At 40.0% G+C, this 72089-nt stretch overlaps 1 protein-coding gene and 1 pseudogene across 1 annotated transcript; one reads left to right on the forward strand and one right to left on the reverse strand.

Moving 5' to 3' along the window:
- The first annotated feature begins 21019 nt into the window (after window positions 1–21019).
- ZNF846 (zinc finger protein 846) lies at window positions 21020–27550 on the forward strand. Its single transcript, XM_044918113.1, has 5 exons — window positions 21020–21161; window positions 21806–21932; window positions 22407–22493; window positions 25826–25908; window positions 26410–27550. Exons 1-5 carry the CDS (start codon window positions 21129–21131, stop codon window positions 27547–27549), a joined length of 1470 nt encoding a protein of 489 aa, XP_044774048.1. The 5' UTR covers window positions 21020–21128; the 3' UTR covers window position 27550.
- A 4296-nt stretch (window positions 27551–31846) lies between these two features.
- On the reverse strand, window positions 31847–32784 carry LOC110594034 (annotated as a pseudogene).
- Window positions 32785–72089: the final 39305 nt, after the last annotated feature.

Below are 72089 nucleotides of genomic sequence, written 5' to 3' on the forward strand. Positions count from 1 at the left end.
AATCACAGACCTGTAACCCTGAAACAAATACATTATATGTTAATTAATTGAATTTAAGTTGAAAAAATTAATTAAAAAAGAGGCAAACCATTTCAGATTGGTAGGTGTCAGTTTTAAAGATTTTACTTTTTTATTTTTTTAAAGATTTTTTATTTATTTGAGAGACAGAGAGAGAGAGCATGAGCAGGGGAGGGGTAGAGGGAGAGGGAGAAGCAGACTCCCTGATGAGCAGGGAGCCCAACAGAGGGATCAATCCCAGGATCCTGGGATCATGCCGGAGGTGAAGGCAGAAGCTTAACTAACTGAGCCACCCAGGTGCTCCAAGTTTTTACTTTTTTTTTTTTTTAAAGATTTTATTTATTTATTTGACACACAGAGAGAAAGCACAAGTAGGCAGAGAGGCAGGCAGAGAGAGAGGCAGAAGCAGGCTCTCCACTGAGCAGGGAGCCCGATGCGGGACTCGATCCTGGGACTCCAGGATCATGACCTGAGCCGAAGGCAGTCGCCCAACCAACTGAGCCACCCAGGCGCCCCAAGTTTTTACTTTTAAAGTAATCTCTACACCCAACGTGGGGCTCAAACTCACAACCCTGAGATCAAAGAGTTAGGTGGCAGTTTTAATGAGCAAGGGAATTTACTTAAGAGTCTTGTTGTAGGCAGACTCAAGACAAGTAGTTTTCAGCACCCACCTGCCAAATCTTAAGTTTGTACAGAGACCTTAACGGGTTCAGACGAATATACTGTCTAGGTAGTTTCAACATCACATTTCTATCTCAAGGCTGTATCCTTAGGGCAGCTTCTGAAAATTTCATTTCAAGGACAAAAAGCATTTCAAGGACAGGGGAAAGGGTGAGGAGCCTCCAACTGCCCAGGCCAGCTTTTGAGTCAACAAGTGGTCACATCTTGATGACCTCACCTAACAGAGAAATTACAAAATTAGTACACTCAGCTTCCCTTAGTGACAACATCTTACATAACCATGGTATAATAGTCAAAACCAAGAAGCTGACATTGGCATAATATTATTGAACTATAGACCTTATTCACATTTCACCAGTAGGCTAATTTTTATTTAATAATTCTGTTAAATGATTAATTTGAGAGTATGTTACTGAAACCCAAGTTTGGCTACCTCTTGCTTGAAAAGCCAATACTCAAGAAATTAATTGTTGGGCGCCTGGGTGGCTCAGTTGGTTAAGCGACTGCCTTCGGCTCAGGTCATGATCCTGGAGTCCCGGGATCGAGTCCCGCATCGGGCTCCCTGCTCGGCAGGGAGTCTGCTTCTCCCTCTGACCCTCCTCCCTCTCATGCTCTCTGTCTCTCATTCTCTCTCTCTCAAATAAATAAATAAAATCTTTAAAAAAAAAAAAAAAGAAATTAATTGTTGTCTTTTTTCCCAGATTTTATTTATCCATCTGACAGAGAGAGAGCACAAGCAGGGGGAGCGGGAGAGGGAGAAGCAGGCTCCACACCGAGCAGGAAATCTGATGCAGGGCTCCATCCCAGGACCCTAGGATCATGACCCGAGCCAAATGCAGGTGCTCAACCAACGGAGCCACCCAGGTGCCCCAAGAGATGAGTTTTGATTGGAAAGGAATATGAGCTTTATTCAAGAGGCCGGCCACCTGGGGAGAAGGTGAACTCTTGTCCAAAGGCCAACTCCATGGTTTCTGCCTGGCCCAAGGGTTTTTAAAGGGGTTTAGTGCAGATAATCAGTAAAGGGAGTACAGTGGTCCCATAACATTTCTTTATTACGTGCAGACTCAATGGTGCCAGCGACAGATGTTACCTCAGTGCTTGGAGGTTGTGCAAGGGGATCTGATTCCTTAGTGAGCAGGGGTTGTGCAAGGGGGTCTGGTTCTTTGGTACCCAGGGGTGGTGCAGGAGGGCCTGGTGACATGCAGAAATACTCTGTTCTTTCTAGGAAAGAATGCACGATCTATAGGTATACAAAGAAAGGCTAATCAGTGATATGGGTTAAGGGTGCTTGTTAAAGCTTAGACACTACTAAGTTGGCCAGAGGGCCCCAGGCAGCTTCAGGTACAGGGCCAAAATAATTTCCATTCAATCCAGAACAAGGCAGGATTGCCCATATATTTCATGCTTATTCAATACTGCTTTCTAGATTCTGGTTTCTAGAAATAACCTGTATAAATAGTGGGAAAAAAGAGACAAGATTATCTCTATCTTTAGTTATGGATTTATGCATAAAAACACAAAATAATGTTTTTTTTTAAAGATTTTATTTATTTGAGAGAGAGAAGGAGCAGGGGGAGGGGCAGAGGAAGAGGGAGAAGCAGACTCTCTGCTGAGCAGGGAGCCCGATGTGGGGCTTGATGTGGGGCTCAATCCCCGGGACTCCAGGATCATGACCTGAGCTAAAGGCAGATGCTTAACTGACTGAGCCACCCAGGCGAACCGAAAAATTCTGTTTTAAAACTTAGTATTAGGGACGCCTGAGTGGCTCAGTCGGTTAAGTGGCTGCCTTCACTCAGGTCATGATCCCAGCATCCTGGGATCAAGTCCCGCATCAGGCTCCTTACTACGCGGGGAGCCTGCTTTCTCCCTCTGCCTGCCGCTCCCCCTGCTTGCGCTTGCTCTCTGTCTCTCCCTCTCTCTCTGACAAATAAATAAATAAAATCTTAAAAAAAATAAAACTTAGTATTAAATTAACTTAATTTTCTCAGGTACACTCATCACAACACCCCCCCAACACACACACATCCAATCCCCTCCACACACAAGCTTCATGTAGAAATAAAAATGGGAAAAACTTCCATTCTCAATAGTGAAAAGAAAGTTCAAAAAATTAGAAATAAATATAACAAGAAATGGATAAGATACACATAAAGAAATCTTATGAAATGCAATGAAACAAGATCTGAACAAATGGAAATAATTACTGGATGAGAAGATTTATGTAAAGAAAGAAAAACCAGTCCTCCCAAGATTAACATATAAATGTAAAACAATAACTAAATGATTTCAAAATTTACATAAGGAATAAATGCCAGAGATCAGCCAAGAATTTATTGAAACAAACAAACAAAAATGCAGAGAGACTTGTCTTCCCAATAGTGAAGCAAGATGACTGTGAAACCAGACTAAGATTGAGTCAGGTGTAAGCTCTCTGTGCATAAGTTTGTTTTTTCATTGTAACAGAGGATGAGAGTAGCACCATTTTGTAGAGTATCTCTAGGGTAAATAATTTAATAGAGGAAACATTAGTCATCCCTATTACTGTTGTAAACAGATATTAAAAATTACAAAACTATTGCAGTCAAAACAATATATTAACCATCCATCTGGAGGAACACAAAGTTGCACCTCCATGTCACACTGCATACCAAAACATATACTGTTACAAAGATTTCAAACTATAAGAAAATTAGGAAAATATTTTTATAACCTAGACTTTGGATACACATTTATTCATTTACTTTAAAAGACATTATTTGTCAGAGAGAGAGAGCTCATAAGCAGGGGAAGTGGCAGACAGAGGGAGAAGGAGGCTCTCCACTGAGCAAGGAGTCTGATGCGGGACTGGATCCCAGGACCTTGGGATCATGACTTGAGCCCATGGCAGATGCTTAACTGACTGAGCCACCCAGGCATCCCTGGACACACTTTTAAAAGCACAATAATTTACCCAGAAACTATAAATGACAAATTTGACTACACAAATATTAAATATTTTGTATGACTTAAGATTCCATAAGGTTAAATCAAAAGCATAAAGAAGCATTTGATAAAGTTCAACACATTTTTCACAATAAAATCTCTTCCCAATCCAAGGATAAAAATTAATTTCTTTTGGGCGCCTGGGTGGCTCAGTTGGTTGGGCGACTGCCTTCGGCTCAGGTCATGATCCTGGAGTCCCTGGATCGAGTCCCGCATCGGGCTCCCTGCTCGGCAGGGAGTCTGCTTCTCCCTCTGACCCTCCTCCCTCTCATGCTCTCTGTCTCTCATTCTCTCTCTCTCAAATAAATAAATAAAATCTTTAAAAAAAAAAAAATTAATTTCTTTTACCTGTTAAGGTCATTGACACCCCCTCCACTACAAATATCATAATTAATGGAGAAAGTTTAGAACCATTGCTTTATTATTATTATTACTATTATTATTACTACTATTATTTAGAGAGGAAGAGAGAGAATCCCAAGCAGGCTCCACACCTAGCGCAGAGCTAGGCTTGGGGCTCGATCCCACAACCTGAGATCATAATCTGAGCTGAAATCAAGAGTTGGAGGCTTAACCAGCTGAGCCACCCACGTGCCCCTAGAATCATCGCTTTGTACATCAAGAGCAAGACAAGGATGCCTACTAATCACTGCTATTATTCAACATAATATTAGAAATTCTGATCAACACTGTAAGAAAAATTAAATTAGATACAATTATTGGCAGAAAAGAAAAATATATTAAAATAGACTATTGTTTACAGCTATTTACACCATTTACATAAAAAATTCAAGAAAATCAGCAAATTATTAGAACTAATCTTTGTCAAGGTTACTAGATTCATGATCGATACCAAAAATACCATTATTCTATTAATCATATAAATAATCAGTGTGAAATGCATATATACACATACATATATGAAGCATCCGGGAATGACTCTAACCAAAATTGCAAAAAGCAAACATGTGAAGCACATTTTAAGAAAAACGAATGAAGGGAAGGATATAACATTTCACAGATTGGCAGGCTTGCCATTACAAATATGGTTGGTCATGGTATTGGGCTGTAGATGCAAGCAGAAAGAAAAAAATATGATTCTGCAGGGACAAAGCCCCGCCTCCAAGTGGGTATGAATCCGAGTCAAGCCACGCCTCTGGCCTGGTCCGCCAATGTGTTCAACCAGGTCCTCAGTGAGGGAACGCAGATTTTCTGCTCTCCAAGAGGTAAGCAATGGGCCACACCCCTTCTTTCCCCAAGATGAGAAGCGGAAGCCTGCGTTCCTGGGACACAGCCGTTGTAGCCGAATTCCCCACCACATCAGAGGGCCAAGTCGACTAAATTGGCTTCTGGTCTGGCCCAGCTGATCTTGGACCAAAGCAGGGTGGGGGGCCTGCACGGCCGTGGTAGGCACAGGGTCAACGTGTGAATCTGGTCTCCGATGACAGGCGTGGCTTCTGGCGATTAACTGGCCTTTGACGGGAAGAAAAGCACGCTACTTGTGCTCAGTTCTGCAGAGGTGTGGTCCGCGCATCCCCGCTCCTCTGCAGATGTGGGCACGTTCTGGTGAAAACTGGAGAGACTCCATCAACAGATGAATGGATAAAGAAGATGTGGTGTATATATATACAATGGAATATTATGCAGCCATTAAAAAAACGAAATCTTGCCATTTGCAACGAGGTGGATGGAACTAGGGGGTATTATGCTAAGCGAAGTAAGTCAGTCAGAGAAAGACAAGTATCATATGATCTCATGGATATGAGGAATTTGAGAAACAAGACAGAAGATCATAGGGGAAGGGAGGAAAAACGAAACAAGCTGAAACCAGAGAGGGAGACGAACCGTAAGAGATTCTTAATCTCAGGAAACAAACTGAGGGTTGCTGGCGTGGTGGGGGGTGGGAAGGATTGGGGGGGCTGGGTGACGGACATTGGGGAGAGTATGTGCTATGGTGAGTGCTGTGAATTGTGTAAGATTGATGAATCACAGACCTATACCTCTGAAACAAATAATACATTATATGTTAAAAAAAAAAAAGGTAGGAGGAAGGGAAAAATGAAGGGGGGGAATCGGAGGGGGAGATGAACCATGAGAGACTATGGACTCTGAGAAACAAACTGAGGGTTTTAGAGGGGAGGGGGGTGGGGGAATTGGTTAGCTCGGTGATGGGTATTAAGGAGGGCACATACTGAATGGAGCACTGGGTGTTATAGGCAAAGAATGAATCATGGAACGCTACATCAAAAACTAATGATGTATGGTGACTAACATAACATAATAAAATTAAAAAAAAAAAAGAACTGGAGAGACTATCCCTGGGGAACCCCTGATCCCTTCTTTTTTATTTTTAAGAGAGAGAGAGAATGAGTGAGTGAGGGGAGTGTCAGAGGGAGAGTCTTTTTAACACAATTTTTTTTCTAAGATTTTATTTATTTGAGAGAGCACGAGTGGGGGAGGTGCAGAGGGATAAGCAGACTCCACGCTGAGCGGGGAGCCCATCCTGGGGCTTGACCCAGGACTCTGAGATCATGACCTGAGCCGAAGTCAAAGGCTTAACCGACTGAGCCACCCAGGCACCCAGCCACGAATCCCCACTTGTGTGAGAGGAGTTAAATCTCTAACATTTCATTTGGCTTTCCCTTCCCAGCGTCACTATGAAGAGAGGCTGGTTTCTTTGGAAAAATAATGTTGTTTCTGGAAGTCAGAATTTATTTCATTGTAAAATGGTTTTGTTTGGGAGCAAATGGATTCCCCCCGTCTCCCTCTGGCCAACTTTTTATTTTGAAAAATTTCAAAAGTTGAAAGAATGTATATACTGTCAACCTGGAGACATCAATTGTTAAATCTTTACCAATTCCTATTATACTTTTCCCCCCTGCTGAACTTGAACTGAATCAAGTAGAAGACATATGTCAGACCCCTAAATGCTTTCATATGCATCTCCTAGAAATATGGGTAGTCTTCTATTTAACCATAATGTTGTTATTCCACCTAGAAAAATGAAAAATAGTTATGCCATTTAATATACAGTCCAATATACTCAATCCAATAAACAGTCTCACAGAGCTGGTTATTTATTTATTTATTTATTTTGTTTTGTTTTGTTTTATTATTTTTTTCTTTTTCTTTATTTTATTTTATTATGTTATGTTAGTCACCATACAATACATCATTGGTTTTTGATGTGGTGATCCACGATCCATTGTTTTCGTATAACACCCAGTGCTCCCTGCAGTATGTGCCCTCCTTAACACCCATCACCAGGCTAACCCATCCCCCCACCCCCCTCCCCTCTAAAACCCTGTTTGTTTCTCAGAGTCCATCGTCTCTCATGGCTCATCTCTCCCTCCAATTCCCCCGCCCATTTTTCCCTTCCTTCTCCTAATGTCCTCCATGCTATTCCTATGTTCCACAAATAAGTGAAACCATATGATAATTGACTTTCTCTGCTTGACTTACTTCACTTAGCATAATCTCCTCCAGTCCCATCCATGTTGATGTAAAAGTTGGGTATTCATTCTTTCTGATGGCTGAGTAATATTCCATTGTATATGTGGACCACATCTTCTTTATCCATTCATCTGTTGAAGGGCATCTCGGCTCTTGCCACAGTTTGGCTATTGCGGAAATTGCTGCTAGGAACATTGGGGTGCATAGGGCCCTTCTTTTCACTACATCTGTGTCTTTGGGGTAAATACCCAGGAGTGCAATTGCTGATATGCAATGGAAAAAAGACAGTCTCTTCAATAAATGGTGCTGGGAAAATTGGACAGCCACAGGCAGAAGAATGAAACTCAACCATTCTCTAACACCATACACAAAGATAAACTCAAAATGGATAAAAGACCTCAATGTGAGACAGGAATCCATCAAAATCCTAGAGGAGAACATAGGCAGTAACCTCTTTGACATCTTTCAAGATACATCTCCAAAAGCTAGTGAAACAAAAGCAAAAATGAACCTTTGGGACTTCATCAAGGTAAAAAGCTTCTGCACAGCAAAGGAAACAGTCAACAAAACAAAGAGGCAACCCACAGAATGGGAGAAGATATTTGCAAATGACACTCCAGATAAAGGGCTGGTATCCAAGATCTATAAAGAACTTCTCAAACTCAACACCCAAAAAACAAATAGTCAAGTCAAAAAATGGGCAGAAAACATGAAAAGACACTTCTCTGAAGAAGACATACAAATGGCTTACAGACACATGGTTATTTATTTAACCCAAGGTTCAGTCAGGGTTTACACATTTACATTGGTTGTTACTGTGTCTATATACTCTTTTAATCTAGAACAGTACTCCTGACTTTTTTTTTTTGCCTTTATTACATTATTTTATTTTATTTTATTTTTTTAAAGATTTATTTATTTATTTGAGAGAGTGAGAATGAGAGAGAGAGAGTTCATGAGACGGGGGAGGGTTAGAGGGAGAAGCAGGCTCCTTGCTGAGCAGGGAGCCCAATGCGGGACTCGATCCAGGCACTCCAGGATCATGACCTGAGCCGAAGGCAGTCGCTTAACCAACTGAGCCACCCAGGCGCCCCTATGACATTATTTTAAAGAATCCATGTCGATTTCATGTGGGATGTTTCACATTATGGATGTTTCATTGTTTTCTCATGGTTTCTTTTAGCTTGTTTTTCATTTCCTGTATTTTGGAGTTCCTGTAAATTGGAAGTTAGGTCTAGAGTAGTGGTTCTCAATGGAGGTGATTTTGTTCCTGGGGGACATTTGGCAATATGTGGAGATGTTTTGGGCTGTCATAACTGGGAGTGCTTCTGGCATTTAGTGTGTAGAGGTCAGGGAGTGGCTAAACATTCTCCAATGCACAGGACTCCCGCCCCAGTACTTGGCTGGCTCTGTGTCAGTAGTGCTGAAGTTGAGAAACCATGACTTAGAGCAGTACTATTTGTGATGATGGAAATGTTCTATATCTGCACTGTTCAATATAGTAGTCTTGAGCCACATGTGACTCTTCAGTACTTCAAATATGGCTAGTGTGACTAAGAAACTGAGTTTTCAATTTTGATTGATTTAAATTTAAATAGTCACATTTGGCTAGTGGCTAGCTTATTGGACAGTAGGGGTTTACAGGTTTAATTAGATTTAGGGTGAACATCTTTTCAAGATAGCAAAAAAGGAACAAAGGAATTACAAAACAGCCAGAAAACTATTGATAAGATGGCATTAGTAAGTCCTTACCAATTTATACTTTAAATGTAAATGATTAAATTCTTCAATTGAAAGGCAAAAAGTGGCTGAATGGATTAAAAAAAGGGCCCAAGTGTATGCTGCCTACACAAAACTCACCTCAACTTTAAGGACATATATAGAGTCAAAGTTAAAGAATGAAAAAAGATATTCCATGCAAATGGAAACCAAAAGATTGCAGAAGTAGTTATACTTATATCACTAAAAATAGACTTTAAGTCAGCAACTGTAACAAGAGACAAAAATGTCATTATATAAAGATAAAGGAGTCAATTCATCAAGAGAATTTAACAATTGCAAATATATATGCACCCAACATCAGAGCATCTAAATATATTAGGCAAATAGTAATAGATATATGAAAGGAAGAATAGGCAACAAAGTAATATCCTATTTTCTACAATGCATAAATCATCCAGACAGAAAGCCAATAAGCAAACACTGGGCCTGAAATATACTTTAGATCAAATGGACCTAACAGACATATACAGAACATTTTATCCAACAGCAACAGGATACATATTCTTCTCAAGCACACATGGAACATTCTCCAGGACAGATCATGTTAGGTCACAAAAGAAGTCTTAGCAAATTCAAGAGGACTTTAGTTATACCAAGTATCTTTTCTTTTTTTTTTTTTTTTAAAGATTTTATTTATTTGACAGAGAGAGACACAGTGAGAGAGGGAACACAAGCAGAGGGAGTGGGAGAGGGAGAAGCAGGCTTCCCGCAGAGCAGGGAGCCCGATGCGGGGCTCGATCCCAGGACCCTGGGATCATGACCTGAGCCGAAGGCAGACGCTTAACGACTGAGCCACCCAGGTGCCCCCCAAGTATCTTTTCTGGTCCCAATGGTACAAAACTAGAAATTACCAGAAGGAAAGCTGGAAAATTCACAAATATGTGGAAATTGGACAACACATTCCTGAACAACCAGTGAGTCCATGAAGTAAACAATAGGGAAGCAAAAAAAATCTTTTTATGTAATCAATATATGTTTATTGTAAAAAACAAAGACAAGCAAAAGAGAGAAATAACCCAAAATTCCATGGAGTACATAAAACCACTATTAATCATTTTCCTATACACATATTTTATAATAAAATAAGGTCATATGATGATGTATTGTAATTTGCTTTTCAAACTTAACCAACTTCCCATATATTTAAATATTTTATGACATCGTTATAGTAGTAGCATTGTATTTCTTCACATGAAAAAGCTGTATTTTAGCTAATGCCTGTTGTTAGAAACTTGCTTCTCATCTTTCTTGCTATTGTTACAATAGTATAGTGAATATCCTTGTAGTTAAATTTTTTACACATCTATTGTATCTTTCCCATAAGATAAATACCTAAAAAGTGCCATTGCTGAGCTGAAGATATTCACAGTTTAGGATTTTCTTATTTGAATTGCCTCCAAAAAAATAGATTTATACTGCAACCAGAAGTATAACCTGGTAATAACAAACCCTAGCATTACTGTATATAAAAAATATATTTTTAAAGATTTTTATTTATTTATTTGACAGAGAGAGTACAAGCAGGGGGAGCAGCAGAGGGAGAGGGACAAGGAGGCTCTCCACTGAGCAGGGAGCCCAATGCAGAGCTTGATCCCAGGACCCCAGGATCATGACCTGAGCCAAAGACAGATGCTTAACCAACTGAGCCACCCAGGTGCCCCTAAAAAATATTTTGAAACAAAAATGAAAACACAGCCTGCCAAAACTTATGGGATGAAGCAAATGCGGGGATAAGAGGGAATTTTATAACAATGAATGCCTACATTAAGAAAACATAACATTTCTTGATTACATGCAGATTCAATGGTACCAGCTACAGACATTATCTTGGTGCTGGAAGGTTGTACAAGGGGGTCTGGTCTGTAGCTGGTACCATTGAATCTGCATGTAATCAAGAAATGTTATGGACCACGACACTCTTTTTACTGATTAACTGCCATAAACACCTTTAAAAAACTCCTGGGCTAGGCAGAAACATTGGAGTTGGCCTTTGGACAAGAGTCTGCCTTCTTCCCAGGTGGCCAACCTTCTAAATAAAGCTCATATTCCTTTCCAGTCAAAACTCATCTCTTGAATATTAATTAGCCTTTCAAGCGACGGGCATCCAAACTTGGGTTTTGAAATAGAATAAGCAAGGCTGAATAAGCAGGCATAATATCAGCCAGCTGTATTTGAAAGTGGTTCTTCCATGAAATTTATATTAACTATGTTAGAGATTATAGCTTGGGACTATCTAAAGTCTCCAGATGTTTTTGGGTTAGCCAGGGTTTACTTGGGAACAGCTAACAGCTAGTAACCATTTTGTAGCTGTTAAAGCATCAGTATACAGAAATTAAAAGCATGTTAAAACATATTGGCATTGAGATAGACATAGAGACCAATGCAATAGAATTGAGAAGTCAGAATATACCCATGCACTTATGGCAAATGGATTTTTTTGTAGTTTCAAGTTTTTATTCAAATTCCAATTAACATATAGTATAATATTAGTTTCAAGAGTAGAATTCAGTGATTCATCACATACATACAACACCCAGTGCTCATTGCAAGTGCCCTCCTTAATACCCATCACCCATTTAACCCATCCCCCGCAACTTCCCTCAAGCAACCATCAGTTTGTTCTCTATAGCTAAGAGTCTGTTTATGGTTTGCTTCTCCCTCCCCCCACCATGTTCATCTGTTTCATTTCTTAAATCATATGGTATTTGTCTTTCTCTGGCTGACTTATTTCACTTATTAGCATAATACACTCTAGCTCCATCCATGTTGTTGCAAATGACAGGCTTTCGTTCTTTTGATGGCTGAGTAATATTCCACTGTATGTAGTTTCTTTTTGATGGCTGACTATTTTTTTTTTTTTAAAGATTTATTTATTTATTTGAGAGAGCGAGAATGAGAGAGAGAGAGTACATGAGAGGGGGTAGGGTTAGAGGGAGAAGCAGGCTCCTTGCTGAGCAGGGAGCCCGATGCGGGACTCGATCCAGGGACTCCAGGATCATGACCTGAGCCGAAGGCAGTCGCGTAACCAACTGAGCCACCCAGGCGCCCCTTGATGGCTGACTATTATTCCACGATGTCAGTAGGGCATCATCACTTGTTTTTCCAGTGTTTTCTCAGATAATAACGTGTTTGTTTTTCCGTATAAATGTTAGTATCAACTTGCCTAGTTCCATTTTATTTTACTTAATTTTTTAAAAGATTTATGTAGGGATGCCTGGATGGCTCAGTCATTAAGCATCTGCCTTTGGCTCAGGTCATGATCCCAGGGTCCTGGGATCGAGTCCTGCATTGGGTTCCTTGCTCAGTGGGGAGCCTGCTTCTCCCTCCCCCTCCGCCTGCCACTCCCCCTGCTTGTACTCTCTCTCTCTGACAAATAAATAAAGAAAATAAAGATTTATGCATTTATTTTAGAGAGAGAGGGTGCATAAGTGGAGGGAGGGGCAGAGAGAGAGGGAGAGAGAGAATCCTCAAGCAGACTCCCCACTGAACACGAAGACTGATGCAGGGCTTGATCCCATGACCCTGAGATCATGACCTGAGCCAAAATCAAGAGTTGGCCACTCAACCGACTAAGCCACCCAGGTGCCCCTACCTAACTCTATTTAAAAAAGCTAGTTGGTATTTTTATTAGGATTATCTTACATTTCTGAATTAACCTGGGAAGAATTGGTATCTTTATGATGTTAAGCCATTTTATCAAAGAACAAGCAATGTTTTTTCTTTTGTTCAAGTCTATTTGTGTCTTTCAGAGTATTTTAAAAGTTCATTAAGTGAGTTTTATACATTGCTTGTTAAGTTTAATCCAAAGGTTTTTTTTTTTCCTATTATAAATGAGGTTTTCTCTACTGGTTATTGGTTGAGTAAATAAATGAAGGCTTTTGATTTCTAGATGGCAATTACATATCCTGCTAACTTACTACATTCTTTATTGCTTACCATTAATTAATTTTACCATTAATTCTCTAGAGCTTTCCATGTACAATATCATATCATCTGTAAAAAGAGACGGTTTTACTTTTTTTGCAATTCCTATGTTTTTTACTAGTTTCTTTTATCTAACTGCATTAACCAATACCACCAGTACACACTCAGACACACATGTATACACACACACACACATGGATATAGATATAGGCAATCATATATATATATATATTTTAGATTTTATTTATTTATTTGACAGAGAGAAACACAGCGAGAGAGGGAACATAAGCAGGGGGAGTGGGAGAGGGAGAAGCAGGCTCCCCACTGAGCAGGGAGCCCGACGCGGGGCTCGATACCAGGACCCTGGGATCATGACCGTAGCCGAAGGCAGACTCTTAATGACTGAGCCACCCAGGCACCCCTATAGGCAATCATATTTTTTGGAAAAGGTTTTATTTACTTATTTAGAGAGAGAGAGTGAGAGCACGTGAGCAGGGGGAGGGGCAGAAGAGGGAGAGAGAGAAAATCTCAAGCAGACTCCAGGTGGAGCATGGAGCCCAATGCAGGACTTGATCCCACAACCCCGAGATTGTGACCTGAGCTGAAATCAAGAGCCAGACACTTAGCCAACTGAGCCACCCAGGCGCCCCAATATAGGCGATCATCTCAAGAAAATATTCATCAATTTCTATTTTTTAAGTGCTTTTATCAATACGGGTGTTGACTTTTGTTAAAGGCGTCGTCAGCATCTATGAAGATGATAATCATATGACTTGTTTTCTTAAATGTGTTGATATGGTATATTATTTAAAGATTCCCTAACAACTAAGCAAACCTTGAATTTCTAGAGTAAATTCCACGTGCTCAAGTTTATTATTTTCTTAATGTGTTTTCATATTCTTTTTTTAAATTTAATTTTGTTATGTTATGTTAGTCACCACGCAATACATCATTAGTTTTTTTTTAAAGATTTTATTTATTTATTTGACAGAGAGAGACACAGCTTGAGAGGGAAAACAAGCAGGGGGAGTGGGAGAGGGAGAAGCAGGCTTCCTGCAGAGCAGGGAGCCCCATGCAGGGGCTCGATCCCAGGGCACTGGGATCACAACCTGAGCTGAAGGCAGATGCTTAACAACTGAGCCACCCAGGTGTCCCCATCATTAGTTTTTGATGTAGTGATCCACGATTCATTGTTTTCGTATAACACCCAGTGCTCCATGCAGATTTATTCATTTATTAGAGAGAAAGAGTGGGGCAGAGGGAGAAGGAGAGAGAATCTTAAGCAGACTCCCAGCTGAGCCCAGAGCCCGATGTGGGGCTTGATCTCATGACCCTGAGATCACAACCTAAGTGGAAACCAAGAATCAGATGCTTAACTGATTGCACCACTCAGGCACCCCTGTGGTTTCATATTCTTTTGCTAATATTTGACATAGCTCATTTGAATCAATATTCACAAGTAATATGGCTTTGTAATTTTCTATTTTTGTATTCAATCAGGTTTTATATGAATGTTATCTTGCTTCATAAAAGGAATTAGGAAGTTTTTCTGCATTCTCATTGCTCTTAAACAACTTAAGGAGTACTACAAATATCTGAACTTTGAGGGTATAATTCTCCTAACTAAAACACCTGGGCTCACATTTATGGTCCAGTGATGCTTGGTGAGGGTGCCAAAACAATTCAGTAGGGGAACAAATAGTCTTTTCAACAAATGGTGCTGGGACAACTGGATATCCATACAACAAAGAATGAAGCTGGATATCTACCTCACACCATATTTGAAAATTACTCAAAATGGATCAAAGAACTAAATGTAAGAGTTAAAAGCATAAAACTCTTAGAAGAAAACATAGTAGTAAATCTTTAGTGACCTTGGATTTGACAGTGGTTTCTTAAATTTCACACCCAAAGCATAAGCAACCAAAGAAAAAAATAGACAAGTTGAAACTTCATCAAAATAAAATTGTTTTGTACTTCAGAGGATACCATAAAGAAGTGAAAAGACAACCTATTTTTTTTTTAGATTTTATTTATTTATTTGAGAGAGAGAATGAGAGACAGAGAGCATGAGAGGGAGGAGGGTCAGAGGGAGAAGCAGACTCCCTGCTGAGCAGGGAGCCCGATGCGGGACTCGATCCTGGGACTCCAGGATCATGACGTGAGCCGAAGGCAGTTGCTTAACCAACTGAGCCACCCAGGCACCCGAAAAGACAACCTATTTAATGGGAGATACTATTTGGAAATTCTATATCTGAAAAGGGGCTGACAACTTGAATATATAAAGAACTCTTAGAGTCCAATAATAAAATGGTAAATAACACAACTAAAACATAGTCAAGGATTTGAACGGATATTTCTCCCAATAAGACATACAAATGGCCAATAAGCACATGCAAAGATACTCAATACCCACTAGTCACCAGGGAAATTAAAATGAAAACTACAATGAAATACTACTTCACATCAACCAGGATGGCTATAATATTAAAAAAACAAAAAACACTAAATGTTGGACAGGATGAGAAATTGGAACCCTCAAATATTGTAGGTGAGATTGTAAAGTGGTGCAGCCACTTTGGGAAAATAGGTAGTTCCTCTAAAGCTTAAACATAGTGTTACAATATGACCCAGCAGTTTCCATCCCAGGCATATATCTAGAAGAAATGAAAACATGTCCACATAAAAACTTGTACGACAGTATTTCATGGCCAAAGAGTGAAAACAACCCACATGCCCACCAACTGATAGGAATATTATTCATCAATTAAAAAGAATAAAACACTAGGGCATCTGGCTGGCTCAGTCAGAAGAGCATGCAACTGTTGATCTCAGAGTCATGAGTTTGAGCCCCACATTGGGTGTAGATTACTTAAATAAATAATAAAAAAAGAATAAAATACTGATAAATACTACAAAATAGATTAACCTTGAAAAGTTTACGCTATGTGAAAGGAAATCAGTCACAAAAGACTACACAGTATTTTTCAAAACTTATATGAAATTGTCAGAATAGGCAAATCTATAGAGACAGTAAATAGATTAGTAGCAGCTTAGGGTTGGGGATGGGATGGGGTGTTGGGGGTGGTGAAACTGTTCTAAAACTGTGGTAATGGTTTCACAACTCTGTGAGTATAATAACCACTGAATGAATGTATACTTTATTTTTTTTTTTAAGATTTTATTTATTTATTTGACAGAGAGAGATATAGCGAGAGCAGGAACACAAGCAGGGGGAGTGGGGGAGTGGAAGAGGGAGAAGCAGGCTTCCTGCCGAGCAGGGAGCCCGGTGTGGGACTCGATCCCAGGACCCTGGGATCATGACCTGAGCTGAAGGCAGACGCTTAACGACTGAGCCACCCAGGCGCCCCTGAATGAATGTATACTTTAAATGGGTGAATTGTATGTGAATTATGTTCCAATAAAGCTGTTACCACCCCCACTCAGCCAAAAACCAATCCATCTGGGCTTGATGCTCTTTTGTAGTGTTAAGTTCCTATATGACTTTCTATGTTGGTTTGCAATGATATTCTATTTCTAGGCTTTCTGTCTGTTTTTTAGCTTGATATATATTATTGTCTCATTTTTCAGGATATAAACGTTTAAGAATATGAATTTTCCTCTGATCGCTGTTCAAAAAACATCCCATATTATTTATAATAATCAAAAAAGGGGAAGTAACCCAATGTCCATCAACTAATGAATGGATAAATTGTGACACACCCATACAGTGGAATATTATTTAGTAAGAAAAAGAAATGAAGTACTGGTACATGCTACAACATGGGTGACTTTGAAAACGTTATATAAATCAAAGAAGCCAGACAAAGAAGACCGCATATTGTAATATTTTGTTTACATGAAATGTGAGAATAGGCAAATTCCTAGAGACAAAAAGTAGATTCGTTGTTGCCTTGGGCTTGGGGTGAGGTGGGTATTATAGCTAAGAGGGTACTGGGTTTCCTTTTGTGATTATGAAAATGTACCAAAATTGATTGTGGTGATGGATACACAGCTCCGACTATACTAAAAGCCATTGTACGGTACATTTTAAACGGGTTAATTATGTGCTATGAGAATTCTATCTCAAACAAGACTAAAGGTCTAAAAAGAGGACTGAATGAGCTAGGAGTTCCTTTTGTGGACTAGCAAGATTATCTTTATAAATATGCCTAGCGCTACGTGGAGCTGAACCAACATGGAGAAAGACTTTGTAGAAAGGCACTTGGTGAGCTTCCTTGGCCCGGAACCCGGAGGCAAACCCCGCCCACCGCGTCTGTCCCTCTTCCAACTCGGTCCCCTGCGCTCCTCTCGGCTCTCCGGCCCGGTCGCTGTGGACAGCCCGCTCTGGATCCAGGTCCCACCGCCTCCCCCGGCGTCTGAAAGGAGAGGCCGCCACCCGTAATCCGACCCGGATGCTCCGGAGGCTCCGCCCCTTACGCTGACCTCGTGTCTGAAACCGGAAGCGGAAGTGCTCGTCGGATAACATCTCACTTCCCGCTCCGCCCTGCGTGGGAGGTAAGTTTTCCACTCTGTTGGCCCCCTGCGGGGCGCTCAGCGCCGGGGGTTTCGAACTTCCTGCGCTGGTTGGGAATCGCGGCGCTTCCTCCCCGCCGGTAGACCGCGCCCGAGGGACTGCGGCCGCCCCGGTCCCTCCGAGAGCCTCTGTCGGCTCCCCCAGCGCGGGTGGGGGTCGTGGCCATGGCTCGGGGTCCCCGGTGGAGGCAGGGCCTTTTCTCCGTCCGGTGTGCGCCTCTCTTCAAAAGCTGCCACAACAAACACTGTGCCCTTTCTCCAGGGGAGAAACGTGTACGCAGTGGTGGAAAACGGCCGCAGGACCCTCTTCTCAGTGACCCGGCGATTGCGGGCGTTCTGGTGAGCACTGGACGGAACTGCTCTGGCTGTGGGCACCCGTTATTGAAGTTTGATGTATTATTCAGGTTACCTTGTTGCACATTGACCATTTGTTAGTATTGTGCATGCGTAGTGGACCTCTTTCTACAACTTTCCATGTGTATAGTTAAGTGTTTATGATAAGCTCTTTTGAAGGTAAGGAGATTAAAATAATTTGCAGGCATGATATTCGACCTTTAGTACTTGGTTACTTGCCTCACATGTAACAACAAAGGAGTTATGTAATAACTCCTACAAATTAATACCCAAAGTGAAAAATGAACAAGAGGTTTGGATAGGCTCTTCAATAAAAGAAAAAATGCAAATGGACAACAAATATATGAAAAAGTGCTTCATTAGCAACCAGAGATTTGGAAATAAAAACCACAGTGTATACTACTGCACACACTAAATGTCTAAAAGTAAAACTAAAAAGAGTGACAGTGCCGGGGCGCCTGGGTGGCTCATCGTTAAGCGTCTGCCTTCGGCTCAGGTCATGATCCCAGGGTCCTGGGATCGAGTCCCACATCGGGCTCCCTGCTCCACGGGAAGCCTGCTTCTCCCTCTCCCACTCCCCCTGCTTGTGTTCCCTCTCTCACTGTCTCTCTGTCAAATAAATAAATAAAATATTTATAAAAAAAAAAAAGTGACAGTGCCAAGTGTTTTAAAGTGTATCGACTAACTTACACACCAGTAACACACACACATGTCCACCAATTGAACATAAACAGTATTTGTAACATCATTTTTTTTTCTTTTTTTGAAGATTTTATTTATTTATCAGAGAGGGAGACAGAGAGCGAGCACAAGCAGGGGGAGCAGCAAGCAGAGGGAGAAGCAGGCTTCCCGCTGAGCAAGGAGCCTGATGCGGGACTCAATCCCAGGACCCTGGGATCATGACCTGAGCCAAAGGTGGACGCTTAACTGACTGAGCCACCCAGGCATCCTTATTTGTAACATCATTATTTGAAATATCCCTAAATTGGAAATAACCCAAAGTGGATCAAGGGACAGGTGGATGAATTGTGGCATATATTTTTTGTGGCATACTCTTTAGTAAAAGGAAGGAGCACAGATGCAACTTGGATGAACATCACAAACATAATGTCTAATGAAAGAAGCCAGACATAAAAGAATGCATGCTGTTTGATACTCTTTAAAATTCGAAAACAGGCAGAACACTCTAAAGTGTCAGGATAGTGGTTGCAGTTGGGAGGCATGGAGTGAGTGATTTGGAAAAGAGACAAGGAATATATCTGAGATGCTGGATTTGGATATATTCTATTTCTCAACCTGAATGATGGTTATAAGGGGCTGTTCATTTCTTAATTCCTCATTGAGATTTTTATTCATGATTGCCTCCCTTAGTTGTAAGTATGCTGTAATTTAATAAAAGAAGTTCGAGAAATGGATCTAAGCATTCTACTTCATAAGGTTGAGCAAGAAATACAGAAGTAGAAGAAAATGTACTGAATGAATAAAAATAAAACTAATGATGGAAAAAAGTAATAATAAGAAAAGGTGAAAAGATGCATGATATATTTGTATACTAGTCTTTGTGGTTAACTGTGAGATAATATGGAAAGCCTTCAGTTTCAACATAAAAAAAAACCCTGGGACACCTGGGTTGCTCAGTCGGTTAAGCCTCTGCTTTCAGCTCAGGTCATGATCCAGGGGTCCTGGGATTAAGTCCCGAATTGGGCTCCTTGCTCGCAGGGAACCCCCTTCTCTCTCTGCCTGCCACCCCTCCTGCTTGTGCTCTCTCTCTCTTTGACAAATAAATAAATAATATCTTTTTTAAAAAACAAAAAACCCAATGACATGATTCAGAAGCTGTTGGAGTGGCTAACAAGTGTATTTTGAGTTTTTGTAAAATGGTATTTCAAGTTTGGATGTCTTTGGGTCAAACTTTGGACACTTTTTAAGTGAGGTATAAATTATCACAGTCCTCTGAAGTGATTATTTCCCTATTCTGTCTTTATCCTACCTTTAACTAGCCTTGTTTCTGTATCAGGAATATATTTGTATATGTGCAGTACTCCTTATACTTTAATGGGATTGATTCTTTAACTATACTGCTCATCACCAACTGATAATTATCTGTTTATTACCGGCATTGCCCGATTGAACTGTGAGATCCCTAAGAACTGTTCCCTCCTCTTTGCCCAGTACCTGGCCTGGCAGAAGGAAGGCCCTTAGTAAATATTTGCTGACTGAATGAGTAAGAGACAGAAGGAGGCAAAGGTTCTAAATCCAACCAAGTTCCAGCAGGGGGTGCTCAGAAGGACTTCTCATTTCATAAAATCTTTTGTATTTCTCATTTCTATTATGCCTAGCAGAGGATGTGGACTGAATTCTGGTCATCTGAGGAATAACAACCACCACAGGAGATAAGGCTTTTGCCATACCAACATGTGTCTGCCTGGCTTACCTTTCCTAACAGGTGATTTGAGACAGTTATTAATACTGTGTGAACCTACATTTTCTCAGTTATTAAATGACAGTTATTAATACCCAGTTTGGAGGGTTGTTAGGGCAACTAAAGGAGTTTATATTTGTAGAGCTACTAACAGTGCTCAGTAAATAGAGGTTGGTATTAATATTTGCATGGTAGGATATTCGACAGTTTTTAATGGCTGTCACATGTTTTATCTGCACAGAGATGGCTAAAGAGTGATGTTTGATGATTGAGGAAAAATGTCTATTGCTTAATGATGGATATTGTGAACTGGTTACCCAGACACTCCAGTAGTCAAAGAGAAATTGAGATCAACCTCTTAATTTAAACTCAAAAGCTTCTCTGAAGTGGTCTTCTGAGCAAGAAATGGAATATTTTGGAAATTCTCACTATCAGATTCACAAGATGGCAGCCCTTGATGTGAATCAGGTGTGTGGTGAGTCCTTGTTGATGCTTCTTTTCATATAGTTCCATCACAAATGGCAGATCCAGTGCTCAGTGCTCAGGGGCTGAGTGATCATGCAGTAGACCATATAAGAGCAACTGAAATGAGCAGAGCATGTACAAGTCAGGTTCCTGGGATTTGGGAGGCAGGAAGGTGTGTGTGCTTTTTGAGGGGGTAACATGTTCATGAATTCTGTTGTGTCAAATAGCTCTGCTCTCTGTACTGTAATTTGTGTAACTCTAAATTGGAATACTTAACCTGTTCCTCATGGGTAGCAAGATCCAGAAAACCATTTTCTTGCTACAGGTAACTCAGAGCACTTGGCCAGTTTATGGAATTAGTGTGTTTATGGTATGTTCTGTGCATGGTGTGGAATAGCTTATAGGCATGTGATTATTGGATTGGCTTCAGAGTTCATGGCATTCTTCTCTCTGAGGTCATCTTTCTTGGGACCCTTACTGTCTTCATGGGGGGAAAATTGAGGAGGCAAGGATGGTGGCTGGGTTACTGATGAATTCTTCTCAGGTAAGTGGAAAGTTGACCTTTCTGCAGAATGTCAGGCTTATTTGTTGGGTAGTCATTTCTCCTTGTAATGTCCCCAGGCTTCTTACAGCAATTAATGACTCTGCTTAGGAATGAGTCTCAGGTCAATTTCTCCAGGACTCATGCCATCTCAGAATATATAGGGATTACACTAATCCTCAAGATTATATGATTCTTTTATCTCAATATTAATTAATTCTTTCTGATCCTCAGTCATGCGTGTTGGCTTATCGTTTTGTTGAGTGGTATGATAGATACCGAGGAATGATATGAAGGTATCTAATCTCATGGAATGTGTGTGTTACTGTGGAAATAATTCACCTGTTAGAAGATTTTACAGTGTTTGCATTGTGTTCAGTGCTAACTACAGCCTATAAATAGAGGAGGAATAAAGCACGAATAGCCCACAGTCAAGTTGTGATAACATAAATGTAGTCACGTGTACTGGTAAGTCCATGTGACTGGCTGTGATCACCAGGCAGCATCTGTAGCTAGAGAGGAGAAGAGGTCTGGGCCCAGGAGTACTATAGGCTTCTGGTCTACCTTCCTCAGTCCCTCATGCATCTTCCTGAGAACCTCAAAGAAGATGGTGGTTAACTGAAGCCAGCATGTATTTGATGGTTTAGCACTTAGTGACCTTCGAGGATGTGGCTGTGAACTTTACCCAGGAGGAGTGGACTTTGTTGGATCAAACACAGAGAGATCTCTACAGAGATGTGATGCTGGAGAACTACCAGAATCTCATTATACTAGGTAAGGCTGAAATCATTTCTTCATGAATGTTATGAATGTTATGAAATGAATGTTTCTTAAGTATCTTTGCTGTCAAATGGGAATAGTGTGGTAAACAAGACAGACATAATCCCTGGCCTCAGGGGCCTTACTATCTAGAGGATTCCCTGTGAAAATGAAGATCTGTCTAAATAAATGACTTTATTCCTTTTAGGGACTGAAAACCTTAGGATTTTAAATGTGTGCAGAGGCTGGACATGATTTTCAGGTCTTAGAGCTCTCTAGTCATTTGAGGACACAGAAAGAATGTACTTATATTTTTGTTCCTTTTAGAATAGTTTTATTGCATCGATTTAAAATTTCGTGTGATTATTTTGCTGTTTGTAAAGTGAGACTTCACTGTCTACAGAAACCCTGAAGCTAAAGTGTTGGTTCCTATCCAAAGAGCCGCGTTTCATGTCTTGCAAGGTTCACTTCATATATTTTTCCTGTAAGCAGGATACGAATCATGCAAACCTGATCTCAACTCTTCAATGGGAGGAGCAGAAGAGCTGAGGACAGGAGGGAGAGGAATTCTGCAGGGTAAGTTCATGCCTGGGAAAGGTGCCGTACATTTGGAAATGCCACTTGGCAGACTTTCAAAGGTATACTCTTTTTCTGAGAAGGCTGAAGTCATTCGGTTTCTGAGTTTGCTTAGGAACCTTCAACTCTCTTTACCTTTAAATTTCCATTGATCTCAGCCTTTCCTGTTCTCCCAAAAAGATCTGTCTGACTCCACTGAAAATTTCATTACTGGCGGATAGCTCATTTTACAGTACTTTCTATCTTGTTTTCCTGATTCTATCAGTGTCTTTTTGTTTGTGGTCAGCCTTAGTTTTCCAGAGTATTAAGCTTTGTACATTGCCTACAATTTCGACACCATACCCTTTATCATTGCCACACTCCTAACAAGCCAAACTCTGTGTAGTCCAATTTCCCTTTTGTTTCAACCTTTTATCTTGTTTCATGCATATTTAGACATAAGTATGTGCCATATGTTTTTTTTTTTTAGAGATAAAATACACAAAAATTAACCATTTTAGTGGGTATGATTCATTGGTATTGAGTACATTCAGTGTTGTGTAACCATCCAGGATATTTTCATCACTTGAAAAGGAAACCCTGTAACCATTAAGCAGTCAGCCTCCCTACCACTAATCTACTTTCTAATCTACAGGTTTGCCTATTCTGTACATATCAAATAGAATCATACAAAATTCAGTTTCATGACTATAACTTATTACCTAGAAATAGAATTGTGAGGGCATATGGTCATTTTATGTTTAACTTGTTAAGGATTACCAAACTATTTTACACAGAAGCTGTACCATATTATATTCCCTCTAGCAGTCTAGAAGTTACTCCACATCCTTGCCATCATTTCTTTCTTCCTTCCTCCCTCCCCCCTTTCTTTCTTTTTTTCATTTTTCTTTTTAATAGTAACATCCTAGCAGGTATGAAGTGGTATTTTACTGTGGTTTTGATTTGCATTTCCCTAAAACAAATGATGTTGGACATCTTTTGTGTGCTTGTTGACCATTTCCATGTCTTTGGAGAAATGCTGATTCAAGTTCTTTGCCCATTTTTTACATTGGGTTGTTTGTTTTGTTGTTGTTGAAGCGTGGGCGTTCTTTCTGTACTCTAATAGTGGACCCGTATCACATGGATGATTTGCAAATATTTTCTCCCATTTTTGGGGTTATCCTTTTGCTTTTTTGATAGTGTTCTTTGATGTACATTTTTAATTGCAGTGGGGTCCAGTTTATCTTTGTTTTCTTTGGTGCTTTTGATGTCATATCTAAGAATAGATTGGACACTGTCAAATCCAATGTTCTGAAGGCGGCTTACACCCTTGTTTTCTTCTAAGAGTTTTTATAGGTTTAGCCTTTACACTGGGTTTTTGATCCGTTTTGAGTGAATTTGTGTATATGGTGTGAAGTAGGGGTCCCATTTGATTCTTCTGCATAGAAATATCCAGTTATCCTAGCACTGTGTGTTGAAGAGACCGTTCTTTCCCCCATTGGATGGTCATGGCACGCTTGTTGAGAATATATTGATTCTAGATGTATGAGTTTTTTTCTGGATTCTCTCTTCTATTCATGTACATGTCTATCCTTTTGCCTGTACTACACATTTCTGATATTGTACTTTTTGGCTCCAGAATTTTTTTAAAAAGATTTTATTTATTTATTTGACAGAAAGAGAGAGAGAGCAAAAGCACGGGGAGTGGCAGGGGGAGAGGGAGAAGCAGGCTCCCCGCTGAGCAGGGGGCCTGATGTGGGGCTTGATCCTAGGACCCTGGGATCATGACCTGGGCCACCCAGCTGCACCTTGGCTCCAGAATTTATTTGATTCTTTTTTGTAATTTCTGTCTCTTATTTGACAATCTCTTTTTTTTTTTTTTTTAAAGATTTTATTTATTTGAGAGAGAGAGAATGAGAGACAGAGAGCATGAGAGGGGGGAGGGTCAGAGGGAGAAGCAGACTCCCTGCCGAGCAGGGAGCCCGATGTGGGACTCGATCCCGGGACTCCAGGGTCATGACCTGAGCCGAAGGCAGTCGCTTAACCAACTGAGCCACCCAGGCGCCCTCTTATTTGACAATCTCTTAAGTGAAACATAATTCTTCTAGTTTCCTTTAATTCTTTGTCTATGGTTTCTGTTAGCTTTTTGGGTGTGTTGAAACAGATTGATTTAAACTTATTAGTAAGTCCAATGCTTTGGCCTTCAGGAACAATTTGTATTAATTTCTTTATTGTTCTTTTGCATACCTCATATGTTTTAGTTGGAAATGTAAATTTTAGATACCATAATGTGGCAGTTTGAAAATCTGCTTCACCCCCTCCCTGGGTTTGTTGTTGCTGCTTGTTGTGTATTTTTGGTGTTTGTTTAGTGGCTTTTATAAATTGTTTTTGTATATTCTGCCTTCTTTTTAGTGCAGTCCCTGAAATCTGTGTTCTGTTAGTTTAGTGGTCACCTTAGAGTGACAGAAATTCCTTAAATACTGGAGCCAAGAAAAGAAAACTAAAATATTCTTTTAGTTTTTGTTGATTGGCTGTGTGTTGGGCCACTCCTTCAGTGTTTAGCTAGACCATCTACAGCTCTTCCTTAGCCTTCCATTCCTGGCTGAAGGTCAGCCAGAGGTGAAAGTTTTGAGTCCTCTCCGGCCTTTCTCAGCGTGCATCCAGCCCCCAGTGTGCTTGTGGACTTCTTGATTCCCTGGTAAACACTCGAGCTTTTATTTACGCACATATCAGCATTCCCAGTCCGTTCCTTCTAAGGCTTTTCAGGCTGTCTTTCGTTTGTCCCAAAGGCTTTTCCTTTCCTCGGACTGCTGTGGGCAACACTTTGCCTTTAGACACTTCCATCAGTAGTTGTCTGAGATGCTGCCTTGCTCCTGGGAACTCTCTGAGTTGGGTGAGATAAAGGCACATGCTTGCAGCGGTGATACTCGAGGAAGCTGCCAGACAGATGGAAACACAATGGCAGTTCTTCAGCAAAGTCCATAGTGCTCCTTTCAGCACTTGTAACTTGCTCAGGGATGCATCCTGTTGTCTACATGGCTGCCGGTGATCTGGAGAGGGGGGATGGTAGGTGGGTAATTAAAATGCCTCAGCACTCTCTTGGTGAACTATAGTTGCTTCTTTCTTCCATAAGTGTTCCCTTGGTGGTTGTAAGTTTTTGACTAGGTTCTAAAGTTCTGTAATAGTTGATTTTGATAGTTTTTGTAAGCTTGTTAGTTGTTTTCTGATGGGAAGGAGTCCTGGAGTTCCCTACTTCACCATATTTTGTGGTGTCATTCTCTGTGCCATATGCTTTTAAACAATTTTATCCCAGGATTTTTCTCCCAAAACTAAATTTTTCCACTTTTTTTCAGAATTGGATTTGCAGCTCAAAACCAAAGGTTCCACATCCCTTCAAGATATTTCTTCGGAAAAAACATCAAATGGAATACAATTGGTAAGATCTCCAAAAGTAATTCCTTCTTCCACACCTGGACCAGAAGTACAAAATCCATGTGAATTATATGAAATAAATGTCACTTACCCAAAGAAAGCACAATCTGTGAAGAGATTCTTTGAATATCAAGAATTTGAGGAGCACTCTAAACCTACTTCAAACCCGTTTCTCCTCAGAGATCCACATAAATATAACTCAGATGTCCAGTTTTTGATGCACTGGGATTTAGTCAGAATAATTTAGGTTTTAAATGATTTAGTATGAATAATTACCAGAAGATACTCTGTGAAAGTAGAATATAATTCAGGGCCCTAGCCTCAGAGTCTGTTCAACTTAAAACAACTCAAAAACAGGGCAGGAACTTTGTACACTTAAATGGAAATGGAAAAAACACTTCAATTATGATGATGTTTCCACTGCATAAAAGTTGTGATGAGGGAGAGATTCTGTTATAGTGCATGTGGAAAAGTCTTTAGTTATCACTTAAACCTTAATCAACAGGAGAGAAGCAATGCTGGAGGGAAGCGATATGGCTCTCACCTGTATGGAAGAGCATTTAGTGGGCACTTATTTATGACTCACAGTAGACAGAAAACTTCTAAGGGTAATCAGAATGGGAAAGCCTTTAAAAAGAACTTTATTTGTACTTTGCTCAAGGAAATCCCTGTTGGGGAGAAAACTTCTGAGAGTGTTCAACATGATAAAGCCTTTTGTCAGCTTTCAAATCTTACTGGGCACAAGAAAACTCAGACACAAGGGAAAGTATGTGAATGCAAAGACTGTCAGAGAACTTCTGTTGATCAGTCATCCCTTAAGATATATATGAGACACCACACTGGAGAAAAACCATATGAATGTAAAGAATGTGGGAAAGCCTTCCCTCATTCCTCATACCTTACAGATCATAGACGAATTCACAGTGGAAAAAAGCCCTATGTATGCATGGAATGTGGGAAAGCCTTTACTCGATCTACAGGACTTATTTTACACATGCGAATTCACACTGGAGAAAAACCATATGAATGTAAGGAATGTGGAAAAGCTTTTATTCACTCTTCATACCTTACAAAACATGTAAGAATTCACAGTGGAGAAAAGCCATATTTATGTAAGGAGTGTGGGAAAACGTTCACTCGTTCCTCAGGACTTGTCTTACACGTGCGAACACACACTGGAGAGAAACCCTATGTATGTAAGGAATGTGGGAAAGCCTTTAATAATTCTTCAATGCTCAATCAGCATGTAAGGACACACACTGGAGAGAAGCCATATGAATGCAAGCAATGTGGGAAAGCTTTCACTCAGTCTTCAGGCCTTACCACACATTTAAGAACTCACACTGGAGAGAAGGCCTATGCGTGTAAAGAATGTGGGAAAGCTTTTGCTCGTTCTACAAATCTTAATATGCACATGCGAACGCATACTGGAGAAAAGCCCTACAAATGTAAAGAATGTGAGAAAGCCTTTAGATACTCCACATGCCTTAATATTCACATGCGAACTCACACTGGAGAGAAACCATATGAATGTAAGGAATGTGGGAAAACCTTCGCTCAATCTTCGGCACTTGCTAAACATTTAAGAACTAAGGCATGTGAAAAAACCTGTGAATGTTCTTCAGACCTTAGTATTCACATCTAAACTCCTCTGGATAAAGTACCTTATGAAAGTAAAGAATGTGTGAGAAATCTTTACTCATTTTTCATCCTTACATGATAGGAACTTTCTGGGGCAGAATTCCCATTCATATAAGGTATATGGGAGGGCAGTAGTTGTTCCTACTTTACAGAATGTGTAAGAACGCACACTTGAGAGAACCTTCCAGTTATAAGGTATGTGGGAGAGCCTTTTTGTTACTGCTCTAAACATTAATTTTACATATCTAAAATTACTGTGAAAGTCAGGGGTGCCTGGCTGGCTCAGTTGGTAGAGCAGGTGACTCTGATCTCAGGGTTGTGAGTTCGAGCCCCACTTTGGGCATAGAGATTACTTACAGATAAATAAGAAACTACTGTAAAAGTGATGTGAAGGTAAGAATGAGATACAGCCTTAAAATACGACCACATGCTTTGATAGCACGTGATAACTCATACTAGGGATAGATCATTTGTATGTAAGGAATGTGGTAAAACCTTCGTGCCAAGGCCTCAATATCCACATGAGACTTCATACTGGTATAAAACCCTACAAATGTCAAGGATCCAGGAAGACCTACAGTTGTTTCTTATATCTTTTAAGAACTCAACATTTAAAAAAACAGTGGAGAGATTTCTGTGGGAAAGCTTCGGGAAAGCTTTTAGAAATTCTTGATTGCTTCGTATGCAAGGAGACTCATGAATGTAAGAAATGTTGAAAATTGTTCAGGTGTTAATGGGTAGGTCACAACACGCAGTGAAGAGAAACCTTATGATGGTAAGATATGTGGGAAAACATAGCCCCTTTTGTTAACATTCTTTGGTAATCTCACAGAGGCAGAAAATGTTATGAATATTAGAAATAATGGGTATGCCTTTATGTATGTATGTGTGTATGTGTTTATTTTTTGGCTTTTGACCTTTAGTAAAAATAATAAACTATTATTTTTAAATAAACTAAATAAACTAAAAAAAAAATAAATAACTGGAGAGAGATAGTGGTTGTAGGGTACATGGGAAATGGTGTATCCATCTTATACATCTTATTCTACATGTGAAAACCCACCCTGGAAAGAAGCTGAATGAATGTAAAAATGTGGGTATGATTTTTGGTAAATACACATCCCCTAAGAGACACAAAATACTCACTGAAAGAATGAAGTATGAATGAGAGGAATTTGGGGAAGCTTTCAGGTATTGCTCTTCACTTACTGTACACAAGAGAATTCTTCCTGGAGGTCATATTGAAATAAATGACAGAAATACAGTTGCCTTTCTGTGTGTTTCCTTCTCAAGGAAAGCAGCTAGCACCTTTATTTTTTGTGGTGGTTTTGTATTACAAAGTTTTAGTTGCTTTTAAAGATACTCTAGGGACGCCTGGGTGGCCCAGTCGGTTAAGCGTCTGCCTTCGGCTCAGGTCATGATCTCAGGGTCTTGGGATCGAGTCCTGCATCGGGCTCCCTGCTCACCGGGGAGTCTGTTTCTCCCTCTCCCTCTGTCTCTTCCCCCTGCTCATGCTCTCTCTCTCAAGTAAATAAATAAAATCTTAAAAAAAAAAAAAAAAGATACTCTAAGTAAAATTTTTTGCAATATTATACTCATTTCATATAATGGTGTTTTCGTTATGGTTCACATCTAAAGACTTCCCCATATATATGTCTTCATTGAATTATATGAGATATTTGGAACTTTATTTGGCAATGTAAGAGCATTTTTAAAAAGATTTTATTTATTTGACAGAGCAGGGAAAGCAGCAGGGAGAGGGAGAAGTAGGCTCCCCGTGGAGCAGGGAGCCCAATGTGGGGATCGGTCCCAGGACCCTGGGATCATGATCTGAGCCAAAGGCAGATACTTAACTGACTGAGCCACCCAGGCACCCCTCTAAGAGCATTTTTAAAAATATATTTGTTTATTTTGAAAGAGAGCGTGCGCGTGAGCTGGGGGAGGGACAGAGGGAGAGAATCTTTCAAGCAGACTCCCTGCTGAGTGCAGAGCCCAACACACAGCTCAATCTCATGACCCATGAGATCATGACCTGAGCTGAAACCGGGAGTTGGACACTCAACTGACTGAGCCACCCATGTGCCCTCGCAATGTAAGAGCATTTTATCATGTTTTTTGGTACTGCTTTCTAGTGTATTTGCAAGTGGGTCATAAAATGGGGCTCTTATATTATTTGATATAGGACAATTCTTGCTTTCTATGGCAAGTAGTATTTAGTCATCACAATATTCCTTGTCCCTTATAAATAGAATCCAGGTTATCTCCAGGCACATAGTTTAAAAAAAAAATCATTCCTACTTCTCAGGTTTCCTTGGGTTTATAGGAAGACTATATTTCATAATCCTGGCTAATAAGAAGTAGGCAGAAGACATCAGTGTGCATTCTGGGAAAGCTTTTAAAAAGGGGACAGTCTCCAATGGCTTTTTCTCCTCAAGGATTGCTCTTCATTCTTTCTCCTTCCTTCCTGGAAGTCAGGTACATTCCTATAGTTCAGATGATACATTGTGTACTATGAGGACAAAAGCTACAGACAAATAAGGTATAGCTGAAAAACACAAAGATGTTTTCTGCTTGTAGTATTGCACCAGCCATTGGACTGCTTATGTGTAGACTTCTTGGTACCTGAAAAAAGCTTATCAGGCTGAGCACTTATATTTCAGATTCATCAGTGTATAGATGGCACTTAAAACCATTCAATTAGATAATTTCAGCTGAGGATTGGCAAGCCCTGGGAGTCAACTTTGGCAGTTGGAGTCATGGGAGGAAGTACTGAATGAATTGAGAAGTAGTGGCCCATGAAATAGCAATAGAATTAAGATTGGTGTCCATGAATCCAAGGCAAGGAGCAGCGACTGATCCACTGTACCAAATGCTGATTTGGGTGAGTTGAATGAGGATGGGATTTAACCATAAAAGTCACTGAGGACCTTTTTCAAAAGCTGGCTTTATAGAACAGCATGTGCCAAGGTCTTTTTGCAATAGATTTCTGAGAAATTAGTATATACATCGTCCATCCTATTCTACCCTATCCATTCTATCCTAAATATAGATAGATACTTCTCTTTGACCTCACAACCTGTACCTTAATATTCTAGCTTTACATTGTGTTATTAGTTTACTATTGCTGCTATAACAAACTACCAAACAATGCCATAAGACAACTAAAATTTTACTACCTTACAGTTTTGGAGTTCAGAACTCTGAAAAGGGTTTCAGTGAACTAAAATCAAGATATTAATAGGATTGTATTCCTCCCTGGAGGCTCTAGGGGTGAATCTGTTTCCTTTTTCCAGCTTCTAGGTGCCCTTCTCTCCTTTTTTTTCTTGGATCTTTTTTCCTTCTTGAAGGCCAGCAATGTCAGTCCATCTCATACTTCCATCTCTCTGACTCTTCTGCTTTACCTCCTCCTCCTCCTTTTTTTTTTAGATTTTATTTATTTGAGAGAGAGAGAGCGCACAGAGGGAGATTGAGAGGGAGAAGCAGACTCCCCGCTGAGCAGAAAGCCCGATGCAGGGCTCCATCCCAGGACCCTGAGATCATGACCTGAGCTGAAGGCAGATGCTTAACTTCTGAGCCACTGAGGCCACCCCCTCCTACTTACTTAAAAAAAAGTAAACTCCCCAATGTGGGGCTCAAACTCAAGGCCCTAAGATCAAGAGTTGCATGCTTTCCTGACTGAGGCAGCCAGGCACCCCACCTCTACTACATCATTTTAATACTTTTCTGTTATCCCCCCCCCCCCATTCTGTTTAAAAAATATATTTGAGAGAGAGCGAGCGAGCACGAGTGGGGGAGAGGAAGAAGGAGAGGGAGAGGGACAAGCAGACTCCTTGCCGAGTGCAGAGTCCAACACGGGGCTTGGTCCCAGGACCTGAGATCATGATCTGAGCCGAAGTCAGATGCTTAATCGAATGAGCCACCCAGGCATCCCTTTTTTTTCCATTCTTAAATTTAATAATTCTAGCATACATATAGAATATAGTGTGAAAATGCATAAGTGCTGCTAATAAACTACAAAATAGTGTGTCCATAGGTATCTACCTTCCAGATAAGGAAATGGAAGATTACCTTACCCATGTGAATCTTTTCCATCTTGCATCACCTTCCATCCAAGAGGAAACCATTGTGTTTGGACATTGGCTTAACCATTGTATTAATCATGCTTTTAATTTTGTGTATTATATTGCTTTAACATCTTTGGGGTCTTGCTGCCTGGAGAGACTGCCCCTCCATGACTAGCTTTTTTTTTTTTTTTAACCTAAATTGTTTAATAGGTAAGAATTTTACAAACATTACTTATATTAGCAGTAACAGTGGGGCTGGAGAATATTGTGTCCTCTCCGTGCTGCCTGGTGAGGAACACTAATAATGTGGTGGAACTTCTGACCCTTTCCAAGGCCATGGCTCTTGCAGCCTGCAGATGTCAGCCCTCCCATTTCCCTGTGCTTGGGGACTGGTTTAGTGATCCACTGGTGTCAGGATTTCTTCTGATAGCTTTATGGAATGGATCAATGAGGATAACCTCAAAGAATTTGTATGTGGAATCTTCACCAATCCAGTAAGAATTCAAGACTCTCAGAGCCCCAGTGGCATCCAGCTCGCTCCTCTGCAACTGACTGAAGTTGTTGGGCAACTTTAGCTGGTTAACACCATGATGGACAGGCTTGCCATAGGTTGCACCCTTAGGAACTGGGTATTGGCGGCCACTACATCACACACGAATCCAAAATATGACATAAACTTGCTTGGCCTTGTACCCCAGTCTGCATGCTTTATCGGGCTGGGTTGGGTGGAGGGCCCTGTGAAGTGCAGAGAGCTGGTGGTAACTGCCAACAGTGCACCCTGAGAAAGTGCATTACATTGGACTGCTTCCTCCTCCATAGCTCCTGGATGTACTGGTAAGTGCCCCTTTTGGCTTGCCTTTCAGTGGACGGCTGCCTCCAGACAAAGGACTAGCTAATTCTTTTTTTTTTTTTTTTAAGATTTTATTTATTTATTTGACAGAAAGAGAGCACAAGCAGGGGGAGTGGCAGGCAGAGGGAGAAGGAGAAGCAGGCTCCCCGCCAAGCAGGAAGCCAATGTGGGGCTCAATCCCAGGACTCTGGGATCATGACCTGAGCCGAAGGCAGATGCTTAACTGACTGAGCCACCCAGGCGCCCCTGCACTAGCTAAATAACTAATTTCTTTGGAAGCTCACCTCTCATAGGCAAACCAACCGTTCCAGAGCCCATACTCCATCCAGCTCCTCTATTTTTTTTTTAAAGATTTTATTTATTTATTTGAGAGAGAGAATGAGATAAAGAGAGCATGAGAGGGGGGAGGGCCAGAGGGAGAAGCAGACTCCCTGCCGAGCAGGGAGCCCGATGCGGGACTCGATCCCGGGACTCCAGGATCATGACCTGAGACGAAGGCAGTCGCTTAACCAACTGAGCCACCCAGGCGCCCCCCAGCTCCTCTATCTTAACTCTCACAAAACAATCCAGTATTTCTCCTGCCCTAAATCAACCTAGGGCTAGGTAGCAGACAACTGTGATTCAGAGCCCACCGGAATTATTCAAGCTACACGGTATTTACCTTTACCCTGCTCTGCCTTGCCTTTCCTGAAGGAACCCCAACAGAGCTCTGACCTATGCTTTCCCCTCACTCCTGTTTTCTGCCTCCTGACCTGGTGCTTCCCTGTTGATCCTGCATTACCTGGTGTGCCCCTTTCTCTTGGAGCTGTAAGTAATAAACTTTCGGTGGTATTAACCTATCTGTGCTATCATCTGGTCACCTTTATAATTGGTCACCCCAGCGCAAATCAGTTGGCACAGGGTGACTCTGTTTGGTGGGGGGCATGCCTCTGGACTGCTCTTGGCTTACTCAACTGTCCTATACCAAACAGCGAGTTCTGGTGCACTTGCACTTTGACGATTACTGCCTTATGCAGTGTCTGCACGTTCTTCTGTGGTTTTCCAATCTAAATTGTGGTAAGAGATTGACCCCAGATTCTTGCTTTGTATAGTTAACTGTGATTGGGTGTATGAGAGGTCCCCAATCAACATTTTATTAACGAAGTGTCCTCCTGGATGAGAAATCATGGAAGCATCTAGGGATAATTGGCGTATACTAAAAGAGGCACAGTGAAGGATTCCTGGAAAGTGGGAAGCACAAAATGGTTATCCTCAAGACTACTGTGAGGGTGCTGAGACTGATCCACTAGGCGGCCAACACCATTGGAGCACCACCAAGGGCCACCATGGAGGGCTCAGGAGACAAGCATTGAGTCCCAGGTGCTGTTCCTTCTTTGTGAGAAATCTACTTTGATGCACAAATAAGTCTGGGGTGAATATATGTGTTCCACTGGGCCATTGAAAGCTGTCATTGAATATTCCTTGGGAATTGTGACCCTTGGGAAACACTCATCCATTTGATTTGAAATTTGGACAGGCCTCTCTCAGTCATCAGTAGTTAGGTGGAGGGGGTCCATCCTATGGATAATCCTGGCTTCCAAAAATTTAAATGCTGCTTTAAAGGCAAATCCCTTTGCTTCTTTGTTCTCTGACCTAGTGGGATAAAGAAGATCCCATCCATGGAGACTGGTGGCTCAATGTGTAATGAAAAAGGAAGGAAGGAAGGAACATTCTGTTTTTGCTTCCCTAAGACCTTTGAGGAGGTTTCACAGCTCATATGAGGTTGTTAGTCCCCTGGTCAGTATACTTGGGCATTCTTGAGTGCTGCTGCCTATCAGCATGCTAAAAGCATCCTCCTGAAAATGAAATTACCACAAAATCAGGATTCTGCCATTATTTTTCTCGTGGATTTAAACCTCAGCCCCTCTAAAGTTGATAGGAATACCCTAGGAAGAAAAGCTGATGCTCATAGGAGGGCCACTTGGGGCCACCAGGAGCTTATCAGGTAAATACCTATTTTTTTTTAAGGGAAACAATCGAGGTCAGACAGGAGACTAAATAAATACATAAAAAAAAAGTAAGGGCTGCAGCTTTTTTGGGAAGCACTCCCAGCCCCCCAAAAAAGAGAACTTTAAATTTTAGGTACCCAGCAAATGCCAGGTATAGAAACCATAGTGCTACTCTTATATTACTTACTGATTTTAAAAACAAGAAATACCTAGTGCAGGGGGAGAAAATAAAAGACAGCTAAATAAAAACCATACATAATATTTTAATATAGAATTGAAATAAATTATATAATAATGAAAACAAAGATGCATAATTAGATCCAATTAGAATTCCAAAATTTGTATGTTAAAATTTCATATCTTAAAAACTTCTATAACTAGTTAAACATATAATAATCATGTATAACAACTATGTGATAACATTTGTATACTCAAAAAAGTTATGGAAGAAAAGATAAAAGGGACATTGGCTTTTGTGCCTCTTCAACATAACTTCTACATTAACATTTACTAAAATGCACTAATTGAAAAAGCTTCATAGACTTAATACTGTGTCTCAAATATAGTTATACCTGGGGATCACACCAAATTTAAACATGATATCCACTATAATCTTTAAAAAGTAATTAAAAATAGGGGTGCCTGGGTGGCTCAGTTGGTTGAGCATATGACACTTGATCTCAGGGTCATGAGTTCAAGCCCTGCATTGGGCTCCAGGCTGGGCATGGAGCCTACTTAAAAAAAAAAAAGTAATTAAAAATAAAATAGAGGATAAATACGTGTGCCTTACTTTAACTGTAGCCTTACCTAAATTTCCCATAGTCCTGGGGTGCCTGGGTGGCCCAGTCAGTTAAGCATCTGCCTTCGACTCAGGTCATGATCCCAGGGTCCTGCGAATGAGCCCCTCAGGTTCCCTGCTCAGTGGGGAGTGAGTTTCTCCCTCTCTCTCTGCTGCTCTCCCTGCTTGTGCTTGCTCTCTCTGTCAAATAAATAAAATCTTTAAAAAATAATAAAGTTCCTAGAACCTATTGCCCTAAAATATATCATCTTGGATATATCTATGACAACAATAAATAATAAATTTAAATGAAGGTAAGTTGTTGGCACTTACAAGTTTTCTTTATAAAATAAGACCCTATGAATCCCTTGCTAAAATAATTAATATGGCCCAATGTAAGTTAAACAGGGTCACCAAGGATTAAAACTTAATAACCCTATTACTAAAGAGGTGATCATCTCCACTGCTTCAAAGTTAAATAACCCAGTTTTGCCTTTTTTTGAGAGAGAGTCCATGTGTGCTCCCGAGTGGGGGGAGGGGCAGTGGGAGAGGGAGAGAGAATCTTAAGCAGGCTCTATGCCCAGCAGGAGCAGATGCGGGGCTCAATCTCATGACCCCAAGATTATGACTTGAGCCAAAATCAAGAGTCGGATGCTTAACCAACTAAGCCACCCAGGTGCCCCCAATTTTGCCTTCTCTTAAGGCTGAAAATAAGTACATAAATAGGTAAATAAATCCATCTATCCTTCCCTTGGCTACCTGAGGAACCCCTTGGGATTCACTGAGTAAACAGCAATGGGGGTTCATGGACTATATGAATTGCACCGCTAACCATGCTATGTGATGGAGCACAGTGGGATGTAACTGCTTTCCATCTCTTAAACAGAATGTTGCTAATAAAAAATAGGACCCCAGGAAACATTACACTTGGCCAAATTTCAGGCAGTCATTTTGGCTCTGGGTGCCCTGGCCAATGAATGGGCCCATCTTCGTTTTTATTATTATTATTTTTAAAAGATTTTGTTTATTTGACAGAGTGAGACACAGCGAGAGAGGGAACACAAACAGGGGGAGAGGGAGAGGGAGAAGCAGGCTTCCCGCTAAGCAGGGAGCCTGATGCAGGACTCAATCCCAGGGTCCTGGGATCATGACCTGAGCCAAAGGCAGACTCTTAACTGAGCCACCCAGGTGCCATATATACTGGTAGTTTAGGTATTTTTAATAAGTATGTTTGATTAACATTAGCCTGTAATATTCTTTTCTTACTCTATTTTCACCTGTTTTCTTGTGTGAAGATAGTATTTCCTCTCTTAAATTTTTATTTATTTAAGTAATCTCTATGCCCACATGAGGCTCAAACTCACGACCCCAAGATCAAGAGTTGCATGCTCTTCTGACTGAGCCAGCCAGGTGCCTCACCTCCTTTGATAAAGTTTAAAAGTATTTCCTATGATATGAATGGTTACTTTTATATAAGGAAAAATTCACTGGTTACATTATTTGCATCTGGATTAGTTGTCACTAGTTATTGCATTTTGTTTTCCCTTTTTTGGAATGATTTTAAAGCAAGCATCAAATAGTTTTATGTTTTTAGGACTGCTGAGGTTTCCAATTTCATCTTAAGTCAGTTTAGGCGAGTTGTGTGTGTGTGGTTTTTTTTTTTTTTTAACAATTTTATTTATTTGACACAGAGAGAGAAAGAGAGCGGCAGGCAGAGGGAGAGTGAGAAGCAGGCTCCCCACTGAGCAGGGAGCCCGATGCGGGACTCGATCCCAGGACCCTGGATCATGACCTGAGCCGAAGGCAGACGCTTAACCGACTGAGCCACCCAGGCGCCCTGCAAGTTGTGTTTTTACAGGCATTTTTCTATTTCAAATTTAGAGTCAAAAAATTCATAATATTTTCTTATAATTTATTTGTGGATTTTGTAAATACTGCCATCTGTTTCCACATCCTGTCTAGTCTATCCATTAGAGACCATAGCATCTTAGTCACAGTTGATTTATATTTGATCATTCCAACATTCCTGCCATCTCTGAATCTAGTTTTGATGTTTGTACCATCTCTTCAAAATGTATTTTTCCCTTCTAGTGTGTTTTATATAATTATGTTATAATTAACTAGGTAAATAAAACTGCTGTAAATAAGACTCGAGTTATGTGATGATGGTAAGGTTTGGTGGAAAGGGAAGCATTGTACAGACCCTATGAGCAGATCTCATTCTTTTAGTGACCCTTTACCTCTGAATTGTGAATTTCACATGGGCTCCTGTTTTTTTCCCTCTTTGGTGGGATAGGATTGCTAGAGTCGGCTGAAGGTGTTTCCTTCTGCTCCCAGGTGGAGGCTATCTGGGGTGGCGTTGTGTATATCCCTTCCTGCAGGTGAGTTAGGCTCCCATAAATCCCCAGCAGGTCAGGCTCTGGTTAAATAGTTTCTCCTGAGGGCAGACCTTGTTAAGAAGATTAGAATGCTCTGGCGTTTTTTCAAAATGGTTCCTTTTACCTCCCCCTTTCCAGAAGTTCGAGGGAATTTTTCTCCAGTTTTCATGGTGGAACCTGTTTGAGCTCCTACAGGTAAAACCCACAGATGTGTGGGGGCTCTCAGTGACTGGGTCCCCCTGGAATTTTTATGTCAGACTTGCCCATGCCGGCCTCCGTCACTTTGTCAATTGCAATTTATCTATCTTGGTACTTGTTGCCACAGAGGTTTGTGGGCACTTGTTTCTATCTAGAGTGTTGTGATTCTCTGTAATAGCTTGTCATTCTCCAATTTTAGAGGCGTTATTTGCCCTGAAACATCCATTTCTCTGCTGGGTCAAGAATAATTGTTGATTTTTCAGTTGCTCAGCTTTTTGTTCCTTGTTGGGACAGAGTGACCACTCCTAGGTTCTTACAGAATTGGCATTCTCTCATTTACTTTTTAAAATGAGAAATGAGTGCCAAGTTTTATCAGATGCTTTTTCAGCTTCCCTTGCAATAGTTCAGTTTTCTTTCTACTGTAGTAATCAATTGTGTTGAGACTATTTCTGAATATAAGCCACTCTTGCAATCCTGGAATAAACCTGGTTATGGTGCATTATTCTTTTGTGTCATAGATAGGTTAGTTTTGCTAATATTTTATTTAGAATGTTTGCATACAAATGTGTTCTTTTAAAATATCATTAGTTGTGGCTTATTTAATCTTACTAAGTGCCACTCAGTATTCTAGTGCTCTCGCTTGAGAGTGCATCGTTTTGTGTCAGTCTCAGCCTATTGATTGCAAGGTGTACTTCAGCAACAACCATCAGGGAACTTTCAAAAAAGAAAAAACAAAAAACAAGGTCCTGGATGGTACAAGGCATGCCCAGGGCCACATACCAAGGCGGGGGCAGGGGGAGAGGGGGAGGGAGAGAATGAGCATGCATGCATACACCTGGGACTCTGTCTTTATTGGTGTCAAGGGGGGGGTGTCTAGGATTTCATGGATTCACTTTTTTCCCCCCATGGAGTCACTCTTTATTGGTGAATTTAAAACCTAACAAGAGGGTCACTCAAGTCAGTTTTCTAGATCACCCAGGGATTTCTGAAAGGGGAACTTCATAGGTGGGATAGCCTGACTCTTCGGTTGTGCAGCTGGCAATGTTTATTCCAGATGGATGTCTTTTTTTTTTTTTTTTTTTTTGAGAGAGAGAAAGCGAGAGAGCATGGGGGTGGGGGAGCGACAGATGGAGAGGGAGAGAGAGAGAATCTTAAGCAGGCTCCATGCCCAGGGCGGAGCCTTGATTTCACAATCCTGAGGATCAAGACCTGGGCCAAAATCAAGAGTCAGATACTTAACCAACTGAGCCACCCCGGTGCCCCAAGATGGATGTCTTTGAATTAGATGCCTCAGCAATCAAAAGCTTAATGTTGTTAACCTTAAAAATAGACACTGCCTGTTATTTTACCATCCAAAGATGAGTTTATTTGGGAATAAGAGAGAACTGCAATCCAGGACAAACAATCTGCAGCAAAACTGTAGGCAAGGCTGGAGTATAAATAAATGTGGAAAACAAAAAAATGTATTTATCTCTCTCACTGAGCACTGAGAGACTGCCTACCTACCACTTGTGCCAAGACCAAAGAGCATCTTCTGGAATAATCTCTGTTGTTGCTGATACCTACTTTTGGATTTTCAACTGCATGGAGTCCAGGCCGGGTTATACCAGAGGGAGAAAAACTGGTAAATCTGCTACCTGTTCACCTGGGTGGCTCAGTTGGTTAACTGTCTGCCTTTGGCTCAGGTTATGATCCCGGGGTCCGGGGATCGAGCCCCACATCGGGCTCCCTGCTCAGCGGGGAGCCTGCTTCTCCCTCTACCACTTCCCTCTGCTCCTGCTCTCTCTCAAATAAATCTTTAAAAAAATAAATTTGCTGCCTGTTTGGTGATACTTTGAAATCTGGTGTTTTTCATCAGTCTACCTGCAAATATTTATTTTTTGGATTCCTCAAATAGCTGCTCCAGGTCCAAAGCTTTATACCTTCAGTGGGTCAGAGTAGATAAATTGTGCTTATTTTCAAAACTAGTACTAATTTTGCCTGGTTTTGCATTCTTTTATGTCTGGTTTCTTTTACAACAATGTGTTTGTGAAATTCATCCATGTTATTGCAGGTACTTGTGTAGTCAGAATTTTGAGATGGTCCTTATGATTCCTGCCCTCTTGTATGCCTTTGTTTAATCTCCTTCAATTGCATGTGGGTGGGATATACAACTTCCTTCTAATCAAGAGAATGGCAGAAGTGAGGAGCTATCACTCTTGGTGCATTAGTTGGCAAAATATATAAAGGATTTTGCACACATGAAGTCCATAATCAGTTGAACGTAAGCTAATCAAAAGGGAGTGTATCTTGGAGATAGCCTGAATAATCAGGTGAGCTCCTTCAGAGAGGACTAGAGATCAGAGATTCAAAGCCTCTCTCTAATTCTCCCTTCCTCTCTCTGTAGCTGGCTTTGATTTAAAAAGCTGCCAAGAATTCTACAGCTGTAACAAATTAATTCTGCCAACAATTGGAGGAAAATTGGAAGTACATCCTTTACTATTTGAGCCTCCGGATAAGAATGCAGCCTGGCCCATACCCTGGTTTCTGCCTTGCGAAATCTTGAACAGAGACCTAGCTAAGCCATGCCAACACTTTTAGCCTACAGATATTATGAAGTAATAAATGAGTATTGTTTTAAGCCACTAAGTTTGTGGCAAGAATAGAAAGCTAATACAAATGTATAAACTACCACTTTTCTTTCTGGTAGTGTGTTCCATGAAATAAGCATACCAAATTTATTCTTCTTTTCTCTGGATGCAAGTTTGGATTTTTTTTTTTGCATTTAAAGGTATGTTTTATTTTTTCAAATTTGATTGAGGTATAATTGACACAGCACTGTATAAGTTTAAGCTATAGAGCATAATGACATAAAGTTACATATATTGTGAAATTAATTCCATAATAAGTTTAGTTAACATCCATCATCTCCTATAGATACAAAAGATTTAAAAAAAGAAAACTTTTTGGGGCACCTGGGTGGCTCAGTTGTTAAGCGTCTGCCTTCAGCTCAGGTCGTGGTCCTGAGATCCTGGGATCAAGCCTCACATCGGGCTCCCTGCTCGGCAGGAAGCCTGCTTCTCCCTCTCCCACTCCCCCTGCTTGTGTTCCCTCTCTCGCTATGTCTCTGTCTGTCAAATAAATAAAATCTTTAAAAAAAATTTTTATTATTATGTTAATCACTATACATTAAATCATTAGTTTTTGATGTAGTGTTCCATGATTCATTGTTTGTGCATAACACCCACTGCTCCATGCAGAACGTGTCCTCTTTAATACCCATCACCAGGCTAACCCATCCTCCCACACCCCTCCCCTCTAGAACCCTGTTTGTTTTTCAGAGTCCATCGTCTCTCATGGTTCATCTCCCCCTCCGATTTACCCCCCTTCATTCTTCCCCTCCTACTATCTTTTTTTTTTTCTTAACATATTTTGCATTATTTGTTTCAGAGGTACAGATCTGTGATTCAACAGTCTTGCACAATTCACAGCGCTCACCATAACACATACCCTCCCCAATGTCTATCACCCAGCCACCCCATGCCTCCCACCCCACCCCCGACTCCAGCAACCCTCAGTTTGTTTCCTGAGATTAAGAATTCCTCATATCAGTGAGGTCATAGGATACATGTCTTTCTCTGATTGACATATTTCACTCAGTATAACACCCTCCAGTTCCATCCATGTCGTTGCAAATGGCAAGATCTCATTCCTTTTGATGGCTGCATAATATTCCATTGTATATATATACCACATCTTCTTTATCCATTCATCTGTCGATGGACATCTTGGCTCTTTCCACAGTTTGGCTATTGTGGACATTGCTGCTATAAACATTGGGGTGCACGTACCCTGTCGGATCCCTACTTTTGTATCTTTGGGGTAAATACCCAGTAGTGCAATTGCTGGATTGTATGGTAGCTCTATTTTCAACTTTTTGAGGAACCTCCATACTGTTTTCCAGAGTGGCTGCACCAGCTTGCATTCCCACCAACAGTGTAGGAGGGTTCCCCTTTCTCCGCATCCCCACCAACATCTGTCGTTTCCTGACTTGTTAATTTTAGCCATTCTGACTGGTGTGAGGAGGTATCTCATTGAGGTTTTGATTTGGATTTCCCTGATGCCGAGCAATGTTGAGCACTTTTTCATGTGTCTGTTGGCCATTTGGATGTCTTCTTTGGAAAAATGTCTGTTCATGTCTTCTGCCCATTTCTTGATCGGATTATTTGTTCTTTGAGTGTTGAGTTTGATAAGTTCTTTATAGATTTTGGATACTAGCCCTTTATCTGATATGTCATCAAATAAATAAAATCTTAAAAAAAAAAAAAAAAAGAAAACTTTTCCCCTTGGGATGAGAACTCAGGATTTACTCTTAACAACTTTCAAATATACCACACAGTGTTAAATACAGTCCCACTTTATTTTTGCTTTTGTGTGTCAATGCTTTTGGTGTCAATCCCCCAAAAATTATTGCTAAGACCGATGTCAAGGAACATACCAGCAATATTTTCTAGGAATTTTATGGTATCGGGTATTAAGCTCAAGTCTTTAATCCATTTTGAGTTAATTTTTGTGTAGGAAAGTGGTCCAGTTTTCCCAGCACCATTTATTGAAGAGATGGTCCTTTCCCCATTGTATATTATTAACTCTGTTGTCATAAATTAATTTACAAAAAATGCTTATTTTTGGGCTCTCTATTAGATTCCACTAATATGTGTGGTTTTTTGCCTATATCGTGCTTTTTTGATTACTATAGCTTTGTATAACTTTTGTATAATTTTGATAACACTTTGTAATCAGGAAGTGTGACACCTCCAGCTTCCAGCTTTGTTCTTCTGCCTCAGGATTGCTTTGGCTATTCAGGGTCTGTTGTGGTTCCATTCAAATTTTTTTTTAAGATTCTATTTATTTATTAGTGTGTGTGTGCATAAGCAGGGGGAGGGGGAGTGGCAGAGGGACATGGAGAAGCAGACTCCCTGCTGAGCAGGGAGCCCAATGTGGGACTCAATCTCAGGACCCCGAGATCATGACCTGAGCCAAAGGCAGACACTTAACTGACTGAGCCATCCAGGTGCCCCTCCATTCAAATTTTAGGAATGTTTTATTTCTATGAGAAATGCCATTAGAAGTTTGATAGGGATTGCACTGAATCTGTAGATTGCTTTGGGCTGTATGTACATTTTACCAATGTTAATTTCTCCAATCCATGAGCATGGAATACCTTTCCATTTATTTATGTCTTCTTCAATGTCTTTTATCACTGTCTTATAGTTTTCACCATACAGGTCTTTCACCTGCTTCATTAAATTTATTCCTGGGTATTTTATTCTTTTTGATGCAGTTGTACATGGGATTGTTTTCTTAATTTCTCTTTTTTAAGTAGGCTCCATGCCCAGCATGGCGACCAGTGTGGGGCCCAAACTCATGACCCTGAGATCAAGACCTGAGTGGAGATCAAGAGTTGGATGCTTAACAAACTGAGCCACCCAGGTGCCCCCTTAGTTTCTGTAACAGTTCATTATTAGTGTATAGAAACACAATAGACTTTTGTATATTGATTTATATCCTGCAACTTTACTGAATTCATTTATTCTAATAGTTTTTTTTTTTCCTTAGGGGAGTCTTGAGGGTTTTTTTTTTTTATATGGTATCATGTCATCTGCAAATAGTGACAATTTTACTTCTTCAGTTCCAATTTTGCTACACTATTTTTTCTTGCTCTGGCAAGACTTCCAACACTATGTTGAATAAAAGTGGTGAGAGTAGGCATTGCTGCTTTGTTCCTGATCTTACAGGAAAAGCTTTCAGATTTTCCCTAGAGTATGATGTTGGCTGTGGGCTTGTCATAAATGGCCTTTATTATGTTGCAATACATTCCCTCTATATTCACTTTGTTGATAGTTATTATGAATCACTATTGGATTTTGTTAAATGCTTTTTTTGCATCTATTAAAATGATCATATGGGGTTTTTTTTGGTGATTTTTAAAGTTTTTCTTTCCAGCTAATTAACACACATTATATTAGTTTCAGGTGTACAATAGGATTCATATGGTTTTTATGCTTCATTTTGTTAATGTGGTGTATATTGATTTTGTAATGTTGAGCCATCCTTGCACCCCTAGAATAAATTCCATTTCATTGTGGTGTATGATCCTTTTAATGTATTGTTTTAATATTGTATTGAGTGTTTTGCATCTATATTCATCAGGGATATAGGCTTGGAATTTATACTTGTGTCTTGGTGTGAACCTCCTCGGGTTTATTTTCTTAGGGGCTCTCAATGTTTCTTGGACTTGGATGTGTTTCCTTCTCCAGGTCAGGGAAGTTTTCAGCTACAATTTCTTCATATATGCTTTCTGCCCCCTTCTTTACTTCGGGGATCCCTATAATATGAATATTATTACACTTGATGATGTTACTGAGTTCCCTTAACCTATTCTCATTTTTAATGTTTTTTTTTTAATTTTTTTTTATTCAGTGTGGTTGCTTTCCATTACTGTGTCTTTCAAATCACTGATCTGTTCTTCTGCATCCTCCAAGCTGCTGTTGATTACCTCTAGTGCACTCCTATTTCAACTAGGAAATTGAATTTCAAGAATTCAACTTGAATTCTTCAGCTCTAACTGGTGGCCGCTACTGCTCTTCCTCATCTTCCCCTCCTTCTCCCTCTCCCCCTTATTCTTAAAGCTTTCTATCTGTTGACGTTCTCACTGAGAACATGCTCTCTTCTCAAGTGAGTATTTTTATGGCCATCACTTTAAATTCTTTATCAGGCATATTGCTTATCTCTGTTTCATTTAGCTCTTCTACTGTGATTTCGTCTTGTTCTTTCATTTGGCACATTTTCCTCTGTCTCCTCATTTTGTCTAAATGTTTGCTTCTGTGTATTATGTAGGTAAGCCACATCTCTTGGTCTTGAAAGTAGTGGCCTTGTGTAGAAGTCCTACGGTGCCCTGTAGTGCAATTCTCCCTGGTCTCCAGAATCAGGTGCTCCAGGGTGTCCTGTGTGTGGGCTGCTATTCCCCTATTATCAAGGCTGAGACACAATTGGCTTGAGGCCAGTCAACTTCAATGACCCATTTTTCCTGCTATGGGCACACTGGGCAGGGTTGGTCCCTGTGCTGTTGAGAGGACTGAGGTCGCCATGGACTTGGTGATGGACCAGGCCAGCAGTCAGGCTAGGTGGCTTCTCTGCCACAGCTTCAGGTGCCCCAAAGGACAGGGCTTGCTCCCTGTGCATCTGAGAGTCTCTCATTGGTGAGCAAGGTCAGCTGCCAGACTAGATGCCTGTAATTAGCCTTTCTGTACAGTTGCAGGCTCACCAATGTTGAAGTCTTGCTCTCTGCATGGCCAGCTAAGAGGCTGGGTTGCTGGACTGTGGGAGTGCTGGTGTGTGAGGCTATATCCCCCCTTCCCAGGGCAGGAATCACTTTGGAGTGGCACTGGTCTCTGCCAGGGTTGCCTGTATAGAGTAGCAGGGAAGGAGTTGTTTTTGGAGGGATGCCTACTGAGGTGGGTGAGTTGGAAGGGATGGGTGAGCAGGGGAACATGGGGTGAGAGTATTGGTGCTGGCTCCCAAAAGCATCTGGCTACCTCGGTTGAAGGAGGGGGAGAGAAGTGGCATTGACCAGCACTTTTATTCCTGGATAAATCTGAAGATTCCTGCCTAGCAGCACATGCTCTAAGATTAGTCAGTACATCTCCTTCACTTATACCCCAGGCACTTTTCAAATGGCTGCTTCTGTGCTGTTTCTTGGGCAGAGTTATATTTTATGCTGGCTCTTTAAGGGCAGGGACCCAGTTTCCTATCACCCACTGGCTCGCTCAGCTTTAAGCTTGCTGATTTCTGAGATAGGGATTTTAAAAAGTTTTTATTTTTTAAATCTCTGTATGCAACATGTGGCTTGAACTGACAACCCTGAGATCAAGAGTTGGATGCTCTACCGACTGAGCCAGCCAGACTCCCCTAAGCCTGCTAATTTTTCAAGCTCCTGAACTTAAGTTCTGCTAGTTTTCAAAGCCAGATGTTATGGGAACCTGTATTCCCAGTGCAGGTTCCCAGTGCTGGCAGTGCCTCATGTGGGGTCTGGTCTCTGTGTTTGTGGTGCCCCTCCCATTTGTGGTCAGTCCTACCAGGGGTTTAGTTCTCAACTCTGTCTCCGCCCCTCTTACCATTTTCAATGTGGCCTCCTCTCTATGATTAACTGTGGAAAGTCTGTTGTTGCGACTTTTCGGGTCATTTTCAGTTAGCTGTATAGATGTAACTGTTATCTCAGTGTGTCCATGGGACGAGGTAAGCTCTTATTCCTCCATCTTCCACGAGTCTCTCATTTATTTTTCTAATTCCTTTGAGAGTAAACAGGTTCTTTATTGGAAACTTTTCTTATTTCTTGATGTGGCATTTATTGCTGTGAACTTCTCTCTCAGAACTGCTTTAGCTATGTACTGTAAGTTTTGGTATGTTTCCATATTCATCTGTCAAGGTATTTTTAATTTCTTATTTTCAGTTTAACCCCATTGTTCAGTAGGTATTATTTAATCACGATGAATTTGTGAATTTTCCAGTTTTCTTCTTGTAATTGACTTCTAGTTTCATATCACTGTGATTGGAAAAGATGCTTGATAGGATTTCAACGTACTTAAATTGACTTCTTTTGGGACTTAACATGTGATCTAGCCTGGAGAATCTTCCATGTGCAGTTAAGAATACATATTCTGTTGCTTTTGGATGAAATGTTTGTTAAGCCCATCTGGTCTAATGTGTCAACTAAGACTAATGTGTCCTTATTGATTTTGTGTCTGGATGATCTATCCATTGAGGAAAGTGGATATATTGTATTGTTGTCTATTTCTCTCTTTAGGGCTGTTAATATTTCCTTTATATATTTAGGTACTCCTATGTTAGTTGTGTAAATACTTACAAATGTTGCATCTACTTGTTTGATCCTTTTATTATTAGTGCTGTTCTTTGTCTCTTCTTACAGTCTGTTTTAAAATCTGTTTTGTCTAAGTAAGGATAACCCAGCTTTCTTTTGGTTTCCACTTGCATGGAGTATCTTTTCCCATCCTTTCAGTTTCAGTCTGTGTGTGTCCTTTTTTTTGAAGTGAATCTCTTTTAGTCAGCATATAGATGGGTGGACTATGTGTCTATTTTCATGCCAACATCATACTGTTTCTATTACTCTAGCTTTGTAGTATAGTTTGAAATCAGAAAGTATAATTGCCTCCAGCTTTGTTCTTTTTCCCCAAGATTGCATTAGCTCTTTTGGGTCTTGTGATTACATACAAATTTTGGGATTGTTTTTTCTATTTCTGTAAAGAATAGTATTAGTATTTTGATGAGGATTGCATTAAACCTATAGATGGCTTTGGCTAGTATGGATCACTTTATTATTTCTTCCAATCCATGAACATGGGATGTCTTCCCATTTGTTTGTGTCTTCTTTGATTTTTTTTTTTTTTTTTTAGCTAAGTCTTATAGTTTTCATCATATGGATCTTTCACTTCTTTGGTTAAATTTATTCCTAGGTATTTTTTGTTTTTGATGTTGGGAATGGAATTATTTTCATTCTTTTTCAGATGTTTTATGATTAGTATATAAAAATGCAACTGAGTTCTGATGTTTCTTTTATATCCTGAAATGTTACTAAAATCATTGATTAGTTCCAACAGTTTTTGGTTGAGTCTGGGATTTCTTATGATTTGCAGATATCAACAGTTTTTCTTCTTTTCAAATTTAGATGACTTTGATTTCTTTGTCTTGCCTAATTGGTGAGTGGTGAGAGTGGGTACCCTTTTTCAGAATCTTAGAGGAAAATCTTCTTCTCTGTTGAGTCTAATGTTAGCTGTGGGTTTGTCACATATGGCCTTTATTATGATGATGTATGTTCCTTTAATACCCAATTTTTCAAGGCTTTTTAAAATCATAAAATGTTGTATTTCCTCAAATACTTTTTCTATATTAAGATGATGTTTATTTTAATGTTTCATTTTATTGTGATGTTACATTTATTGATTGAACCATCCTTTCATCTCAGGGGAAAAAAATCCCAATTGGTCATAGTGTATAATCCCTTTAATGTATTTTTGAACTTGGTTTGCTAATATTTTGTTGAAAATTCTTGCATCTATATTCATCATGGCATTGGTATATAGTTTGCTTGTAATGTCCTTATCTGGCTTTGGGTATTAGGGTAATGCTGGTAGATGCTTTACAGAATGCATTTCAAATTGTTCCTTCATCTTTAATTTTTTTTGAAAGAGTTTGAGAAGGATTGGCATTAATTCTTCTTTAAGTGTTTGGTAAAATTAGTTAATAAAGCCATGTACTCCTGGGGTTTTGTGTGTTGGGAGGTTTTTGATTACTGATTCAATCTGATTAGTAATTGGTGTGTTCAGATATTCTATTTCTTCTCGATTCATTGGTAGATTTATGTTTCTAAGATTATTACATTTCTTTTAGGTTGTCCAGTTTTTTGGCATATAGTTGTTCATAGTAGCCTCTTATCCTTTCTATCAGTTATAATGTCTACTTTTTCATTTATAATTTTGTTGATTTGGGGCCTCTCTTTTTTCATTGGTTAGTCCAGCAAAAGATCTCTCAATTATGTTTTTTTTTCCATGCTTTACTATTTATTTTTACATTTTTTAAATTATCAGTACATCATTAGTTTTTGATGTAGTGTTCCATGATTCATTATTTGCATATAAACATCCAGTGCTCCATGCAATACATGCCCTCCTTAATACCCATCACTGGGCTAACCCATCCCCCCACCTCCCTCCCCTTTAAAAACCCTGTTTGTTTCTTGGAGTCCACAGGCTCTCATGGTTCGTCTCCCCCTCTGATTCCCCCCCCTTCATTTTCTCTTCCTTCTAATGTCTTCCATGCTATTCCTTATGTTCCACAAATAAGTGAAACCATATGATAATTGACTTTCTCTGCTTGACTTATTTCACTTAGCATAATCTCCTCCAGGCCCATCCATGTTGATGTAAAAGTTGGGTATTCATCCTTTCTGATGGCTGAGTAATATTCCATTGTATATATGGACCACATCTTCTTTATCCATTCATCTGTTGAAGGGCATCTCAGCTCTTTTTATGGTTTGCTATTGTGGACATTGCTGCTATGAACATTGGGATGCATATGGCCCTTCTTTTCACTATATCTGTGTCTTTGGGGTAAATGCCCAGGAGTGCAATTGCTGGGTCATAGGATAACTCTATTTTTAATTTTTTGAGGAACCTCCACACTGTCTTCGAAAGTGGCTGTCCCACTTTGTGTTCCCACCAACAGTGTAAGAGGGTTCCCCTTTCTCCACAACCTCTCCAACATTTGTTGTTTCTTGCCCTGTCAATTTTTGCCATTCTAACTGGTGCAAGGTGGTATCTCAGTGTGGTTTTGATTTGAATTTCCCTGATGGCTAATGATGATGAACATGTTTTCATGTGTCTGTTAGCCATTTGTATGTCTTCTTTGGAGAAGTGTTGTTCATGTCTTCTGCCCATTATTTGACTGGGTTTTTTTGTTTTTTTGAGTGTTGAGTTTGAGAAGTTCTTTATAGATCTTACATACCAGCCCTTTGTCTGTAGTGTTATTTGCAAAAATCTTCTCCTATTCTGTGGGTTGTCCCTTTGTCTTGTTGAGTGTTTCCTTTGCTGTGCAGAAGCTGTTTATCTTGATAAAGTCCCAGAAGTTCATTTTCGCTTTTGTTTCCCTTGCCTTTGGGGACATGTCTTGAAAGAAGTTTCTGTGGCCGATGTCAAAGAGGTTACTGCCTATATTCTCCTCTAGGATTTTGATGGATTCCTGTCTCACACTGAGGTCTTCCATCCATTTTGAGTTTATCTTTGTGTATGGTGTAAGAGAATGGTTGAGTTTCATTCTTCTGTATATAGCTGTCCAGTTTTCCCAGCACCATTTATTGAAGAGACTGTCTTTTTTCCATTGCATATTGTTTTCCTGCTTTGTCGAAGATTATTTGACCATAGAGTTGAGGGTCCATATCTGGGTTCTCTATTCTGTTCCATTGGTCTATGTGTCTGTTTTTGTGCCAGTACCATGCTGTCTTGGTGATCACAGCTTTGTAATATAGCTTGAAATCAGGCAGTGTGATGCCCCCAGCTTTGTTTTTCTTTTTCAACATTTCCTTGGTGATTCGGGGTCTTTTCTGATTCCATACAAATTTTAGGATTGTTTGTTCCAGCACTTTGAAAAATGCCATTGGTATTTTGATTGGGATGGCATTGAAAGTATAGATTGCTCTGGGCAGCATAGACATTTTAACAATGTTTATTCCTCCAATCCATGAGCATGGAATGTTTTTCCATCTTTTTGTGTCTTCTTCAATTTCTTTCAAGGGTGTTCTGTAGTTCCTAGAGTATAGATCCTTTACTTCTGGTTAGGTTTATTCCGAGGTATCTTATGGTTTTTGGTGCTATTGTAAATGGAATCGATTCTCTACTTTCTCTTTCTACAGTTACATAGTGTATAAAAAAGCAACTGATTTCTGTGAATTGATTTTGTATCCTGCCACATTACTGAACTGCTGTATGAGTTCTAGTAATTTGGGGGTGGAGTCTTCTGGGTTTTCCACATAAAGTATCATGTCATCTGCAAAGAGAGAGTTTGACTTCTTTGCCAATTTGAATACCTTTTATTTCTTTTTGTTGTCTGATTGCTGTTGCTAGGACTTCTAGTACTATGTTGAACAATAGTGGCAAGAGTGGGCATCCTTGTTGTGTTTCTGATCTTAAGGGGGAGGCTCTTAGCTTTTCCCCATTGCAAATGATATTTGCTGTGGGTTTTTCATTGATGGATTTTATGAAATTGAGGAATGTTCCCTCTATCCCTATACTCTGAAGAGTTTTAATCAAGAAAGGATGCTGTATTTTGTCAAATGCTTTTCCTGCATCGATTGAGAGGACCATATGGTTCTTCTCTCTCCTCTTATTAATGTGTTCTATCACATTGATTGATTTGTGAATGTTGAACCACCCTTGCATCCCAGGGATAAATCCCACTTGGTCGTGGTGAATGATCCTTTTAATGTACTGTTGGATCCTGTTAGCTAGGATTTTGTTGAGAATTCTGGCATCCGTATTCATCAGGTATATATTGGTCTGAAATTCTCCTTTATGATGGGGTCTTTGCCTGGTTTGGGGATCAAGGTAATGCTGGCCTCATAGAATGAGTCTGGAAGCTTTCCTTCTGTTTGTTTTTTGAAACAGCTTCAGCAGAATAGGTATTATTTCTTCTTTGAATGTTTTGTAGAATTCCCCAGGGAATCCATCAGGTCCTGGACTCTTGTTTTTTGGGAGGTTTCTGGTCATGCTTCAATCTCATTACTGGTTATTGGTCTATTCAGGTTATCAGTTTCTTCCTGTTTCAGTCTTGGTAGTTTATAGGTTTCCAGGAAGGCATCCATTTCTTCCAGGTTGCTTAATTTATTGACATATAGTTGTTGATAATAATTTCTTTTTTTTTTTTTTAAAGATTTTATTTATTTATTTGACAGAGAGAGACATAGTGAGAGCAGGAACAAGCAGGGGGAGTGGGAGAGGGAGAAGCAGGCTTCCCGCGGAGCAGGGAGCCCGATGTGGAACTCGATCCCAGGACCCTGGGATCATGACCTGAGCCGAAGGCAGACGCTTAACGACTGAGCCACCCAGGTGCCCGATAATAATTTCTGATAATTGTTTTATTTCCTTGATGTTAGTGTGATATCTCCCCTTTCTTTCATAATTTTATTAATTTGAGTCCTTTCTCTTTTCTTTTGGATAAGTCTGGCCAGTGGTTTATCGATCTGATTAATTCTTTCAAAGAACCAGCTTCTAGTTTCATTGATATGTTCTACTGTATTTCTGGTTTCTAATTCATTGATCTCTGCTCTAATCTTATTTCCCCTCTCATGCGTGGGTCAGGCTTAATTTGTTGTTGATTCTCCAGTTCTTTAAGGTATAAGGATAGTTTGTGTATTTGGGATTTTTCTATTCTTTTGAGTGAGGCTTGGATGGCTATGTATTTTCCCCTTAGGACTGCCTTTGCCAAATCCCATAGGTTTTGGACCGATGTATTTTCATTCTCATTGGTTTCCATGAATTGTTTAAATTCTTCTTTGATTTCCTGGTTGACCCATACATTCTTAATCAGGATGTTCTTTAGCTTCCAAGTGTTCGAATTTCTTCCTAACTTTTTCTTGTGATTGAGTTCCAGTTTCAAAGCATTTTGGTCTGAGAATATGCAGGGAATAATCTCAGGCTTTTGGTATAGGTTGAGACCTGATTTGTTACCCAGGATGCGATCTATTCTGGAGAAAGTTCCACGTGCACTTGAGAAGAATGAGTATTCTGTTGTTTTAGGGTGGAATGTTCTGTATATATCTATGAGGTCCATCTGGTCCAGTGTGTCATTCAAAGCTCTTGTTTCTTTGTTGATTTTTCTGCTTAGATGATCTGTCTTTTCCTGAGAGTGGAGTGTTGAGGTCTCCTACTATTAACGTATTATTATCAACATGTCTCTTTATTTTGGTTAATAGTTGGATTATGTAGTTGGCTGCTCCCATGTTGGGGGCATAGATATTTACAAATGTTAGATATTCTTGTTGGATAGACCCTTTAAGAATGATAGAGTGTCGGGGGCGCCTGCGTGGCTCAGTCGTTAAGCGTCTGCCTTTGGCTCAGGTCATGATCCCAGGGTCCTGGGATCGAGACCCGCATCAGGCTCCCTGCTCTGCGGGAAGCCTGCTTCTCCCTCTCCCACTCCCCCCGCTTGTGTTCCCTCTTGCGCTGTCTCTCTCTCTGTCAAAAAAAAAAAATCTTAAAAAAAAAAAGAATGATATACTGTCCTTCTGTATCTCTAACTACAGTCTTTAGCTTAAAATCTAATTTGTCTGATATGAGACTTGCTACCCCAACTTTCTTTTGAGGACCATTGGCATGAAAGATGGTTCTCCATCCCTTCACTTTCAGTCTGGATGTATCTTTAGGTTCAAAATGAGTCTCTTGTGGACAGCATATGGATAGGTCCTGTCTTTTTATCCAATCTGCAACCCTGTGCCATTTTATGGGTGCATTTAGGCCATTCACATTGACAGTGATTATTGAAAGATATGAATTAATTGTCATGTTGCCTGTGAAGTCCTTGTTTCTATAGATTCTCTCTGTAAATTTCTGTTCTATATGACTCTTGGGGTCTTTCTCATTTTACAGAGCCCCCCCCCCCTTAATATTTCTTGTGGGGCTGGCTTAGTAGTCACATATTCTTTCAGTTTCTGTCAGTCCTGGAAGCTCTGTATCTCTCCATCCATTCTAAATGACAGCCTTGCCAGATAAAGTGTTCTTGGCTGCATGTTCTCATTTAGTACCCTGAATATGTCTTGCCAGCCTTTTCTGGCTTGCCAGGTCTCTGTGGACAGGTCTGACGTTATTCTGATGTTCCTCCCTCTGTATGTAAGCCATCTCTTCCCCCTAACTGCCCTTAAGATGGTTTCCTTGGTTCTAAGATTTGCGAGTTTTACTCTTACATGCCAGGGCATTGATCTTTTCTCCTTGATCTTGGGAGGGGTCCTCTCTGCCTCTAGGACATGAATGCTTGTTTCCTTACCCAGATTAGGAAAGTTCTCAGCTATGATTTGCTCAAATATATCTTCTAGTCCTCTCTCTCTCCACCCCCTCAGGGATCCCAATAATTCTGACATTGGAATGTTTCATGGCGTCATTTATTTCTCTAATTCTGTTTTCATGGATTTTAAGCTGTTTGTTCTAGTCCTCCCCCGTTCCTTCTTTTCTGTCAGTTTGTCTTCTAGATCACATTCTTTCTTCTGCCTCGTTTACTCTGTTAGAGTATCTAGATTAGATTGGATCTCATTGATAGCATTTTTAAGTTCTTCCAGTTCAGCTCTCATCTCTGCCCTTAGAGAATCTATGTTGCCGTTAATCGTTTTCTCCATCCTAGCTATTGTCTTCCTAACTGTTACCCTGAAGTCTATTTCCGACATCTTGCTTATATCCATATCCATTTGTTCTGTGGCAGAGGTCACGGTCTCTGAGTCTTTCCTATTTTGGGGGTTCCTCCTCTTACTCATTTTGGTGAGGGGTGGCTGAGGAAATGTACAGAGTCCAAACTATTGACCACAGTCCAAGCAAGATGCACCTGTTTTATAGGGACCTTAGGGTTGTTGGCCTCTTGATCTTCCTGCCTGTCTTCTGGGGAAAGGGCTTGCTGCACTGTTATGCAGGCAACCCTGTTTGGGCAGAGTTGCCTGGCCCTCTGTGGGGGGGGGGGGGATGAGCTCAGTGAAAACTGGTTTTGGGGGGGCTTTTGCTCTCTGGTGGCTTTCCCTGGTGGCTTTCTCCATCTCTTCTGAGAGTCAGAGCAAAATGACCACATTCAAACCTCTGCCTCACTACATCAAAAACTAATGATGTATTGTATGGTGACTAACATAATAAAATAAAATTTAAAAAAATAAGAAAAGAGATCACAGTCTGTTCTTCCATGAGCTCTCCAGGCCACACTGTCTCTGGTTCTGTCTGTGCTGCTAAAAACCGCAGCGTCCTAGGTTGTGCCCCCCACAGCAGTACTCCCAGACGCTTGCCTCCAGGTCCAGGCACGTCTCTGCCCTTTGTGCTTCTAAAACCACCAGCTGCCCCCAGTTCACAGGTGTGCCCCCGCAGCTCCAGGTTTCAGTCTGGGGGGCTGCCCTAAAGTCCTTTCCCCACTGCTACTGGTCTGTGAGCCTGTTCCACAGCATGGGAGGCTTTCACACTCCATTGGTGCAGGATCCCGGAGGCTCCCTCCCCTTATTGTTTATCTTCCAATATCTGCCCAGAGAATCATGGCTCCCCACTTCATATCTTGAAACCACCCGCTGGAGATATTTTGTTTGTAGAGATCCAGATATATCTTCTTACATCTCAGGCTGATTTCGTGGGTGTTCAGAGTGGTCTGGTAGATATCCAGCTAAATTCAGGGGACCGGTTGAAGTAGGGTCCCCTACTCCTCTGCCATCTTTGGGACTTCAATTATGTTTATTTTTTTTTTAACAGAATGAACACTTTTATCTTTTCTATTTTTTCCCTTTTTCTATTTATATTTCTCCTCTAAGTCTTATTTCTTTCCTTCTGCTAATTTTGGGCTGTTTGTTTTGTTCTTTTTCTAGTTCCTAAAGGGTTGTTAGGTTGTCTATTTGAGATCTTTCTTCTTCTTCTTTCTTCTTCTCTTTCTTCTCCTTTCTCCTTTCCTTCCTTTCTTCTTCTTTTTTTTTTTTTTTTTTTTAGATCTAGTTTCTTAATGTAAGCATTTATTGTTAGGTAGGAACATCCTTCTTAGAAATCTTTTTGCTGCATCCTGTAGGTTTTCATATGCTGTGTTTCCCCTTTTGATTGTCTTGAGATACTATTTTATTTCCCCCTTATCTCATTGGTTATTCAATAGAGTGTTTAATTTTGAAGTGTGTTTGAACTTTCCAGTTTTCTTCCTGTTTTACGTTTTTGTTTTTACTAATTTTTAAAATTTTATTATGTTAGTCACCACACAATACATCATTAGTTTTTGATGTAGTAAGCCATGATTCATTATTTTTGTATATTTTCATGCCATTGTGGTCACAGAAGATTCTTGGTAGGATTTCAATCCTTGAATTTGCTAGGAATTTTTTTTTGCCTATCATATGGTCTTAGATAATATTTCAGATGTGCTTAAGTAGAATTTGTATTTTATTGTCAGAATGTTCTGTATATGTCTGTTAGGTCCATTTGGTCTATGGTTTTGTTAAAATCTGCTGTTTCCTTATTTATTCTGTCTGGATGATCTATCCATTGTTGTGAGTGGGGTATTAAAGTCCCCCAATATTAATGCATTTCTGCTTTTAGCTCTGCTAGTTTTTGCTTTGTATATTTGGATGCTCTGATGTTGGATGCATAAATATTTACAATAGTTAAATCTTCTTGAATGATTAATCCCTTTATCATTATGTAATAGCCTTGTCTCTTTTTACCATTTTTAGGTTAAAGTATATTGTCTGCTTTAAGTGTAGTTACCCCTGGCTTTTTTCTTTTCCTTTTTTGGTTACCATTTGCTGAGTATCTTTTTCAATCCCTTCACTGTTAGTCTATGTGTATCTTTAAGGCTAAAGTGAGTCTCTTGTTTGAAGCATATTGCCAGATCTTGTTGTCTTAGCCATTCTGCATTTTTTGATTGGAGAATTTAATCCATTTATATTTAAAATGATTATTGATATGTAAGGACACTATTGCCATTTTGTTCATTGTTTTCTGTCTTATTGACCCTTTATTCCTTGTTTTTATCCTGCTGTTGGATTGTTGTTTTTCTCTGATGTTTTTTGGTATCAGTTTCTGACTTCTTTATCAATGTGGGGCTCGAACTTATGAACCAGAGATCAAGAGCTGCATGCTCTACCAACTGAGCCAGCCAGGTGCCCCTATTATGTATTTTTACTACAGGTTTCCCCCCCCCATGTGGTTATTATGAGGCTTACATAAAATATCTTAAAATTTTAACACCCTTTTAAAACTGTTAACAACTTCAGTGGCATTCCTAAATTTTATACTTTTACTTCTCCCTCTCACGTTTCAGGTTAATGATGTTACAGCTTACATATTTTTAAAACATATGTTGTGTATAGAATAACAAATCATTATACTTCTAGATATTTTTACTATATTTTCTAACTTTTATATTGGAGTTGTAAGTAAATCATGCACCACTATTACCATATTACAGAATCCAACTTTGAGTATATATATTTACTGTTACAAGTGAGTTTTACTCCACCTTCTTATGTTTTTATGATGTCAGTCGTGTCCTTTTACTTCCACTCAAAGAACTCCCTTTAGTATTTCTTGTAAAGCAGGTCTAGTGGTGATGAATCCCCATGCTTTTGATTGGTCAAAAGCATCTTTATCTCTCTGAAGGAGAGCTTTGCCAGGTATAGAAGTCTTGGTTGACAATTTAATTCTTTCAATATTTTGAATATATCATTCCATTCACTCCTGGCCTGAAAAATTTCAGAGAAATCCACCCATCATTTACGGGAGTTCCCTTGTATATAAATTATCTCTTTTCTCTTGCCACTTTCAAAATGCTTTGTCTTTGACTTTTGACAATTATAATGTGTCCTGCTGTAGCCCTATTCACGTTCAACCTAGTGGGGGTCCTATGGGTCTCATGGATCTGGATGTCCATTTCTCTCTGGGTTTGAGAAATTTTTAGCTATCCTTGCTTTAAATCTTCTTCTGGATTTCCCATAATGCAGATATTGTTTCCTTTGATTATGTCCTATTAAGTCCTGTAAGTTTCCCTCTTTTTCATTCCTTTTTCTTTTTGTTGCTCTGAGTACTTTCAACTGTCTAGTCATCTAGGACACTGATTCATTCTTCTGCATGGTCATATCTGCTTTTCAAGCTTTCTGTTGAATTCTTCAGTTCATTAATTGTATTTTTCATCTCTAGGATTTGTTAAAAAAAAAAAAGGTTAAGTAATCTCTACACCCAACGCAAGGCTCAAACTCATGACTCTGAGATCAAGAGTTGCATGCTCTACCAACTAAGCCAGCATGGCACCCCTCTGTTTGGTTGTTTTTGATGGTTTCTATTTCTTTGTCAAACTTCTCATTTTCTCCATGCATTGTTTTCCTAATTTTGTTTAGTTATACATCAGTGTGTTCTTGTAGTTCACTAAACTTCTTTAAGAGTAATATTTTGACATTTTATAGATTTCCATTTCTTTAGGGTCAGTTATTAGAGCTTTATTAATTTCCTTTGACAGTGTCACGTTTACCTGATTTTTCATGATTCTTGATTACTTACATGGGTATCTGCACATTTTGAGTAAGTGGTCTCCTCTTTCAGGATTTATAGGTTAACTTTGACAGAGAGAGTTCTTTACCAGTCAGGTCGGTTTAGCTTTCTGGATTATTTCCTGGTAGTGTCTTTGGACAGATGGGACTGCTAACAATGTCTATTTTTGGGTAAGGTCAACTGCCTGAGCTCTGAAGTTGGGGGAGCTGCTAACAGTGGTATAGGAATGCTAGCTTGGTTCCCTGCCCAAGCAAGGCTGTAGGATGGGCTCTTAGTTGCCTGGGTTCTCTAGTCAGGCTTACTACCTGGTAAGGACTGGGTACTATACTCAGTGGTAGGCAGGGTTATGAATTATCTTCCCTGTCTTGGTTGGGCAGCAAGACAGACTTCAGTGCCTACATGGCTCATTGTTTGAGGACCCAAATTAGGAAAGACAAGGCACTGAATTCTCTGGCCACTTAAAGGTACTCAAATCAAGTGTCTGTGAGTAACCTTTTACATTTATGTTGATGGTCACATTTTGTTGGATAGGGTGTACCTATGTAACAATTCAGTAGAAAATGCCAAATGGATTTTCCAAATATATTGTTCAAGAAAACCCACAAAGTCAGCCAAAGAACAAAGGGGGAGGATACAGAAACATCACCTCAATGGAAAGAAGTACAAATAACTTGGAGCCATTCTTCATATATCACAGTATGTCTCTGGGTTTCAATGTCTGCATCTAGGGGACTGTCCATTATGTTTGCCTATTTATCAGTTTGTTTCCTAATAGCTGTGTCCACAGGTTTGTGGGTACTACTGTTTTATCTTGTGTGATTCTGGACTTGTCTGTAAGTACTGTATCTAGTGTATAAAATCAGAAGGTAGTTGATTAGAATGACTGTATTCAAAATTCTTTGTATGCTTTGTAAGAGAGAAGAGATACTGATTAAGACTTTTAACTTTTTTTTAAAGTCATCTCTACACCCAATATGGGGTTCGATTCACTACCCCAAGATCAAAAGTTGCATGCTCTATTGACAGACAGCCAGGTGCCCCTAATTAAGACCTTAAACTACAAGGCTTTCAGTGTAATGCAGTGTATAAATTTTAGACATCAAGAGGAAAAATAAATGAGGAAAAAATGGAATTCAAAGAAAGAAACAAAAATAAGACAAATGAAAAGCATAAAATTAGATAACTGAATTAAATCAAATATTAGTAATTATATTACAAATAAATGGACTAAATGCTTCCATTAATTGATAGGGATTGTTATTGTGGATTTAAAAACTATCAATATTAGTGCAATGTGTGATTCTGAATGCACCCTGGCCCAAAAAACAGGCCAAATAAAACAAAGCTTGAACAAGGTTTGTAGATTAGGAAATTAACATTGATAAAATATTATCAACTAGTTTCAGTAATTATACTATGGTTACCTAAGATGTTAACCTTCAGGAGAGGTGGGTGAAAGATATACAGGAACATATGTCCTATTTTTACCTCTCTGAATGCCTGAATTTATTTCAAAATTAGAAATTTATTTAGAATCCAGAGGTTTTTTTTTTTAAGATTTATTTATTTATTTGAGAGAGCGAGAATGAGAGAGAGAAAGAGTACATGAGAGGGGGGAGGGTTAGAGGGAGAAGCAGGCTCCTTGCCGAGCAGGGAGCCCAATGCGGGACTCGATCCAGGGACTCCAGGATCATGACCTGAGCCGAAGGCAGTCGCTCAACCAACTGAGCCACCCAGGCGCCCCTAGAATCCAGAGTTTTTAAATGACAGCTGTAAGTCTTTATTTTTTTTTAAACATTTTATTTATTTGAGAGAGAGAGCACAAGCAGGGAGAGCAGCAGAGGGAGAGGGAGGAGCAGGCTCCCTACTGAGCAGGGAGCCCAATGCGGGACTTGATCCCAGGACCCTGGGATCATGACCTGAGCCAAAGGCAGATGCTTAACCAACTGAGCCACCCAGGCACCCTGAGACCCAATGTTTTGAAGATAAGCCTCTGAATCAGTGATGCAGCTTGTCAGCGTTCAGAGGAAGTAGCAGGGACAATTGGCGCAATGTCACATCCAGGTCAGGAGTGGAGGTTAAACTTCTCATTAACCCAAAACCTCCTGGGCTTTTCTCTTTTCTCTAGTTGATCCACAGAATAAAACTTAAGTAGCTGTCAGCATTATGGATTTGGTGCAAGAGTTACTTAATTTCCCTGCAGGTAGAACATTGCAGGGGATCCCATTTTCTCTGTTTATTTATTGCTTATGAATGTATTTTGAACACGTGTTTCCTAAGAAATCACTTGTATTATTTTTTTAAAAGTCACATAAAATGTTTAAGAAATCAGGTTGAGAAATACAGATGAAACAGTATGATAAAGATACATAAAAATCTGATAAGATATTTTAATGAAATGGGCATTTATAGAGATAAAGCGTTACTCATAATATTTAAAAGTTAATTCACCAAAAAGCTACAGCAATTCCAAAACTGTATATAACACAGCTTTCAAAAAAAAAACAAAAAACAGAAAACAAAAATGGACCAAATAAAAAGAGAATTATAAAAACCACCACTAGAGTGGAATATTTTTTATACACCTTTCTCTGGAACAGAATAGAGGAACATTCAATAACCACAAAGGCTTGAGTGAAACAATTAATGAGCTGGGCCCAGAGACACAGAGCATTGCTGGCTGCAAACATTCTTTTCGAGCTTGCATGGAACACTTCTAAAAATTGCCCATATACAGAGCCAGAAAGCATATCTCAAACATTTCGAAAGATTAATAGAATTCTGTAAAGACCATGAAGCTTGTTTATAAGCAGTCACAAAAACATTAAAAATACAACATATGGTGGAAATACACAAACACATTTTGAAACAATGTCAAACTATACACCATAGTGCAAATTAAGTATTTATAATTGAAAAGTAACAAAATTATCAATAATCCAAATTTTGTTAGAGATTCAGCTCTAGCAATACAGATATAACCAAAGCTTCAAATGCTTACATTAATAATAGAAGAAAGTCTGAAAAATGGGCTATATTTAATTTGAGGTAGGAAAAGAATAATAAACACAGGGGCACCTGGGTGGCTCAGTTGGTAAAGCGTCCAACTCTTGATCTCAGCTTAGGTCTTGATCTCAAGGTCGGGAATTCAAGCCCCACACTGGGTTCCATGCTGGGTGTGGAGCCTATTTAAAAATAAATACATATATACAAAGAAAGTAGAGTGGCCTAACTACAATGCTGCTTATTGATAAGCCAAGACTGGCATAAAAGAGATGGAAAAAGATGTCCTATGCAAACAGGAACCAAAAGAAAGCTGGGATAGCATAATCAGACAAAATAGACTTTAATACAAAGACTGTAACAAGAAACAAAGGTGTGGAGTTAGTCTTAGAAAATATATTGTAAGCCCTAAGGGGTGATCGTGGAAGCAGCTGAAACGTCAGCAGCATTCCTGTTCTTGGGTTATTGAACACAGTGGCCCAATAGGAGCAGGATCCCATGATCTCCAGGGCATAAGTTAGGAGCTATGAGAAAACGGGGTCAGTCCCCCCTTTCTGTACCTGGCAATTGCTAGCCCAAACATCCCACTCCTCCCTTATCCCATGACTGCCTCTCTGGAGCCTATGTCTAGGGGAGAATGCAGGCTGCTTTACGGCTTCAAGATATTTGCCATCGCTTTGTACTCCTTTCCATGCTTTGAGGCATCTGTCCTTGCTTTTCTGATAAAATAAAAGCTATATGCAGGATTCAGCTGCTCCTGCTCTCCCTTGCAGAGGTAGCCCTGCATGGCTGCTCAGATTGGTGTATGAGAACTTTATTTCAGTGCTTGACAACAAAAAGGTCACTACAAAATGATAAAAGGTTCAATCAGCAAGAGGATAGGACAGTTGTAAATATGTATTCACCCAACATAAAAGCACCTAAATATATAAAGCAAATATTAATAGACCAAAAGGGAAAAATGGAGAGCAATACAATAATGGTAGAGGACTTTAGTATCCTACTTTCATTAATAGATAGATCATCTAGACACAAAATCAGTAAGGACATATTGACCTTATAGAACAAATAGATTTAACAGATACATACAGAATATTCCATCCAAAAGCAATAAAACATATATATTTTTTTCAAACACACATGGGATATTCTTCAGGATAGATATGTCAGCCATGATTACAAAGCAGTGATCACCAAGACAGCATGGTACTGGCACAAAAAACAGACATATAGACCAATGGAACAGAATAGAGAACCCAGATATGGACCCTCAACTCTATGGTCAAATAATCTTCGACAAAGCAGAAAAAAAAAAAAAGTCTCTTCAATAAATGGTGCTGGGAAAATTGGACAGCCACATGCAGAAGAATGAAACTCGACCATTCTCTAACCATACACAAAGATAAACTCAAAATGGATGAAAGACCTCAATGTGAGAGGAATCCATCGAAATCCTAGAGGAGAACATAGGCAATAACCTCTTTGACATCGGCCACAGCAACTTCTTTCAAGACACGTCCCCAAAGGCAAGGGAAACAAATGAACTTCTGACACTTTATCAAGATAAAAACTTCTGCACAGGGGCGCCTGGGTGGCTCAGTCGTTAAGCATCTGCCTTCAGCTCAGGTCATGATCCCAGGGTCCTGGGTTTGAGCCCTGCATCGGGCTCCCTGCTCCGCGGGAAGCCTGCTTCTCCCTCTCCCCCTCCCCCTGCTTGTGTTCCCTCTCTCGCTGTGTCTCTCTGTCAAATAAATAAATAAAATCTTAAAAAAAAAAAAACAACTTTTGCACAGCAAAGGAAACGTTCAACAAGATAAAGGGGCAACCCACAGAACTGGAGAAGATTTTTGCAAATAACATTACAGACAAAAGGCTGATATCCAAGATCTATAAAGAACTTCTCAAACTCAACACCCAAAAAACAAATAACCCAGTCAAAAAATGGCAGAAGACATGAACAGACACTTCTCCAAAGAAGACATACAAATGGCTAACAGACACATGAAAAAATGTTCATCATCATTAGCCGTCAGGGAAATTCAAATCAAAATCACACTGAGATACCACCTTACACCAGTTAGAATGGCAAAAATTGACAAGGCAAGAAATGACAAATGTTGGCGAGGCTGTGGAGAAAGGGGAACCCTCTTACACCATTGGTGGGAATGCACGTTGGTACAGCCACTTTGGAAAATGGTGTGGAGGTTCCTCAAAAAATTAAAAATAGAGGGGCGCCTGGGTGGCTCAGTTGGTTGAGCGACTGCCTTCGGCTCAGGTCATGATCCCAGGGTCCTGGGATCGAGTCCCGCATTGGGCTCCCTGCTCTGCGGGGAGCCTGCTTCTCCCTCTCCCCCTGCTTGTGTTCCCTCTCTCGCTGTGTCTCTCTCTGTCAAATAAATAAATAAAATCTTTAAAAAAAAATTAAAAATAGAGCTAACCTATGATCCAGCAATTGCACTACTGGGCATTTACCCCAAAGACACAGATGTAGTGAAAAGAAGGGCCATTTGCATCCCAATGTTCATAGCAGCAATGTCCACAATAGCCAAACCATAAAAAGAGCTGAGATGCCCTTCAACAGATGAATGGATAAAGAAGATGTGGTCCATATATACAATGGAATATTACTCAGCCATCAGAAAGGATGAATACCCAACTTTTACATCAACATGGATGGGCCTGGAGGAGATTATGCTAAGTGAAATAAGTCAAGCAGAGAAAGTCAATTATCATATGGTTTCACTTATTTGTGGAACATAAGGAATAGCATGGAGGACATTAGAAGGAAGAGAAAATGAAGGGGGGAAATCAGAGGGGGAGACGAACCATGAGAACCTGTGGACTCCAAGAAACAAACAGCGTTTTAGAGGGGAGGGAGGTGGGGGGATGGGTTAGCCCAGTGATGGGTATTAAGGAGGGCATGTATTGCATGGAGCACTGGGTGTTATACGCAAACAATGAATCATGGAACACTACATGAAAAACTAATGATGTACTGTATGGTGACTAACATAATATATAAATTGTGACATAAAAACATAAACTTTGCATGGGGGGAGTAAATGTAAAGCTTTAGAATGCAATGAAACTAAAATATAAGCTGTTATATGTAACAAAACAAAATCTGTTGATACAGAAAAAAGAAAGGTATCTAAGCATACCACTAAACAAAATCATTAATTTAAAAGGAAGAGAGCAAGAGATGAAAAGAAGAATTACAAAATAGCCAGAAAACAATGACAAAATGGCAATAAGTACTTTCCTGTCAGGAATTACATTAAATTTAAATGAACTAAATTCTCCAGTCAAGACATAGTTGAATGGATAAAAAAACTCAAGACCCATGTATATGCTCCTACAAGTGACTCATTTCAGATATAAGGATACACAGAAACTGAAAGTAAAGGGATGGAAAAAAATATTCCATGCAAATGAAAACCAAAAGAAAGCTGGATTAACTTTTATTTATATCAGACAACATATACCTTGAAAAAAGAGTATAATAAGACACAAAGAAGTGCATTATACAGTGATAAGGGGTCAATCCAACAAGTGGATATAGCATTTGTAAATATTTATCCATCCAACAAAGGAGGACCTAAATTCATTAAGCAAATAGTAACAGACATAATGGAAGAAACACACTAATACAATAATAGTATTGTATTTTAATACCCCACTTTCATTAAAGGATAGAGCCCAGAAATAAACCCATGCATATATGGTCAATTAATTTATGACAAACGAGCTGAGACTACACAATGGGGAAAGAACAGTCTCTTCAATAAATAAAGCTGGGACAACTGGACAGCCACATGCAAAAGAATAAAACTGGACTGTTAGAAAAATTAACTCAAAATAGATTAAAGACTTGAATGTAAGACCTGAAACCATAAAACTCCTAGAAGACAACATAGGGGGTATGTTCCTGGATATAGATCTTGCCAACTATTTTTTTGGATTTGATACCAAAATCAAAGACAACAATAGCAAGAATAAACCAGCAAAAAGAAATGACAAGTTGAAGATAATCTACAAAATTGGTGAAAATTTTTGCAAACTATGTATCAGATAAGGGGATAATATCCAAAATAGATAAACTCATACAACTCATTTACATAAAAACAACAGTATTAAGAAATTGGCAGAGGATCTGAATAGACATTTTCCCAAAGAGGCATCCAGATGGCCAATAGGCACATGAAAAGGTGTTCAACATCACTCATCATCAAGGAAATGCAAATCAAAACCACAATGAGAAATTACCTTACACTTGTTAAAATGGCTATTATCAAAAAGACAAATATTGAGGCTGGCCAGGATGTGAAGAAAAGGGAACCCTTGTACACTATTGGTGGGAAGGTAAATTGGTGCAACTACTATAGAAAACAATGTAAAGGTTCTTGAAAAGTTAAAAATAGAACTAGCATATGATCCAGCAATTCCACTTCCAGGTGTTTTTGCAGAAAACCAAAACACTAACTCAAAGCTGTATGAATCCCGATGTTCACAGCAGCATTATTTGCAATAGCCAAGACATGGAAGCAACATAAATTTCCATTGATGGATGAAAGAATTAAGAACTGTGTTCATATATATATGTATATATACACACACATACATGTACATACACACAAAATGGAATTTTATTCAGTCATAAAAAAGAAATCTTGCCATTTGCAACAATATAGATAGACACCAAAGGCATTATGCTAAGTGAAATACGTTAGAGAAAGACGAATACTGTATGATCTCACTTACATGTGGAATCCACGAACAATCAACAAACCAAACTCATAAAGAAAACAGATTGGTGGTTGCCAGAGATCGTGGGTGGATGAAACTGGCAAAGGTGGTCAAAAGGCACAAATTCCCAGTTACAAAATAAATTTGTCCTGGCAATGTGATGTACAGCATGGTGACTATAGTTAATAATACTGTATTGTATATGTGAAAGTTGCTAAGAGTAGATCTTAAAAGTTCTCATCATTTAAAAAAAGCCCCAAAACTTATAACTAGATGTAATGGATTTAAGTAGACTTACTGCAGTTATTGTTTCAAAATATATATAAATATCAAATCACCACCAGATGATTGTTGTACACCAGAAACTAATGCTATATGTCAATTCTATCTAAATGAAAAAAAAAACCCCAAAACGTAAAAAGAGGAAACCAACAATTAGTGTACAACATTCCCTAAAAAGGATAAATCAGCCTCTTGGTGCAGGTTGGTAACATTGGACCTCTTCTCTCATGGAGGTGGCAAAGATTCACTCTCACTAGAACAGATTCACACTCGGATATGGATTTGCCTTTTTGCTTACAGTGCTTCTGCTGGTACCACTTCCTATGGAATCACAAAATGCTTTATCTAGTCATGGCACTCACACATTTTGTTTCTAATTAAGAAACACATTTCACTGCAAGCTGAAAGAAAAGAAGCATGTCCTCAGAATCAAATGTTCTTACCTCATACCTCCATGACTCAGGAGCTGAAGTAAATAAAAAGTCAAATAGCTTACTGAAAACACAGTTACAGTGTCATTAAGAGACCGCCCGCTAAGGTGATGGGCTCCTGTCTCATGGGACACAGTATATGCTTTGAGCCAGAGAGCATTACATGGTACCCCCTACCCAAGCCAGAATACATGGGTCCAAAAGTTGATCGGTCAACGTGGGAATGGTTCCATCAACAGAATATTTGCTTCTAAATCCAGCAATTTAGACAGCTGAAGGTTGGATACCTAAGTTCCTAATGAGGAATGATTTCCTCAGACAACACAATTACAGTTCCACTAAATGGGAAGATGATATGGAGACATGGTCATTTGGAGCTTGGTTTTTGTTTGTTTAAGATTTATTTTGAGAGAGACAGAATCTCAAGCAGACTCCTCGCTGAGCGCCTAACACAGGGCTCAATCTCATGAACCTGAGCTGAAATCAGAGTCCATTGCTTAACCAACTGAGCCACCCGGGCACCCTATCATTTGGGGCTTCTTATAATACCACTAAGCCAACTGTAAAAAAACAAATGCTTTTTTTGTGCTGTTTTTTAAAGAGGGAGAGTGAGTTTATATACTTGCTGGGGTGATTGATCCCATTTGCCAGAGAGAAAATGGGTTACTGCTATACAAGTGAGGCAAGAATTTATTGTAAGAGGTTTCCTAGTACTTCCATGCTCCACAGAAAAGGTTAAAAGAAAATTACAGCTGGAAAAAAAAAAAGGCAAGATGAGAGACTTGGACCTTTTTGGACTGAAGAATTTGGGTAACTACCAGGTGCAGAACCCAGAGTAGCTGATGTTCTGTTAGAGGATAAGAAAAATATTGAGTTGGGCATTGAAGTAAGCCATGCGTATCAATTATGCCAAGACCAATTTACAGAAGCAAGAACTGTCGTTTTGCAGGTTTTTTTCTTTACTTGTTATATATCTTTATATGCATGTGTTCAACTATATAAACCATTGACTTCTAATTCCTATTTTTACTTATATACAAGTACTAGAGATTAACTTGACAACTCAGTCTTTAGGTAACAGAATAGTCAGTGAGACTGTGACTAAACCTGGAATAATTAATAGGGCCTGCAATGGGGACACAATGATTATTGGGATTTTTGCATCTCTCACTTTGGGGAATGGTGAGAATTTCTTCACTTGTATCTGTGTTAGAAATTTAGAGTTGTTTTATTATTAGATGGGATTGCAAAGGGGCACATAGAAGGGTACATATGAATGCCGGTTACCAATTTATTCATCACAGCTCCAAAACCCCTCCAGGACCTGGTATGAAATATAGGAGTGGATGCTTTAAGGCTTTTATCTTTTACACTGAACATGTGAAGATTTTCAATTGAAGGCAATGAAGGAGCACTGCAGAAAGCAAGGAAATTCTCTTGCACCAGCTACAGGATTCTTCCAGCAGGTGCAGGATGGGTCAACAGTGTGGGCTAAGGACATCTTGTGATGCTTCACCCATGCCATGTAACCAGAACTCACAATCCCCAAGTAATCTTATTTATTTATTTAAAATTTTAAAATATTATTATGTTATGTTAGTCACCATACAATACATCATTGGTTTTTGATGTGGTGATCCATGATCCATTGTTTTCGTATAACACCCAGTGCTCCATGCAATACGTGCCCTCCTTAATACCCATCACCGGGCTAACCCATCCCCCCACACCCCTCCCCTCTAAAACCCTGTTTGTTTCTCAGAGTCCATAGTCTCTCATGGTTCATCTCTCCCTCTGATTTCCTCCCCCTTCATTTTTCCCTTCCTTCTCCTAATGTCCTCCATGCTATTCCTTATGTTCCACAAATAAGTGAAACCATATGATTGGCTTTCTCTGCTTGACTTATTTCACTCAGCATAATCTCCTCCAGTCCCATCCATGTTGATATAAAAGTTGGGTATTCATCCTTTCTGATGGCTGAGTAATATTCCATTGTATATATGGACCACATCTTCTTTATCCATTCATCTGTTGAAGGGCATCTCGGCTCTTGCCACAGTTTGGCTATTGCAGACATTGCTATGAACCTTGGGGTGCCTAGGGCCCTTCTTTTCACTACATCTGTGTCTTTGGGGTAAATACCCAGGAGTGCAATTGCTGGGTCATAGGGTAACTCTATTTTCAATTTTTTGAGGAACCTCCACACTGTTTTCCAAAGTGGCTGTACCCACTTGCATTCCCACCAACAGTGTAAGAGGGTTCCCCTTTCTCCACAACCTCTCCAACATTTGTTGTTTCTTTCCCTGTCCATTTTTGCCATTCTAACTGGTGTAAGGTGGTATCTCAGTGTGGTTTTGATTTGAATTTCCCTGATGGCTAATGATGATGAACATTTTTTCACGTGTCTGTTAGCCATTTGTATGTCTTCTTCAGAGAAGTGTCTTTTCATATCTTCTGCCCGTTTTTTGGGTGTTGAGTTTGAGAAGTTCTTTATAGATCTTGGATACCAGCCCTTTATCTGCAGTGTCATTTGCAAATATCTTCTCCCATTCTGTGGGTTGCCTCTTTGTTTTGTTGATTGTTTCCTTTGCTGTGCAGAAGCTTTTTATCTTGATGAAGTCCCAAAAGTTCATTTTTGCTTTTGTTTCACTAGCTTTTGGAGATGTATCTTGAAAGAAGTTGCTGTGGCCGATGTCCAAGAGGTTATTGCCTATGTTCTCCTCTAGGAATTTGTTGGATTCCTGTCTCACATTGAGGTCTTTCATCCATTTTGAGTTTATCTTTGTGTATGGTGTTAGAGAATGGTCGAGTTTCATTCTTCTGCATGTGGCTGTCCAATTTTCCCAGCACCATTTATTGAAGAGACTGTCTTTTCCATTGCATGTTTTTTCCTGCTTTGTTGAAGATTAGTTGACCATAGAGTGGAGGGTCCATATCTGGGTTCTCTATTCTGTTCCATTGGTCTGTATGTTTTTGTGCCAGTACCATAGCCTTGGTGCAGTCACCACCTTCCTTAATGGGCCCCTTGCAATAGTAACAACTCATGCTCAAAAGCTTCCCACTTGCAGACACACTCCATATCCCTCCGGACATAGGTGAACCTAATAGCTTCTTTACTATATCCCTCATGACATGTGACACTGTGCTCCAGGATGCATACTACATGTTGGCCCAACTCTGTCTTTGCACTAAACCACAATTAGCTTGTGCCCCATGGACTGTCCTCCAAGCACTCCATGTGTGGACACGGCATTGGACAATCTCCTCTTGAGTGGATGCAAGACCTGTGACTTGCTTTTAAGTAATACAATATAGCAAATATGAAGAGATTCTATAGGTGTAATTAGGGTTCCAAGTCAGTAGATTCTGAGTTCATCAGTAGGAAATTATTCTGGTGGGCCTCACTTAATCAGATGGAAGTCTTTTAAAGAGTGTCTAGGCTTTCCCTCTGATTAAGATATTTTCCTTAACTGGCCAAGTGGCAAGGAAATGCACATGGCTTCTAGGAGCTGGGGCTAGCCCCCAGCTGCAAGGAAATGAATTTTGACAACTACTAAAGTGAGTGTGGAAACAGATTCTTCCCTAGTTAAGCTCTAGTGACTCTTTCCTACTGAAGTCTGATAAAAACAAAACCCAAGCAATATCCTGCCTGTAGCCTTCTGAAATCTTGAGTAGAGAACCTGTGTAAGCCATATATAGACTCCTGACCCAAACAAACAGTGAGATAATAAATGCAAGATGTTGTAACCCATCAAATTTGTCATATTTTGTTAGGCAGCAATAGATAAATACATATCTACCATAATAAGGGCTGAATTCTTGCCTTGGGGAGGGGCATCCACTTTTGTACCTAGCTTCTGTCACTTGACATTATGTTTGGTCAAGTTCACCCACATTGTTACAAAGTATTCCAACAGTATGAAAATAAAACAATTTACTCATTCTTCTGTTATTCCATGCTTGAAATTTATCCAATTTAAGGCTCTTTCAAATAGTGCTGATAGCAACAGTATTTATGTTTACTTGATATACATGTGCACACCTTACTGTTTTGTCATAGGAGGATGCATATGTAAAAATTTAGTACATATTGAAAATTTTTTAAAAATTTATTTCCAATACTCTCCCAAACCAGCAGTAAATGTGGATCCTCAGCAACTCTACCTTTAAAACATTCATCAGGGGTGCCTGGCTGGCTCAACTGGGAGAGCATGTGACTCTTGATCTCAGAGTCATGACTTCAAGCCCCATATTGGGCATAGAGCTAACTTAAAAAACAAAACCAAACAAAACACCTTCATCAATTGTTTCCTTATGGTCAGCTAGCTCATTGGAATGTCTAAAAGATAAACAGAGAGGCAATATTTCCAAGCCTCATGGACCCTTGAGAGATTTCTGGCAGTTTGCATGGGCAGGGAAATCTAGACATTTACATATGGACTGATTCCAAACCCCTAGAGGTGTGTCTATAAGGAGTCACAGATGTATGGTTACTATAGACATTCCTTTAGGAAATCAGAAATCCAGTTTGCATAGGAAGAGAAACCCAACAGTAGACTGCCAAATCACTGAGAGAGATTGTGACTTTCTGTTTATGAAAACAAACATTTCTAAAATAACAAAAACGAAAACTCCAAAAACCCACATTTCTAAGATTATTGATAATGTGTGAATTTTCATGGAGAACTTTATTTTTTATTTATTTAAAAGCTTTTATTTATCCATTTGACAGAGAGAGAGACAGCAAGAGAGGGAACACAAGCAGGGGGAGTGGGAGAGGGAGAAGCAGGCCTCCTGCGGAGCGGGGAGCCCAATGCAGGGCTCAATCCCAGGATCCTGGGATCATGACCTGAGCCAAAGGCAGACGCTTAACAACTGAGCCACCCAGGCACCCCGAATGGAGAACTTTTTAAAAAAAATTAATTTACTGGGGCGCCTGGGTGGCTTAGTTGGTTAAGCGACTGCCTTCGGCTCAGGTCATGATCCTGGAGTCCCTGGATCGAGTCCCGCATCGGGCTCCCTGCTTGGCAGGGAGTCTGCTTCTCCCTCTGACCCTCCCCCCTCTCATGTGCTTGCTCTCTCTCATTCTCTCTCTAATAAATAAATAAAATCTTTAAAAAAATTAATTTACTTATTTGAGGGAGGGAAGGAGGAAGGGAAGAGAGATAGCACACATGCATGGGGGGGGGTGGGGACCAGAGGGAAAGAATCTCAAGCAGACTCCCTGCTGAGCATGGAGTCTGGATGTGGGGCTCAATCTAAGGACCCTGAGATCATGACCTGAGCTGAATTCAAGAGTTGGATGCTCAAGTGACGGAGCCACCCAAGTGCCCTGAGAAATTATTTTTAATGCTCAGTCACTGATTTTGATTAAATCCTTGAATAATGAATGTCCTATTAATCAGATTAAATCACAATCATGTTTTTTTCTTATTCTCTCTCTCTTCTTTAAAAGATTTTATTTATTTATTTGACAGAGAGAGAGACAGCGAGAGAGGGAACACAAGCAGGGGGAGTGTGAGAGGGAGAAGCAGGCATCCCGCTGAGCAGAGAGCCCGACGCAGGGAACCCGATGCAGGGCTCGATCCCAGGACTCTGGGAGCATGACCTGAGCCAAAGGCGGATGCTTAACCAACTGAGCCACCAAGGCGCCCCTCTTATTCTCTCCTGATTCACATAATTTGAAGAGGTATCACTTTTCCTGTCAGTAATACACTGATAATTAGATTCCTACCTCAGCATTTTTCTCAACCAAATAAAATATCTCTATGAGGGGCACCTGGGTGGCTCAGTCGTTAGGCATCTGCCTTCAGCTCATGTCATGATCCCAGGGTCCTGGGATCTAGCCCTGCGTCAGGCTCCCTGCTCAGCGGGAAGGCTGCTTCTCCCTCTCCCACTCCCCCTGCTTGTGTTCCCTTTCTTGCTGTTTCTCTGTCAAATAAATAAAAATCTTTAAAAAAAAATGTCTCTATGAAATCTGGGAGTGAGTCTTGACACACTCCCTTCTCTCAAACTTCAACA

This window comes from Neomonachus schauinslandi, chromosome 1, assembly GCF_002201575.2.
Source record: "Neomonachus schauinslandi chromosome 1, ASM220157v2, whole genome shotgun sequence".
In the NCBI taxonomy this organism is placed as follows: domain Eukaryota; kingdom Metazoa; phylum Chordata; class Mammalia; order Carnivora; family Phocidae; genus Neomonachus; species Neomonachus schauinslandi.

Excerpts from the sequence above, each read along its gene's own strand:
- ZNF846 (XM_044918113.1), top strand. The coding sequence starts at position 21,129 with ATGGTGGCTGGGTTACTGATGAATTCTTCTCAG. Across the intron at positions 21,162-21,805 it reads TACTGATGAATTCTTCTCAG|CACTTAGTGACCTTCGAGGA; the intron begins GTAAGTGGAAAG and ends TTGATGGTTTAG. Across the intron at positions 21,933-22,406 it reads CCAGAATCTCATTATACTAG|CAGGATACGAATCATGCAAA; the intron begins GTAAGGCTGAAA and ends TTTTCCTGTAAG.